Source organism: Phodopus roborovskii, unplaced genomic scaffold (genome assembly GCF_943737965.1).
Source record: "Phodopus roborovskii unplaced genomic scaffold, PHOROB, whole genome shotgun sequence".
In the NCBI taxonomy this organism is placed as follows: domain Eukaryota; kingdom Metazoa; phylum Chordata; class Mammalia; order Rodentia; family Cricetidae; genus Phodopus; species Phodopus roborovskii.
Genome location: NW_026126480.1, coordinates 25,606,915 through 25,679,003, shown reverse-complemented (window position 1 = coordinate 25,679,003; position 72,089 = coordinate 25,606,915). Strand labels below are relative to the sequence as shown.

The window sequence follows — 72,089 nt, the reverse complement described above, 5'->3', positions numbered from 1 at the left end:
GCAAAAGCATGAGGTCTTTTATATTCCAGTGCACTGGGGTCCACAGCCATACTCCACGTGGGGTAGAGGACTGGGAACCCTGGGTACAGGGTTCAGACAGCTTTTATAGGGTTACAACAAAGCCCGCGCATCACAAACCAATCATCTCATAGTATCCAGTGTGGACCAATCAATTTGAACTATCCAAGCCCGCACTTTGCCCAGGAAGTCTGCTTTTGCTAGGGCTTCTGGGTAGTGTGGCACGGCTCATTTCCTGTTCTCATTCACTCACAGGTACTGTCCATAAACTGCCCTGTCGTAAACAGTCAAAAATGACCTTTTGCCTACTCACTGCTAGGGGGCAGAATCTAGGGAAAATTAGGCTAAATTTTTCCATCCTTACATTGGTAAACTGAAAAGATAAATAAAACTCTTAAGGAGACTGACCAAATTGGTTCTGGAAACTCGTGAAAAATTGGTCCAACCTCCTCCCCTTTGCTTTGCCCAGGGCCTGATGTATTCCTTACTTGGAAGGAAGGGCTTACTCCTTTTGAAATTAAGTTTGAGAGACAACCTTTCATCCTCCCCAATCTCTAAGATACTCCTTTCACAAGTCCTTGCTGGCTTTGCAGGAAGCTCAGCAGCCTATTGACCAGACAATGAAGGGAAGCCTGTCATCTTCCACCTCTAAATCCACCCACCAGTTGCAGACAGGACACTTGGTTTGGATAAAGAAGATCCCTGCCTGAACTCTGGAACCTGTCTGGAAGTGGCCCTACCCAGTCATCCTCACCACCCCAACTGCTGCCAAAGCATCTGGTATCATCCTTGAAAAGGACTGCTTCAGAAATGGCAGACCCTCTTAAAGGTAAGACTGACCAGAGTTTACTAACCTGAGATGCACAATCCCCATCACCCCTAAACCTGAATGTGGGCATTCATAAAAACCAGGGATGAGAAACTCTTTCAAGTGGACCTATGCCCTCTTATGTCCCTTCCAATGTAGAACAATAAGGGTCTAGGAAATGGATGGGGGTCAGAAAATCAGATTGTAGAGAAGACTGTCAAAAGGGGAACCTACAATGGCTACAATTTTAAGCATACTCTACCAAGGACAAAGTAACTTTATCGTGTCCTCAAATCTTGGCTTGCTTATACTAACAGTTTGACTAAATGTGCATCCTCTGACTTGGTGGAATCACACCCCCACTCCACTCAGTGGAATCACACCCCAACTCTATGTACATTGTTCTCTATTATTCCTGCAGGTATGTGCCTATAATTGAAGAGAGGGGAGAGCTCACATTGGCCTTGATTCGGTATTAATGAAGGTTGTGGGCCCCAATGTTGGTCCCAATCCTAAGAAGAGGCAGGAATAGCCAGTGCAACTGCCATAGGCACCTTAGGATTGTTAGGAATTCAAAACTTTAGAGGACTTGGTTCCCAGATGGACTTAGACCTACGCTATTTTGAGAATTCTGTTTCCAGGCTGTACAGTCAAATTGACTCCCTCCCAGGAGTAGTCCAGAACTGAAGGAGGCTAGACTTGCTTTTTAATGAAACAGGGAGTACTTTGCTTGGCATAAGGAGAAACTTGTTGTTTCCATGCCAACCAGTCAGTGGTAACTAGGGGAAACCTTGCCATGGTCAAAGGAAGAAAAGAAAGAAAACATTAAATAGTCAATAGGTATTGAAGGGACCAGACCCTCAGCATGACAGGCTGCAGAAAAGACCTAGAAAGACAAAGGCCCTGAACTCAGCACATGGGCTTAGTTTCTGGCCTTCTGACCTTGCAGGAGCTGCCCTAGGTCAGATACCCTCCACTTTGCAAGGAACAAATCAGAAGTTAGCTGACGTGCTTTATGGCACTTTACAGTAAAGTGTCCCCAGAGAAGGGACACTTACAGAGTAGGCAAGGAAAGGCAGGTGGTTAGAGGGGATTGGATAAGCAGCTTAAGAGTCAGACACTAGAATTTGGAGTCAAATATTATGGGTGGCAGAAGCCAGCAGAAATAAATGCATACCTTAGGAGAGTCAAATTTGCAGCTTGGTTTTGGCACCAGAAGAATGAAAATGAGGACATGACTGCTCCTAGGCATTATGGAGGAGGTTTTATTGTAGATATGAGGGAGAAAACAGCCACAGGCATCTCGAAGACTCCAGAGTGGACTAGACCATGAGAGGAAGAGTGGGGAGAGGAAGAAAAGACAGAGGGTGCAAGCAGATCAAGGGAGGAATCCGGGACCAAGAGGCCAAAAGTGAAACTGGGAGCCAGGAGAGCATATAGCCAAAACAGCTTGAGTTATCAGGAGAAGAGAGCTGGCGGAAGGAAAGCAGACACTCAGCCCTGAGGGAGACCTTCAGTGTAAGGAGAGGAATGAGAAGGGCTGGAAGGGGCCACAGGTACTGAGAGAGACTTGTCCTGGGTTTCTTTGGGACCTAACATAGTGAACTCCTAGCCCTGACCAGGGCACCTCCAAGTTAGGTTCAACAAACCTTGTCCTGGTATTTTGCTATATGTTCTGGTTGGAATGCAGTGTGGTCTCTCACCTAGGTCAGACTGTGTCCGGGGCAAGACAGTAAGGTAAGAGAAAGGACAGAGACAAAGAGTGAAATGGAAAGGCAGCCTGAGATAAAAGGGTAGCCCTGTAGAGCCCTTTTGAGTCAGGGGCTGGGAAGCATATGAAAGGCAGGGAAGTTTGTCCATGGGTTAGGCTTGAGCTGCTGCTATGCTCAGATTTCCCATCCCAGGTCGTCAACAATTTATGCTAGATGATTAAAAGACAGCTGTAGAGAGATGGAAGGTAAAAAGAAAGAGGGGTTTGGTCTGACTTTAGATGGGACCATGTTTATTCACAGTGGCAGGCATCTTTATCATCCACAAGTGCTGATAACCAAAATGCTTAGAGGAGAAGATGAGATATGACCTCTTCTAGGGGCAGAAAGAACTTCCATAGTCTGCAAGGGATGCTGGGAAGTGTAGTCTTTCAATAGAAAACTATCATCTGACATGATGATAGTGTACTAACCTGAAAGTATAAGCAAGCCACAAATTAAATACTTTTTTGTTTTGTTTTGTTTCTTTTCGAGACAGGGTTTCTCTGTATTGCTTTGGAACCTGTTCCGGAACTCACTCTGTAGATCAGGCTGGCTTCGAACTCACAGACATCTGCCTGCTTCTGCCTCCCTAGTGCTGTGATTAAAATGTAAGACCCTCAGAATAAGGAGTCTCCCAGTTTTTGTCAGTACCCCCAAGAACTCAATGTCCAGTCCAGTTGCTGCAACACGCAAGAGGCTTTAATGAACAGGAAACGTTTGCACAAAGTGTCCTTTCATCTCTAGGACACTTATGGTGCACACCTGTACAGGCCATGTATATGCTACCTCAGTCCTTGTGAGTTCACATGTATGTTGATCTTGCTATGTTTAGAAGGTGTTCATTTCTTGGTGTCCTCTATCCCCTCTGGTTCTACTTTCCACCTCCTCTTCTGCAAGGTTCCTTGAACACTTAGGGGAAGTATTTGATGGTTACATCCCATTTAGGGCTGAGTGTTCAAAGGTCTCTCATTCTCTACATAATGTCTGACTGTGGGTTTCTATATTTGCTCCCATCTGCTTCAGGAGGAAGATTCTCTAATGATGGCTGAACAAGGCACTGATCTATTGAGTATAACAAAGTGTCATTAGGAGTCATTTTGCTATGCTCCTTTAATGGAACAGTAGTATTTTGTGTTCCCCTAAGTCTTTGGGCTATCTAGTCTCAGGTTCTTGATCAAGAAGAACGTCAGATATGAGTTATATCTCATGGAGTGGGCCTTAAATCAAACCAGATATTGGTCTGCTACTCTCACAAGCTTTGTGCTATCATTGTATTAGCACATCTTGCAGGCAGGGCACCATTGTAGATTGAAGGGTCTGTAGTAGGGCTGGTGTTTACCTTTTGCCTTTGGGAGCATGCAGAGTACATTCTAGTATCAAGAACATTAGCCTATAGGAATGACGGCTCTATGTAGTGAAGGCTCCATGTCCGATGTGTTGTGTAGTTGTTGCCTTCAGCAATGGAGCTTTGCTGTCAATTTGTAGAGAGCAACCAATAGTCTTAGCAACAGCCTGGGTTGTTTAGATTTAACCCACTCTCAGTACTGGAAGATCATTTGGTGAAATAGATGTCCAGTTGCAGCTCTGTCTCCCTTGTTATTTGTCAGTTTCATTTAGAAGGCCTTCAGACATGTAAATATTTTAGGAAACTTCTACTTTAATAAATTTCCATATGATAACTCAAATGGACCTTAATTTTTAGCTGTCCCTCTCCATATTCTGTCCTTCATCCTCCCTTCCCTCCCATTCCCCCATCTGATTCTCCTTTTCAACCCTCCCCTGACCCCTGTCCATTCATAACTATCTATTCTATCTACCACTTCCTAGGAAGACCTCTCCCTTCTAGTCCCTTACTCTATACATAGCTTCTGCAGTTCTGTGGATTGTTGTTTGCTTATCATTGACTTAACAGCTAACATCCACATATAAGTGAATACAAACTATATTTGCCTTTCTGAGTCTGAGTTACCTTACTCAGGATGATTGCTTGATTGCTTTTTTCTAGTTCCATCCATTTACATGAGAACTTCGTGATTTCATTTTTTAACAGCTGAGTAATTTCCCATTATGTAAATCTATCACATTTTCTTTATCCATTTCTCCACTGACAGACATCTAAGTTGCTTTCAGTTTCTGACTTTTAGAAATAGAGCAGCAATGTTTAAACAAATGGTATAGCTGAGTTTGGAGGTAGATGGATTCCCAGCTTCCTGAGGAACCACCACCACACTGATATCCATAGTGGGTGTACAAGTTTGCACCCCCCACCAGCAACAAATAAGAGATCCTTATTTGATTTATTAATCTTGGCCACTCTGACTGGTATGAGAAGAAATATGAAAGTATTTTTTATTTGAATTTCCCTGGATGGATAAGGATAATGAACATTCCTTTAAGTGTTTATCAACCATTTTTGTCTCCTCTTTGGAGAATTCTGTTTAAATTTGTACCCCATTTTAAAAATTTTTTTTCTTGATAACCAGATTTGCTTGGCTACTTTGTCTTGTTTTTAGTTCTTTATTTTGGATATTAGCCCTTTATTGATGTATAGTTGGTTAAGAAAAAACAAACAAACAAAAAAAAAAAAAAACATTTCCCATTCTGTAACCTGCCACTTTGTCCAAATGACAATATTCTTTGCTGTTGGGAAGCTTTTCAGATTCTTAAGGTTCCTTGTTTGTTTTTGTTTTTGAGACAGGGTTTCTCTGTGTAACAAACCTGACTGTCCTGGAACTTGCTCTATAGACCAGGCTGGCCTTGAACTCACAGAGATCTGCCTGCCTCTGCCTCCTGAATGCTGAGATCAAAGTTGTGTGCCACTACTGCACAGCAACATGTCTGGGTTTTGTTTGTTTTGCTAACACATGCTGCTTTTATTATACAGGGAAAAAATTAATAAAAGTCTAAAACTTAGACTCCAAAACCTATATAGGAAAAAGAAAATTTCCAAGCCTTGCTGAGTTCCCAAAAAGGCAGCCTAACAGATAAGGATAAACAAAGAACTGGGTACAGAGGCCTGGTAACAAATAACACCCCCCAGCTGTGTCAACATTTCTCTGTCCTAAAGAGGATCAGATGGCTGTCAATTCATAGTTATAAAAGTCTCTGCCTAGGAGGTAATTAACAATCTTATTTCCTCTACAACTTCCTGCTTAATAGCATCCATAAAAACTTTGTAATCTCAAGACATCCAGTCTTTCTAGCTTTCCCCTTTAAAAACCCCCTCAGCCAAAGAAGGGCACTCCACTTGTTCCTGAAAGAGTGGGGTCCTTGTTTCAGCTAGATTTAATAAAGAAATCTTTGTGCTTGCAATAGGTGAGTTGTCTCCTTGGTGGTGGTCTTTTTGGGGTTCAACGATCCGGGCATAACAAATCCTATCGTTCTGTAGTACAATTAGAGATTGGGGATAGTGATACCTCCAGCAGTTCTTATTATTCAGGATTGTTTTAGTTATCCTGGGTTTTTTGTGTTTCCAAATGAAGCTGAAAAATGTGCTTTCGAGATCTGTGAAGAATTTTTATGAGGATTGCTTTGAATATGTAGATTGCCAGTTTTACCATATTAATCCTACTGACCCATAAGCACCAGAGCTCTTTCCACCTCTTGATATCTTCTTCAACTTCTTTCTTTTATGTCTTAAAGTTTTTATCATACAATTCTTTCATTTTCTTGGTTACAGTTTCTCCAAGATATTTTATATTTTTGAAACTATTGTAAAAAGTTTTGCATCCCCATTTTTTTTCTAGACCATTTGTATATAGGGAGACTAGTTATTTTTGTGAGTTAATATTGTATCCTGCTACTTTGCTGAAAGTGTTTATCACCTATAGGAGCTTCCTGGTGGAATTTTTAGGGTCGCTTATCTCTTCTACATATAAATATAGTATACTCTGACTATATATGAACATATTTTGATTTTTTTGCTTCCTATTTGTATCCCCTTGATTTCCTTCAGTTGTGTTATTGCTGTAGTTAAGACTTCAAGTACGGTATTGAGAAGTATGGAGAGAGTGGACAACCCTAGTCTTTTTCCTGATTTCAGTGGAAATACTTTGGGTTTCGCTCCACTTAAGCTGATATTGGCTATGGGCTTGCTGTAAATTGTCTTTATTATGTTAAGTAAGTCCCTTGTATCACTAATCTCTCCAAGACTTTTATCATGAAAGGCTATTGAATTTTATCAAAGGCCTTTTCTGGAACTAATAAGATGATCATGTGGCTTTTGATTTTTAATCTGTTTATATGGCGGATTACATTTATCCATTTACATATGATGAACCACTGCTGCATCTCTGGGATGAAGCCTATTTGATTGTGGTGGATTTTTTTTAATGTGTTCTTGGATTTGTTTGGATTATGTTGAGAATTTTTTACATCTAAGTTCATAAGGGAAATTGGTTTGTAATTCTCTTTCTTTGTTGGGTCTTTGTGTAGTTTAGATATCAGGATAACTGTGGCCTCATAAAATGAATTGGGCATTGCATTTTGTGTTTTTATTTTGTGGAATAATTTGAGGAGTATTAGCATTGACTCTTCTTTGAAAATCTAGTAGAATTCTTCACTAAAACTGTCTGGCTCTGGGCTTTTTGGAGCAGGGGGTACACTTTTAATTACTGCTTTTATTTCACTAGGGGCCATAAAAGTCTGTTTTGTTATCTGATCTTTATTTAACTTTGGTAGGTAGTATGTATTAAGAAAATTATTTATTTCTTTTAGCTTTTCCAATTTGGCGGAGTACAAGTTTTTAAACTATGTACTTAAGATTCTCTGTATTTCCTGTGTCTGTTGTTAAGTTCCTGTTACATCTCTAATTTTGTTAACTTGAATCTTCTCTACTTTTTACTTAATTTGCTAAAAGCTTGTCAATATTATTGATTTTCTCAAAGAACTTAATCTTTATTTCATTGATTGTTTGCATTGATTTTTGTTTGTTTCTATTTTATTGATTTAAGCTCCAAGTTGGATTATTTCTTGCCATCTACTCTTTTTAGAAGTGATTTCTTCTTTTTGTTCTAGAGCTTTCAGTGTGCTCTTAAATTACTACTATGAGATCTCTCCAATTTTTTCCCAAATATGTATAGAGTTTATTTATTTCTTTTTTTCAACATAATATTTTTATTGATTATTTGGGAATTTCACATAATGCATCCCAATCACACTCACTTCCCAGTCCCCTCAGGTCCACCCCTGCTCTTCTGACCTCCTCTCCCCTTAAAAATAAAAGAAGAAAGAAAAGACCACATCCATTTGGTGTTTACCATATACTCACTGGAATGTGGTCAAACTCCCAGTGGCCAGCCCCTTAAAGAAAACTGAGTCTTTCCCTACCACAGCCCCTGACAGAAGCCATTGCCTGTGAAGAACTGCACTTTAGCATGCCTGTCACAATTTTTTTTTAAGTGTTAGCATTTAATTAACTTCCTGGGTGGTTCAAGTCACCAGGACACAGGCACCTCCAACACCATTTATCTTCTCTTCAGCTCTTCTGCTGAAAAATTTGTCTTTCACGATGACAGGCTGCTTAGGGAGCTTTCTCTTCCCCCAAAACTTTATAGTAGCCCAATCACACAACATCAATAATGGGAGCAACTCTTCTTGTTCTTGGAAGCATTGATCCATGTCTGCTCACTGACCAGTGTCCACAACTTCTCCAGGTCGACAGTTGTGCAGAAGCTCTGGTTCCTCTTTAAGTGGTAATGCCTCATACCAACTTTCCCAAAGTAACCTGGATGGTATTTGTTGAAGTTGATCCTGTGGTGATGCATGCCTCCAGCATTCCCGCTGCATCCTGGATACTTGTGGTGTTTACCAATGTGACCATAGCTCACGTGTCCCTGGAGTTTTTGGGTCTCCCTCAATCTGGATGGCATAGTGGCAGCAGAGAGGGGAAGAAGCACACAAAGTCTCATGAGGTAGCAGACATGGGTGCCCTGTCACAATTTTTAAGAGTTCTCTTCAATAGCTTCCTGTCTAGACTGTTTCTTTTTGGGTGGTGGGAAAGTTGTCAAGGAAGTCTTCTATGTCACTCATTCTCAACTGTGAGTCTGCAGTCATTGATACCACTGAAAATTAAGCTTCTTTGCTCTTTGCAGTCAGCACAAACCATGGATCATGGACCTCCACATGGTTTCTGCTGACAGCACAAACCATGGACATCCATATGGCCTCTGGAGTCATCACAGGCCATGGACACAGCATGATCTCTAACAACAATACAAACCACAGATATCAACATGACCCTCAGCTGCAACACTGACCAGGAACACCACCATAGCCCTCAGCAGTGGCATAGGTCACAGACATCAACATGGCCTCCACTGGCAGCATGGACTATGGACACCAACATGATCCACAGACAAATTTGTTTCATGTAGGCACTTGGTGCTATGGACTTGCATCTTAGAATCACCTTCATTGTATCCCATATGTTTGAGTGTATTGTGTTTCATTTTCATTCAATTCTAGAAACTTTTTAATATGTTTCTTAATTTTTATCTTGATCCATTCTTCATTCAGTAGTTTGTTCAGTTTCCATGAGTGAAAGTGAAGATCTAATTGTTCTTTCTTTTCATAAGAACAACTTAGTTTGATGCCTTTAAATATGTGTGACTATATAAATACAAACATTTTTAAAGATTTTAAAAATATTTTTACTTCCATAGTCTCTTTAAATACATACTAATAGGGGGCTGGAGAGATTGCCCAGCAGTTAAGAGCATTGACTTCTGTTCCAGAGGACCCAGGTTCAATTCCTAGCACCCACAGGTAAGTTCACAACTGTCTGTAACTCCAGTTCCAGGGCATCTGACCTTCTCACATAGACATACAGGTGAAACACCAATGCACATGAAATAATAAATTTTTAAAAATACATACATGCTAATAGTCAAATAGATTTTAAAGATCCAATTCAGGGCTTCTACCCTATCTTCTAAGTTAAACAACTTCTATCTTCCTTCATTCAACAAAACCTGTTAGGTATTAATAATACTCATTCACAAAAAAAGGAGATGAGCAGACCATTCTGATTAATTTTATTTTAATAAAGAGGTAGTTGGATCTATATGATTATAAAAACATGTGGTTTAAAAAATGTTATGTTAATAGGATAAAAATATATGGAATCAAGAAATAAAAATGTTATAAGGATAAAGAAAAAATCATTTTAATAAAAAAACAAGTATTAAAACTATTTAATAGATAAAAGTTTATATATAATGATTGTGATTGATACGTGATTACAAAATGAATAACTAAAAAACATTTATATGTTACAAGATCAAAATAAGTTATTTAACGAATGGTAGAAGGTATGTAAGATAAATAGGGAATAAAGACTTAAAAATAATATTTATGTTAAAGTTTATAAGGATTATGATTAATAATTGGCTATAATGTATGTCAAGATTTTAAAATATCTGGCTATTCGTATTGATGTTCTGTGGTCTTAGACTGTGTTGCTGCCTGAGGCCATGTTGATGTCTATAGTCTATGCTGCTACAGGGGGCCATGTTAATCTCTATGGTCTGGCATCTGCTGGGGTCCTTGTGGTTGTCCATAATCATGTGGATGTCCAGTGGTGGTGTTATCACCAAAGGCTAAGTGGACATTGTTAGTCTGAGCTGCCATCTGAAGTCACGTTGCTGCCCATGAACCATGCTTTTGCCAAGAGTCACATGGTGTCTGTGGTCCATGCTGTGGCCAAGGGCCATGTTGATATCCATGGCTCATGTTTCCACCAAAGGCCATGGGAATGTCCATGATCTGTATGTACTACCACCTTAATCCATGTCAATTTCTGTGTTCTATGCTCTAACAGAGACCTTATAGATGCCCATTCCCTGTGCTCCCATTAGGGGCCATGTTGATGTCTGTGGCCCATGTTACCCCTGAAGGCTGTATTGATGTGTGTGACTGGTGCTACCACCTAGGCTTTGTGGATGTCCATGAATAGTGTTACCACTGAAGGCCATGTGGATTTTCATGGTCTGTGATACCACCTGAAGCCATGTTGATGTACATGAGTCATGTTGCTGCCAAAGGCAATGTTTGTATCCATGCCCCATGTTAACCACTGAAGGCCATGGGGATGTCTATGATCTATGCTGTCACCAAAAACCATGTGGAGGTCCATGATCCATGCTGCTGCTGACTACAAAGGGCAAGGAAGTTTATTTTGCACTATTATCGATGACTGCAGACTCACGGTTGAGAATGAGAGACATAGAAGGCTTCCGTGACAATTTTCCCATCACCCAAAAGGACAGTCTAGACAGGAAGCAATTGAACAGAACTCTTAAAAAATTGTGGCAGGCATGCTAAAATGCAGCTCTTCACAGGTGATGGCTTCTGGCAGGGGTTGAGGTAGGGTGAGATTCAATTTTCTTTAAGGAGTGGGTCACTGAGAGTTTGACCATGCTCCAGTGAATATATAGAAAACTCAAAATGGGCTTGCTATTTTTTTTCTTCTTCTTTAATTTTGAGGGAATTTACAAGGGGGTGGACATGGGAAGACTGTGGAGTGAATGTGATTGGGGGGCATTATGTGAAATATCAAAATAATCAATAAACATATTATGTTAAAAAATTTAAAATGAAATGTCTGAAGTAAAAAATATCTGGCTATTAAATTATTATGTAATAGTTATAAATATCAGACCGAGGTAACTGATCTAGATGTTTCTTATCCCTCTCTTTAACTACACTGGGATATCATCCAGTATTCCTACTTGTTTGGTGAGTTAGTATTTATTTGTCCCTTTCATCTGAGTGGCCCATAAAACTTATGGATTTGGAATCTGAGCAGGACTGGATGTTCAGTTTTTAGACAGCATCAATTCGTTCTAACTTGAGTTCTCCAGTTTCTGATCATTGACAGGTTACCCTATTGGACAGACATTTTCCAGTATGAAGTGAGAATCCAATGCCCTGGTTTCAGAATGAAATTCCCCCTGGGTGGTGTGATCCACGGTTATAAGAACTCTGTACCTCTGAGTAGACAACCTGAGGTGCTGGATGACTTGCCTTACAGGTATCCACCTGGTCTGGATAAAGGTAACTTCCCATAATCTCCTCATTGCATATATCCTGCTACAATGTCTCCAGAGGAAAGGTTCAGCTACACATTTGGCTGTTATCCACAGCCTTGACAATGTGACCATCTATGGAAAAACTATGGCATGGACATCCTTTCAGGTTCCAACTCACTGCCTATGCTAACCCTTAATAAATGTAACAAAAATGGAGAAACTTCAAAGTTACCTGTATCGATTGTTCCCTTTCTAACACTTGTTACATTTTAACTACCAGTTTTACTGTAGTTACTGCTATATTATCTGTAGCTGCTTCCATAGTGGCCAACAAATGCAAACTTCCCGTTTTGTTAATTAGTGTGTTTGTAATATTTCTGTAGTTTTGGCAACACAAGAGCATGTACATACAAATCTAGAAGCTAAGTTAAATACTTTAAAAGCTATGATATTACACTTAGATACAGTACAAACAACACATCAGTTAAAGACTTTGCAGTGTTCAGCTGGCTTCATTCTGTTTGTGTTACTCCTTTAAGCTATAATGAATATGAATAAAAATGGGATAAAATCAAAAATCACTTGCTGGGAATATGACATCATGAGAATATTAGTTTAGGTTTAGTAACCCTCAAACAATTGGTTACTGACCTGAGTCAAACTCATCTCATCCCCTTTGGGGATGGCCAAAGATTATTACACAAACTGCAAGGATTTAACCTGTTAGCACCCTTCAGTATCCCTTCAGTATCACTCTCAGATAGTTTGTGTTGGAGATTCTTTTAACAATATTGGGACTGAATGTCTTTTAGACATTCAGATACAACCTTAAAAAATAAAAATGGGGACCCGTGAGGATGAGGAGCCAGATAGACCTAAGACTTTCTTAGAGGTCCTGATGAATGGACAAAGGTAACTTTTAGTGCAATGTCCTTGTCCAGGCCCGTCTGGGCTCAGTCAGTGCCCCAGAGGAGTCAAGGCTGCAGTTTCTGAGGTTGTGGTGATCAGTCCCAAAGGCAGCTGTGTCTGTGCATCCTGTGTTGTCTTCGCCAGCATTGTCTGACCTAGCTCTCTGCTGACCTTGGCCATTTCCTCCCTGTAAATAGTGTATAAGATGCTTCTTAATCAACTTGCTTGGCATAAGCCATGAGGTTATGCAAGACCTGCTGGTCCCCGCTATTGCTTTTGTCTTCTTTATTTCTCATCTTCTATATTTCTCATCACTTGTCCTCCCACTCAACACCTTGCCTTTTGGGACCCCTATCCCTGCAGGTTCAGATCAGGAAACCCTGTCTCAAAACAAACAAATGAATGGATATTTTACCGCAATGAAATATTTGGAGTAGCAACACCATGAAGAAAGAGTAAAAAGTAAAGCAATCCCAAGTATAAATTGAAGGCCATAGGGTCATAGTGACAATAAAGTAAGTAAAGCAACCTGGTACGAAACCAATAACAGGACAGCCATGATTATATACGTATTTCTTATCCCACACAGGAGAATCTCAAGCAAGAAGATGGACTTAACTTTATGACATACACTCTGACACCACTAAAGCTGAACATTTTAAAAGGACCAAAAAATCTAAAAAAAACACAATGTTTCATAAGAACTGCCAAAGAGGACTAAATACATTTTTTTCCTCTCTCATTTTCAAATCATCTGAAAGTAAAAACTTTGAAATCATATAAACAATAATTACAAAAATTCCACAGAATAGCAAATCATTAAAATTATAAAATATTTTAACACCTTGATGTGTATCTATTAATAAATATGAAAAGGTTTAGAAAATATTATTTAATAAAGATAAAAATAGACAATCAAATTTACACAGCAAAAGCCAAATCAATCGTTTTGCTATAGATTATAAACCAAGGCTAGAGCTCTAGCCAACCCCTTATTTAGCTTGATAAATTTATACAAAGATTGGGACTTTCTATTTCCCATGAGCCCTTGGGGAGGTATGCAGCCCCAGTGGCATTCCCCAGGGTTAGGAGGGCTCCTCATGCTTTTTGTGTCAATGTATGGTCTTGCTGATGTATCTACAAACTGGTTCCACATCAGATGAGACAAGCACCCATGGTGGAGAACCTGCAACTTCGGGTAGTATTCCTAGGACAGTGGTTCTCAACCTGTGGGTTGCAACCCCTTTGGGGTCAAATGGCCCTTCCACAGGGGCCACATGTCAGATATCCTGCATATCAGATATTTACATCATGATTCATAATCAGTAGCAAAATTACAGTAATGACATAGCTATGAAGTAATTTATGGCTAGGGATCACCACAACATAAGAAATTGTATTAAACGGTCACAGCATTAGGAAGGTTGAGAACCACTTTTCTAGGATGAGCAGGGCAATTTGGAGTTCCTTTTCATTCAAATGCATTGTGGCATCAGGATTTGTGAATATACCCTAGCTATTCTTACTAAAAGTTTGACCGTATATGATCCCCTAAAGTTAGATTTCACTAGCCACATCTCAGTGCCATTCAATGAAGCTTTTCAATTAACTTTGTAATGGAAACAGAAAAAGAGAACAATAGGTGAAACTGTGACAGGCTGGTGAGACAGAAGTGTTCATTGTCACCTGAACTTGAATGCCTGAGAAACTAGCCAAGAGTCTTGCCTGGGGGCAGGTTACTATGGTTGGACCATGAAACTTCCTGTTCAGTGTAGGAATTAAGCTATAACTTCTGGATGATGGAGTAACCTCACAGTCCTGACATACTGGGCTGCAGGAGAATGTCACTGCCTCTGAGGAGTGGGACTAATGCCTGTGGCCATTTTCAATAGTATCTTTTAAAAAGAAAAACCCGACATGCTGTCTATATTTATAAATACTTTGGGACCAAAGTATGAATTCTATGAATCCTAGAGATCAAGGACTACTCTAGATCTTTACATTGTCATGAAGATACTCACAAAATTTCATAGTCCTAAATATCGTTTTTTCAAAAAGTGTTGGGGGGGCAGGTATTGGTGGCACATGCTTTAATTGCAGCACTCAGGAGGCAGAGGCAGATGGATCTCTGTGAGTTCTAGGCCTACATGGTCTACAGAGTGAGTTCCAGGACAGCCAAGGCTACACAGAGGAACCCTATCAGGAAACAACCCCCACCCTACCCCACCCCACCCAAAAAAAGAGTTGGGGACATAGGTAGACAGCAAATTGTAGAGTACTTGCATAATATGTGCCAAATCCTAGGTTCAATTCCTAGAAGGAAAAAATAAATAAATTACAAGTAAAACAAAACTCAATCTCACAGCCATGCTGCAGAAAAGGTAACCAGAAAAATGAGCAAGTAGGCAGAAGTGCACAGTCATGGAAGCTGACGTCCAAGATGGTCCAAGGCATTCCTTGTCAGCAAGCGCAGGACTACCATCAGTTAAGACCTACATTAAAGACAGTGCAGTCAAACAGTACCAGTAAAACCTGTAAACATCTGTCATCGTGAAGTGTTATTGCTTTTCTATATCATCCAATAAGCAATGTTTGTAAGGCCCTAAATTTTTTAATTTATGTTTTATTGGTTTTCTGTTGCTCTCTCAATAAATAGGGTGACAGTGCAGAAGGCTTAAGCTCACGTTTCTCAGGTTGGCATAGTAAGCAATTGCTGCAGTTTGTTCCGGCTCAGTTCTATGATTCTCTGAGAAGTGGTTATGAATTCATAGCTAACTACTTAATTAGGAAATAAGATTTAAAATACATAGGAAAGCTGAACATGAAGGGTTCCTATAAGCCCAGTGCCAGCCTAGCTTACACTGCAAATTCCAACACGAGATTCCACCCCCCAAAAAAAAAAATCTGATTAGCTTCAAATGCCACCCTTCCCAGTTGTTGTCCCATCATATCACCCTCAGAAATGACAATACAAACTGTCCTTTTCAATACACTTTAGACTTCAGTCTCAACAAGAACTAACAAGTTTAAAAAAAAAAAAAAACAGAGCTTGCAGCTGAGTGTGGAGGTATATGACTACAGCTCCAGCACTCAGACAGCAGAGGGTAAGTGGGTTGCAAGGTCAAGGTCAGCCTGAGCGATGAGACTTTGCCTCATTAGTCTACAAGCATTCTGTTGAGGCAGTTCAGGTTGAGGGTCGACTTCTTTTGAAAGTCCTTGGGAATGAGAATCTTACATGAACATGAAGGAGTTCACCTTCTCACTCTGACTCCTTGTCAGCACCTTGATCGTTCAGGACAGCTGGAAGACAGGGGTTAAAATTTTATGTACACACCAGAATAGGATCCTCAAAATCTCACTATAAAGACAATAGATATGTCTCATCCCCCCTTTAATTACCTAAGTTAACTTAAAAATCATTATTATTAACAAGTATTTTATATGTAGAAAAATAGGTATGCATTTAGCCTTACAGTATTTCAAATATATTCAATTTGCAAAACATAATGCCTGTGTACACAAATTTTTGCCAAATATGTGTGTGTGTGTGTGTGTGTGTTTATATAGCTGTGTCTCAGAGGGTTTTTTGTTTTTTGTTTTTTTTTTTTTTTACTACTATTTTTTGGTGTGTGTATGAGGGTGCAGTGATAATCAAACCCGGGGCTTTGGGCATGGTAGATAAGTGCTCTATCAATAAGCTAACAACCCTGCCCAATAAATGTTTCTTTCTTCCTTTCCTGCGTTCTTTCTTTCTTTCTTTTCTTTTTCTTTTTTTCTTATTTAGCTTTTGTTTTGAGAAAAGGCCTCTTATTGTCCATACTGATATTGAACTCCTGATCCTCCTGCCTCCACTTCCCAAGTCCCAAGTGCTGTGATCAAAGTCATGTACCATCTCTAACTAAACTACTATATTTAATTTTGAGATCTGAGATTTAAGAGAAAAAAAGTCTAGGCAGTCCATCCAGGCAACTGCAGACTTGGGCCATGGAGGCCTAAAACAGGTCCAAAATGGCTCCCAAAGTTCAAAGGCATCGCAGAGCTCAGAGTAACCAAGCAGGAGAAAAAAAAGGGATTAAACCAGACAAAAATTCTGCAAAGGATGGACATAAGCAAAAAGAATGAGAAGAAGTATGTATGGACAAGCAGACCTCAGCTCAAAGACATCACAGCATCCCAGGTCATCACAGCATCCCAAAGATAGCTGCATCAAACAGCATCCCAACCTGGCTGTGAGACAGCAGCCAGGAGAAGCAGAAGGCAAAGTCCAAGACACTTTGGTATTTTCTAGAATCATTCTTCCCCACACTCTCATGCATCTTCTAGAGTCATGGCTTTTGAAACTGTGCCATCCAATTCATTTCTAGGTAGCACCTTTTTAAAGTTTGGATTGGAACGTTCTGGATTTGTCCAGAGGCCAAGGTTATTTCTGTATGAGGGCCAAAGAAGGGTGTTTATTTGTGTTTGTTTGTTTGCTTATCCCTGAATCTCATCTCACAGTCTGAGGGCAGCCAGCTGTCTTCCTGCAGAACACTGTGGATTTCAGAGTGAGCAGGGTCAGTAGCTCCCACCAGGCTACCAGAACTCCTTGAAATGCCCTGCCAAGTTCCTCTAGCTTGAGATTTACACCATTCTATTCAGCCCCTAAAGAAGCTATCCCACATCTCTGTAGCATTCACATTGCCTCTCGATGAGTTGACAGTAAGATCATGCAACCTGGGTAAAAGAATAGCCACCCCAGGTCTTGTCCTCAGCCATGGATGGCATGCACCGCTGTGGCTGCCACAGTGTACATTGCTACCAGATCAGTTTTCAGTAATAGAACCAGGCACTGCAAGCCTCACAACTCAACCTGGGGCTCCAAGAGCAGCATCATGTTGAGCCTGTTTGGCCTAAGGACTCCTCATGAAGGAAAGGACAAAAGCAGTGCCCCAGCACAGACAGGCAGGGCTGTAATCAAACAGGAGAGCCATCGTGCTGCAACAGGAGAGCCGAGCTATTTAAGTTTCTAATTAATCACATGGGAATCAAAGTGCACGTCCTGGGGAAAGATAACAGTTGTGTCACATACTACAAGAACACAAAGTCAAAAGAGAAAAGTCAAGTGTTTGGTTGGAGCTGTTATGTAAACTACAGAGTAATGCAAATATCTGTTATTTTAGAAGAGGAAGAAAGCAACATGTATAGGAGTTTGCAATGATTAGAAAGCATTAGCAAAGTGGCCAGGTACATGCCCTTTGAGGGAAGCTCCTATATTAATACATATTCAAGTATCCTTTCCTTTCGTATCAGCTAAACAGTTTGGTAAAAAGAAACTGAACATGTCTAGAAGAATTCCTCCCTTCCACCTTTGGGGTTTTTGGTTTGTTTTACTGGTGTGTTTGTGTATGTGGCATGTCTGGTGTATGTATGTAGGTGTGTTGGTGCACCCGCATATGGAGGCCAGAGCAGGGCATTAAGTGCCTTCCTTTATTGATCCTGCCTGTAAGACAGGATCTCTCACCACACCAGAAGCTAGGCAGGTTGACAAGTGCGCTCTTGGGGTTCACCTATCTTCACTCCCCAAATGCTGAGGTTACAGGCATGCAGACATGCTATACTCTTTACATGAGTCCTGGGATTTGAACTCAGGTCCTCATGCTTATACAACCGTCACTCATACTTAACAGAGGCATCTCCCTAGTCTGCTGTCCATTATCTTTCTATAATATCAATTGAGCATGCTTAGAAGTGCTCATATCTGTTGTTCTGTTTTAATTATACTTATTGCTGAGCATGGTGATGAACACCTTTAACTCAATCACTCAGGAAACAGAGGCAAACAGACCTCTAAGGCCAGCCTGGCTTACACAGCAGGTTCCTTACCAACAAGGGATACCAGGTGAGACACTGTCTCAAACAAAAACAAAAACATACAAACATGTCTTTATGGTGTTTGGGCAGGAGTGTGTGTGTGGAAGTCACAGGGACTTACAGGAGTCATTTCTCTCCTTCCAATACCATGTGGGTTCCAGGGATCAAACTGAGGTGACTGGACTTGGTGGCAAATACTTTTAACCACTGGGCTGTCCTGTCTGCCTCTATCTCCCTTGAGCTAAGCATGGCCAGGATGTGTCCAGGCTTTCTTCAAGTATGACCTTTAATTGAGCACAGTGGAACTCTATGCAGCCTACTCTTCTGCCTCAGCCTAGGCTGTACTGGGATTACAAATGTAAGCTACTAGGCTGAGCAGTAACATCTGCAAGTGAGCATGCTGGGGACTTGCTACCCCCCCCCCAGCAGCATCCTCTATGAATATCCCCACCCAGCCTTTGTTGGAGGAAGCCCAGCACACTCCTTACTGCAAATAGCATTTCTCCACTAGTTTCTCTTCTGTTGCACCTGCCAATAAGCACTCACCAAGAGAACAGTGTGCTGCTTGTAAACAAATAAGGGCTCATTAATCAATTAAGACTAAGAGAAACTTGCTCATGGAGGCAGAGGCAGGTAGATCTCTATAAGTTGAAGGATAGACTGATCTACAAAGCAAGTTCCAGGCCTGTTAAGGCTACACAGTGAGGTCCTGTATCAAAAACAAACAGCCAGAGGAACTTGGTGTAAAATTCTGAAGTGCTAGAGTAGCTGGGTAGCTCAATGATACCAATTCCTTTAACAGGCAGGGAAGGTCAAACACTGTCATTTAATACACATTCCTGTAACACAGAAGTAAGAAAGTAAACACTGTCATTCCCAACATCCAGTACAGCAAGGGCTCCAGATATCCATCTTTAGTTAGGTTATCAGGCATACTTACCTGAGACTGGCTGGAGTTATGTGGGCATGGAAACAGAAAGTGAGTCCTTCACTTTTGTGGCCACAGCACCTGGCAGAGCTGGCGAGTTTCTGGAGATGGAACATTTCCGGCTTTCCTGACACAGCAGGCAACTTCCCAGCTGTTGGTTATCCCCAAAGCAGCAGCCTCCACTTGTGATGAGGCGGCTTGAAGCTCTGTGTCTTTGTTTTTTCTTTGCCCTTGAACTCCCTATATACCTGAGGATGACCTTGAAATTCTGATCATCCAGCCTACATATCTGAAAAGCTGGGATTACACACATGTGCCACTATACCCAGTTTATGCATGCTGAACTCCATCGTATGCCCTAGATCTATTTCTTCAGGAAAAAATCTGAATGCCTCCCAAAGATTCTATGAGCTATCTATATTCTTTAGTCCTTTTCTACCTAAAGAATGAGAAGAACCCTCTTAGAGAAGATGTCATCTCCTATTTTTTTTAGACAAGGTCTTGTCATGTAGGTCAAACTCATGTCACACACACACCCCTATCCTGACAAGCCTTCCTAATGCTAGGATGATGGGCATTCACTACTACACCCACCAAGAGCACATGCTTAGTGGGTGCAAGTCCATGTGTAGGTTTAAGGCCCACCACCACAAAAGAGGGAAGGGGTTGGCTTGGTTGAGGAGAAAGGATTCAGCAAAGCCACAACATAAACATGACTCAGGCTACATTACAAAAGGTAACAATTGTATATACTAAGAAATGCCCAAATCTAGAGCACAGAAGAACTCAAAAAATCAACTACAGATGTCCTCCCAATTGAACTGGAAGTAAGCAAAGGCTCTGGGCACTGAAACTTCCTAAACCTTTCCAAGGACTGTCCCTTAAGAATTTTCTGCCTTGGAGAGAGGGCTTGGCAGTTAAGAGCACTTAGTGACCTTTGAGAGGATCCAGGTTTAATTCTCTGTAGCAACATGGTGGCTCACAACCATCTTTAACTCTAGCCCCAGGTAACCTAGTGTTCTTTTCTGGCCTGCCTGGGCACCAGACATACAAATGATGCACAGACAAATATTCAGGCAAAGCATCCATATTCATAAAATAAAAATAATAAATCTTCTTAAAAAATAAGAATTTTCTTCCCAGTGCTAATAATCATCCCATGGAAAACCCAGTGAAGGCCATTGTCATCCCATGCAAACCTGTCATCCAAAAGAGCCTCAGGAAACACCATGGGACAAGGCCCCAGAGGAGGAGAGAGCACAGAGACCAACAGACAAATGATAAGATCTTTCTTCAAAACTGTCTGCAGAGGGTGTTGCTCAGTGACAGAGTGCTTGCCTAGCATGCAGAGAGTTCTGCATTCAATCCATACCATCAGAAACTCAGGAGAAATAAATAGAACCTGTTCAAACCTTGCTGGAACCATATTTCTAACCAAATGTCCAGGCTTACACCTGCAATCCCAGCCTTTGGAAGGCTGAAGCAGGAGAACTGCCATGAGTCTAAGGTGAGCCCTGGCTCAACAGTGAATTCCCAACCAGCATGTGAGTCTGTCTCAAAATAATAATAATAGTAACAACAACAACAACAACAACAAAAGCTGTACCTCTCACTAGCTGCTCATCAGAATGATTAAAAAGAAGAAGGGGAAAAAAAACACAACATAACCTACTAAGACTTGCAAAATTATTTGGCAAAAACAAAACAAGCAAAACATGACCTAACCTAGCTATGCCTACAGCTGTTGCCTAAAGCAAGTCTTGAGCCTGAAGACTGTAGCAGTAGGACATGGACTAATGCTCAGCCAAGTAGGACATCCTTTATAAAGCCCATTCAGGTATGCCATGGAATATGCATGAACATAAAAATCTCCTATAGGACAGAACCCAAGGCTTCTAAGAACAATGTGACAAGGGGGCTAATCTCACAACTGTCAATCAGGGATTGTCTGAAGGGCAAGGAAAGGGATATTCACACATTACAGCAAAGATACCACTGTTCTTGCCAAACAGTACCTTTTAAGTACTAAAGATCAACTATTCCATTCCTGATTGTTTCTTTTCTTCTGCTTTTTAATTTTCTTGCCATTCTGGGGGTTGGTGATGGCCTTGCTCATAGCAAGCAAATGATGTCCCCCCTGAACCCACGAGTCATCCTTCCTCTAAACTTGCTGCAGTTCCCCCCATGCCCAGACATCCTGCATGTGCTGTTCTAGGGGCAGAAAACACGGGAGCCATGACCTAACCTGACTGAGAGGACAACAGAGCAGTATCATGGTCTTGGGGCTAATGTGTGGTGATGATTGGTAAATTTCTCCTTGGGGCTGGAGAGGTGAGTGTTTTCTGTCTCAGGGGAGTGCAGATAGAAATGTAGATGATGAATAAAGTTGGCTGGGGTTGATTTAAGACCAAAAAGTTTCTTACAAATACTCCCTTTTCCTTTATAAGAGAGTCCTAAGTTGAGACTGGTCACTTCCCTTTGTGGGTTATTCAGCTTGCAGGGCAATGAGGAGTGCCGTGGGACCTGCAGTAGTAGGACTAAGGCTGCCAGCAAAGTAGGACATTCTTCCTAAAGCCCATTCAGATATGTTCCTGAACATTTGAGGACAATAAAAACATGGGATATGTAAATTCAAGTACTGCTGAGTTCTTCTGGAAAATTCCTCGAGTTCTTTTTCTTGTCCTTCTTCATTGCCATGACTGAGAGTGGAGTGATTTGAGGGTAAAACCATGCACTAAGGATATCAGAGTAGAAAGGTGGAGACTTCCACACTACTTCTTCTAGATTTCCCTAGAGAAAGAGGGAGACTTCCTGTCTACTCTAAATCACTGTTGTTGGTTTTCTATCACATGAGGGACAGAAAGCACACACATGAATAAAGCAACTCTGAAATGGGGGGGGGGGGCGCAGATGCTATTCAACTGAAGCCTTCTAGAGAGTGGGGTGCTAAAAACAGGCCAAAGTCACCAGACACACTGGGGAAAATGGCTTTTTCGGAATAACCACGAGTATCAAAGGGGGTTTGCTGAGAGAGGGAGATAAGCACCCATGAAAGAAAACCATCCTCAGAGTGACAACAGGTTCTCCTCAAGCCACAGGCAGGACTCTCTCACCTAGCTAAGGTTAGTGTCATCACACCATGGGATGTGGCCCTTGAACCACTAACAAAAAGGAAGAGCAATGGGAGGAATGGCTGGCTTTGTTTTCATCCTGGTTCTGGTAGATTTCAATCCTTAAATAAAAAATTGTGTTCTCGCTTGAAAGGTCTCTTCCTTTATTCCAAATGTGCTTTAAAGTATTTATTGAGTGAAGATAAGAGAAAGGATGTTGAAAGATGAAACAGATGTTGAGTTAACAGTTTTCTTCCAAGTTCTGGTAGATGTCAGGTCTTTATGTGTCTGTTCAAAAGAAGTAATGCTCACATTTTAAACATATCTTCCTTTATCCTGAATGTTCTTTTACTTAAAGATACATTACTTTACTTTTTGAAAGTATGGTCAGCTCATCATAGATTACAAATTATAAACATGCTCTCTGGTAAGATCAATATAAATGATCATAAAGAATTATAAATAATTTTGAAATAAATTACTGCCCCATAATGCTGGTCATCTAATTATGTGGTGTTTGAAAAATGTTCACCAGTGAAATTTTGGAGAGATTTTCAATTTTTTTTAGATGTAGATTTCTCTGTTTCTTCAAATATATAGAATAAAGCATGAATTTCAATCATCTGAAGACAGACTGATTTGAAATGAAAAAATTGTTATCAATTTATAATGGTTTATTCCCCTAAAAAAAGGAAAATTACATACGTGGCTTGAACTCCAGTTCTCCTGCTGGCCCTGATGGAGCGATCCCTTGTTGAAATTTCTTCTGTTCCAGCTGCTGTACGGCCTGGTGAGAGGGAAAAAACATGAAAGTAGTGGTTGATTGTTTTGGTCATATACACGATCTTTGGCTAAGCAAACAGAGTATTTTTCCCTAGAACACTGTCCTATCATACTCTTGAACACTGAGGAAGGATGACTGACTACTGTCTAATGTCACACTGAGACTCAGAGTAGAGGGCAGCAGGTGAGATGGGCTCTGAGGCAGAGTCCACAGCTCATCATTGATGATAAGATAAAAGCCCTGTCTTCTTCCATGTGGTCCTCACCACTTCTTCCTCCAACCTGTGTGAGGACTGCCCTTATTTTCATACACATCCAGTTACTCCACTAAAAGAGACTGCCCTCTTAGCCAGGCTTTGTAGTGAGCAACTGCAATCCCAGCACTTAGGAGGAAAGGCCAGAAGACCACAAGTTCAAGGTTACCTTCACTCTGCAGAATTTAAGGCCAGTTTCACTACACAAAACCCTGTCTCAAAAGCTAATTAAACCAAACAAATGATTTGGTCTCTTGTGTTGGTCTGTCTGCCTATGTAACATTAAACAGTAAGTCTCCTTACTCGAGGATTAAACATTGCTGCCTAAGGTAATGTCCCAAAACACTGGCAGTCACTTAACATATCCAATTGTTTTTTATATAAATGCCAATAGAGCCATAAAAAAGATCCCATGGGCTTTTAGAAGAGGCAACCTGGCCCCATATCAAACAAGTCAAGAGATCTGAACCTTGGTTAAGAGAGCCTACTAAACAACACCGGTTTTGTTTATCCTGTCTGGGCCCCCTGATGGCTCTCCTGCTTGGCTCTGTTCTTTGGTACATGTATTGTCAACTCCGGTAGCAATTATTGGGGAAGGGCTGATGGCCTTAAAGTTACACATGCCGGTTTGGGTTATAAACAGATAGGTCTCCGAGCAGGCAACAGGGAAATCCACCTAATACTATGTAGGGAGATTTTAGTCTTGTAACAGCTCCTTTAATGATGCTCAACTTCAGCTTACAAGCTACAAGCTAAGCTTTGACCATCAGGAATCGCCAGTAAGGGGTGAAAATAAGACAGAGGTGGGTGTGATGGGTTATGTTGACTGCAAACTTGACAAGATCTACAATTATCTAGAATATAAAACTCCAAGCATGTCTGTGAGGGAGTTTCTAGATTGAGGTAATTGATGTAGGGGGAAAAACACCCTTAGTGTGAGCAGTACCATTAGATGGACTGGGTCTTGAAGTGCATAAAAAGGAGAAAGCAAGAGAATTATCCACATTCATCTGTGTTTGCTTCCTGACTATGACCAGCTGCCTCATACTACTGCACTCTTGCCACGATGGACTGCACCCTCAGACCCGAAGCTGCACACCATGCCTTCCTGCCATAACAGACTGTACCCTTAGGCTGTGAGCCAAAATAAACTCCTCTTGTAAGTTAAATTTGCCTGGTAATTTTGTCACCAAAACAGAGGAAGTAACTAATACAGAGAATTTGTTACCCTGAGTGATGTCTAGGGGGCCCAGATGAATTTTTACCCCACTCTAATCTTGTTTACCTTGAAAACAAGGCACATGTAGGCCAGAAGTTCCCCTCAGGTGAGGTGGCAAAACTGGTTGGATCTAAGGTGGCTGCCAGAGTGATGTCAGATAGACTCTAACTTCATTATTAGGTGATATGTGTGCTAAAGGACACACCTTCCAGTGCCATGACAGTTGGCAAGTGTCATGGAAGGAATGATAACAGGAGCAAAAGAAAGCAGTGCCTAGATTTCTGGGAAATCTATACCTATACCCAGAAAGGGCACATACATCCCTTTGTTAGCCTACATCCCCCTCATCTCTTTTATTCTTATCTGTAATCTTCCAGCAGCCAAGGATGGGGAGATTGATTTGTGAGTCTGCCTCCTTTTTCCTGCTCTTGACAAAAATAAAAGTCACCTTCACTGCTCAATTGGTGTGACCTGTTCTCCTTGATTCCACAATTCCAAAACAGAACTGGTAACAAAGCTAGTTTTAAAACATACTAAAATTTAAAATATGACAGCTTAATGGTATATCATAAAAAACACAAACTTAGCTTGGTATTCTGTAGCACTCCTATAATCTCAGCACTAGGGAGGCAGAGGCAGGAGGAAGAAGTTCTATCTAGGCCAGCCCTGGCTACATGAGACCTTGTCTCAAAAAAATGAAATAAACAAACAAACAAAAAAGTCTGCTTTGGGGTTCTTATTGTTGTTGTTGCACTGGAGACCAAGCCCAGGGCCACACATATACTAAGAACATTCTCCACCTCTGGGCCATACCTGTGAGATGTAAGACTCATTATAATTTATATAATATATACATTATATAACTTGAGTTTGTTTTGTTTACTTGAAACAGGTTTCACTCTGTGATACAGCTTGGTGGTGGCTGGACTCAAGCAATCCTCCTGTCTGGGTGGCTTGTCTACAGATGTACATCACGTCAAGCGGCCCTGACATTCCCTGAAAGCCACATCTCATGTGCTAATCCTTGGGTTTCTGAGTCTCATGCAGCCCATGACAGTCCCTGCAAGCCATACCCGCTCAGTGTCTACCTGCTGATACTCCTGCTTCTGAGCCTCAAGGTGGTCATGCTGCCGCTGCAACTCTTCCTTCTGCTTTTGCAGTTCATCTGCCTTCTTCTTTAGTTCATTTTCTTGCATAGCGATAATGCTTTCGTACTCTTTTAGCTCTTCCTCCGTGAATAACTGTTGCTGACCCAATGTCTAAAAGATAGGGAAGTAAATAATAGTGCCAGAAACAAAGGGATGCCATGTTCAGCTTCAAATTCTACAATTGTCTGTGCTGGAGAGATGGCTCAGCAGTTAGGAGCATGAACACCCACATGGCAGCTCACAAATGTCTGGAACTCCAGCCCCAAGGGATTCAATACCCCCACACTGACAAACATACAAAACACCAGTGCACATAAAATAACAATAAATAAAGCATAAAACATTTAAAATTATAGATTATCATTATACAAAAGAGCATATATAATATACTTTTGGCAAAGTAAGAAAAAAATACATTAATAAAGCATAGTGATATCCCTGTAATGGCCTCCAGTTATAAATTCAGCTCAAGCTACATAATGAGTTCCATAAAATGGACATTTTATGGACAGCCTGGTCCATAAAATGAGATCCTCTCAAAATACAAAACAAACAAAATGAAAAGGAAAATATCCTGGACTGCATAGTGAGTGGGTGGGTGGGTGAGTGAGTGGGTGGGTGAGAAGTGAGTGAATGAATGAGTGGGTGAGTGAGTGAGTGGGTGGGTGAGGAGTGAGTGAATGAATGAGTGGGTGAATGGGTGGGTGGGTGGGTGAGTGGGTGAATGAGCGGGAGAGTGGGCAGGCAGGCAGTTGGGTGGGTAGGTGAGGGAATGAGTGAATGAGCAGAAAGGAATGATAGAAGAGGGGGAGGGAGGGAAATGGAAGAGGAAGAGAGAAGGAGAAATGTGTTCATATTAATTAATGATTTCCTTTTAACTAATTTATTCATTATATTTCAAATATTTAGTGTGTGTGTGTGTGTGTGTGTGCGCGCGCGCGCACACACGCGTGTGTGTGAAACTGAGTATACTTATGTGTTCCAAATGCATGTTTGGTACCTGTAGAGGCCAGAAGAGGGTGTTGGAGCCTCTGGAACTGGAAGCTGTAAGTCACCTTATGTGCACTGGAAACCCAGCCAAGGTCCTCTGCAAGAGCAGCAAATGTCCTTAACCACTGAGCAATCTCCCAGTTCCTGTTCATACTTTTTAAAATTGTTTCTTTTCTGGTTTTTGGAGACAGACCCTCATATAGTCCAGGAAGACTTCAAACTTGCTATGTATCTGAAGATAACACCTTGAACGCTGGTTCTCCTGCCTCAGCCTTCTAAGAGCTGAGATTAGAGGCATTCATGGACACACCCACGTTATGTGCTTGTTAATATGCATGTTGACTGGGGAGTGAACACAGGCAGGCAGGACCTTATAAATGACCATAGGGTGTCTGCCACTGAGCTGTACTCCCAGCTAACTTTTTCCCACCACCACACTTTTTTCACTTTCTATTTTGACAAGGTTTTACTAACTTTCCCAGGCTGGCCCTGAACTCACTCTGTAGCTCAGGCTGGCCTTGAATTTAAGAGCCTCAGTCTCTGGAGAGTATCTGGGCTAACAGATTTGCATCGTTGATTGAGCTTCTTCTATAAGCAGGTAGACAGACAACATGGACAGTGTGGAGAGCGGGCAACGCATCGGCCAGAGAAGACATGGTGTCCTACTCCATCTCTTCCACTTTTATCACCTTAAGAAAGAGTCTTTCACTGAATTTGGAGCTAGTCTGGCAGACAGCAAGTCCCAGCAATTCTCCTATGTCTGCCTGCCCCTGAGTAGCAGTAGGGATACAGGTGTGACCATGCCTGACATGGATTCTGGAGATTTGAACTATAGCCCTCATACCTGCATAGCAAATATTCTTAGCCCCCAAGCCATCTTCCCAGGCACCAGCTTCTTTTATAATAGCATAAAATATTTGGAAGACAGGTCTAGGGGTTATACCTGTAACCCCAGCACTCGGGAAACTGAGGAAGAGGGCTACTTCAAGTGTAAGCTTGAGGCACAGTGTTAGAAAACAAAAATATAGTGCATGCCTGTAATCACAACACGTGGGAGGTGAGGCAGGAGGATCTGTTTAAAGTTGTCCTTAGCTACAGGAGATTTTGCCTCAAATAACAACAACAAAAATGGATCTGTAGACTCAGTTCAGTGGGTCCTTTAATTTATTCTTAAAATATATTTACATTTAAAAATTTCAGTGATGTTATTTTATACTCAGCAAATGTACACTTTGAAAAAGATTTCTAATCTGAGGGCTAGAGATATGACTCAGCAGTTATGAGCACTGGCTTCTTTTGAAAAGGACCCAGGTTTGGTTGCAAGCACTGTTTGGTTCACATGGTAGCCCACAATAGTCTGTCATTCCAATTCTAGGTGATTGGACACCCCTTTCCCTTCCTCAGGCATCAGCATGCACATGGTGTACATCTGTACAAGCAGGCACTTACACATAAACATAAAATAAAAATAAATCCTTTTAAAAAATATTTCTAATTTTATGCACTGTGATCATAAAGATAAACTGCTAGAAAGTTTTCCAAGGAGACAAGGAACTATTATTTTCTAATGGCATTATGTAAAACATTGACACTGTAAGATTACACATACAAACATGATGAGGAATGACAGCTAAAGGCAGGCAGGACACAGGGGTACAGAGCCTCTAGAACCACATGCCCCTCACAAGCTGGTCCTGTTACCTCCCAGCTGTCTGGCTCCAAGAACTCTTTCCTCTCCGTAGCTCTCAAGAATTCTTCCAGAGTCACCAATCGGTCTTTGTTGTTATCAATCTGATCAAAGGAAAATATGAAAGCAACATAAATAAGTCACCCATTGGGACTAGGTTAACATACACAGAAGCAAGAGGAAAAAATAAAGAAATGCACTCCATTTTATGGAATCAAGAAACACACATCTCCCTCATCTATATAGTCAAAGCTTGAAAATACAACCTGATATGCTCAAGATCAATACAAGCCAGTAATCTGGCTGGTTATGTTGTTAGGGCCAATACCTTTACCACAATAAATGCAATCCAGCTAGACCCAAGTGTTTAGACAAGAAAAATTGCCACTATAGAGCAGCTGTCAAAGCCAAAAGTCAGCAGGTAGGTTAAGAGGATCAACTTACTGCTCTTCACGGGCACAGGGTATATTTTCCGAGATGGGGTCAGTTAATATGAACTTAGCTATGAAGGTCAGTTTGGCCTGAACTTCCCGTAGCTCAGTATCAAGTGCTGAGATTAGAGGCATGTGTGGCAGTTTGAATAAGAATGGCCCCCATAGGCTCATATATTTGAAAGCTTAGTCATCAGGGAGTAGCACTGTTTGAGAAGGATTAGGAGGTGTGGCTTTACTGGAGTAGGTGTGGCCTTGTTGGAGGAAGTGTATCACTGGGGTAGGCTTTAAGGTTTCAAAAGCTCAAGTCTCATTCTCTCTGCCTGTAGATTAGAATGTAGATATCAACTACTTCTCCCACACCATGCTTGCTATATGGGTCATTATGCCCCCTGCCATGATGACACTAGACTAAGCCTCTGAAACAGTAAGCAAGCCCCCAATTAAATGCTTTCTTTTATAAGAATTGCCTTAGCTGTGGTGTCTCTTCATAGTAATAGAAAATGATTGCATGTACCACCATACCTGGCTCAACTCTTTTTTTTCTTTTAGGAAATAATATGTAAACCAAAGCAAAAGTCAATGGTTTCCTCAAGTCCTCTTCAGTGTACAGTTCTGGGCAAATTCAGTTACAATGGTGAACTTGAATGACAAAGAAATTAATTTGACACTGGGTCTATAAGACAGGATCTCTGTTGTCAGTTCAGCAGGGTCACACACTAGAACAAATACTGTGTTGAGGCAACTATCCTTCTACTCCTAGCCATTAGTTACTTAACAACATGTATCTGTTCCTGGTGACCCACGTCAGGTCTCCAGTTTATTGCAATTACTGCGCTGCCCATAACAAGGTTCTACATCCCTGCTTCCAGCTCAGCATGTGTTGCTGAAACAGCCTGTGAGGGGCACCCATCCTCTCCCAATTATGCGCCCTCTTCAGTCAGGGATGTGAGCAGACGTGGGGTCTGGATGGCTGGGCATGAGTCTTACACATTACTCTGTGAAGCGGTCTTGAGTTTCTTATGTCCTTTATACCATCCAGAATTTTCCAGCAGCCTGGGAATGAAGGACACCAAAGAGCCGAACCACGATAGCCCCAAGCTTGGCTGAGCTAGCCCTACCTTCTCATACCCTTGAAGCTTATGGAAGGTAAATAAGATGTAAATATTTGTTGTCATAATTATTAAAGTAACAGAGCTTGGGAATCTCCTGTGGGACCAGAAGTGGTTTTAAATTTTGGATTTGTTTTGTTTTGTTTTTTGAGACAATGTCTCTCTGTAGCTTTGGAGGATGTCTTGGAACTTGTTCAGTAGAACCAGGCTGGCCTCGAACTCACAGAGATCTGACTATCTCTGCCTCCTGAGTCCTGGTATTAAAGGTGTGGGCCACAATCACCCGGCTAAATTTTGGATTTTTAAAAAGAAATTTTTGAGATATTTGCATATACTTAATGAGATTTCTTGGGGTTGGGAGCCCAAAGAAAATTGATTTATGGTTCATATATACAACTTAAACATAGCATGAAGGCAACCTTATACATAAAAATTCATGATATAGGCTTTCCTACATCTTGCATCTTTGTCAGTGATCAGAAAGTATTTTTGATGATTTTTAGAGCATTTTGAATTTCTGGCTAGGGCTTTTCAACCCATAAAAGCTTATGTAAGTTTAAAAAATACTAACTATAAAACATTGCTTTTTTTCTTACCGCTCCACAATGTTTACTGCCAATATACTGTAGTATCATAATCTTGTACAATATTTTAAAGTGGTTACAAATTATTTTGTTAAAGAAGTAAAGTATGAGGAGGGAGGGAGAGGGAACTGGGATCGACATGTAAAATAATAAATTAAATAAAAAAAAGAAAAAAGAAAAAAAGAAGTAAAGTATAGTATTCTGGTTATAAATACAATTAAATACCTATTATGGGAGTTGGAGAGATGGCTCAGCAGTTAAAAGCATTTACTGCTCTTGCAGTTCCCAGCACCCACATAGCCTCTCACAACTGTCTGTAACTCCAGCTCCAGGAGATCAGGCATCTTCTTTGGGCCTTCTCAGGTACCAGGCACATACAAGTGCATATATGTACATACAGGCAAACACACACATAAACTAAAAGTAAGTAAATCTAAAAAGTACCAACTGCATATTTATTCTTCCATCTTATGATAAGAATTAGTACAAGAACTTGAATAATTATAGAAATGACATATATCCTAACCTTGAAACATACCTCATTCATGACATGCTCTCTCATCCTAAGCCTTTCTTCCTCCATTTCTATCATATCATCCTCTGCATTTCGGGGGTCATACACTTTCTCCAACTAAAAAAATGTGACAGCCAGCATGAGAGAAAGGGAGGTGACCGAGGGGACAGAGGCAGACGGGACTGGGGATGTAGCAACCGCTTACCTCTTTTGTGAACAGTGCTTCTAATTCTTGTTCATCCAGGAAACCGTCATTGTTGACATCTAAAGTTTAATAGTTACAAATGCAAAAGCAGATTTGAAACCTTCAGAGAACAAATACTTAAAATACAACTACAACGGCTTGCAAAAGTAGTGCCGATGTAATGCATCAACCAGCTGCAGGCAGGGTTTCGTCTTTTTCACAAAGCCTCCGGTCAGCCTGAGGGACAATTCTATATTCACAGTTCATACTCATGTCTTAGAAAATTACATATTATCTATTCTTTCCAGAGGGACAGAGCATTATCTATAAGAATAAAAATAATTAAAAAGAAATTTAAGCATGGTCTTGCTAGGTAGCCCTGACTGGCTTGCTATTCACTTTGTAGTCCAGGATAGCCTAACACATGCAGCAATCCTCCAGCCTCCGCTTCACAAGTGCTGAGATTATAGGTATCACCACCAGCGAAGCTTAGCAAAATTTTAATTGTCATGTAAAGCTTGTTAGATATAACCTAACCAGCCACAAAAGTACCTACAATTTACAGACAGCTTTGGAGTGAGTCACACAATGATTCAATAGCAAAAGTGAGCAGAAAGACACGACTATGATCTAAAATATCATCTACCGAGATAAGCTAAAAGACTATTAATAATTTCATCTGAAGGAAAAACTCTAAATATGGCAACTGGCAGAACGCAACAGCAAACCATCAACAGTGATCAGTAATGAGGAAATCAAATACAGACTTTTCAAACAGCAGATATAAATATCAATATTTGTATCAAATCTGTTACCATGTAATTTGAAAAATGTCTTGGGGTCAAAGTCATTAGGGTCCAATCCATCAGCCTCTTCCCAAACCTCTTTTAGTTGGTCTTTGCTTCCCTGTGAACCAATTTTAAGAAATTGCTCAAAACAAAATATAATCTATGTATAAAGACTCAAAAAATATGTCTGAGGAACTTTTCAGAATTAAGGCTTGATAATTACGTGCTAAACTTAGGGTAAAATTCTGCTATAAAGAATTCACTTCATCTCAACACGGTTTCCACAAACCACAGTCCTTACAGGATGATTGACTTTGGGATGGTTTTCATGCTTCCTTTTCATTTCTTCAAATTTAGTTTCTTCCTCTTTCCTCTTTTCCTCATTCAGCGTTTTTAAATATTCTCTACGCTCGTGTTCCTTCATCATCTCGTACTTCTTGAACTCTTCATGCCGAGTCCGGTCATATTGCTCCAGATCCGAGGTCGCCTAGAGCATAACACATTCAAATCAACGTGCTACAGAAGTGTAAACGGTCATTCTCTTTTTATTCCTCTCGCACGCTTGTGTGTGGGTTTCCTGCGAGTGTGTATGTGCATTCACATGTGTGTGTGCATTTGTGTGCAGGCACGTGTGGAAATGCATGTCGGGAGTCTTCCTTGATGGCTCTCCACCTTATTCATTGAGGCAGGGTCTTGAAGTTGAGCCCAGAGCTATCTCTCTAGAACAATAAAACAGCTCTTCAACAAAATAGTGTGCTCTCTATCAGATGTGGAATAGGAGAGTAAAACAAACAAACATTGAACTATTCAAAACAGGTCAAAAAGAAACGGATTTCAAAAAGAAGGAACTCGTTCAATGTGGATGTGACACTAAATGAAAAGTGGTCGACAGCTATTTCACTAAACTTCATAACCATCCAACAGAAACATCAAGGTTGTCGATTCCTCTCATAACTAATACAATAAATAGGTCCATAAACTCTCATCTAAAACTCCCCTGGGGTCAGCCAGCTGTGGTAGCTCGTACCAGTATTCCCAGAATTCCCGAGCACACATGAAATTCTGAGTTACTCTCCTAGCACCACACACAAATATCATATAGTAACACAATAATATAATAATATGTAAGAGTAATAAATATTATATAAATATATCATATGTAAAATAAATATATTAGTAACAAAATTTTTAAAAGACTTTCCAGATTATAGGGCCCAGGAAGGAAGGCCAAATGAAGATGGAGGGAGAGACAAGTCACACTGCCTCGTGCCAAGAAATACCAGGAAACACCATACACTGGCAAAGGAAAATGATTCTTCCATAGAACCTTCATAGGCAGGGCTTCCTTACAAAGTCTAAGCAAAACTCATAGACATCATTGTGACTGGCTTGTTCAAGCCTGGTTCAGTGTTTGAAGCATTTTGGATTTGGGGACATGGATGAGCAATATGTACCCTATTGATAATGATATCTGTAGTGAGAAAGCTTTAAGCAACCTTCCTTGGAAGATACACATTCTCCAGAGCCTAAGATTGTGTTCCCACCTCATCAAATTTATCTGTTAATTCACAGACCCTCAAAGAAACATCAAGACCCTGCTTGGGGGGCACACCCTCACCGCTTTGATTAACATATCCAAATCTCTGGATTCAAATGTGTCAGGATTCTGGTGGTTTAGGTGTTCAAACTGCTTCAGAAGAAGGTGGTGATTCATGCCAGAGTCTGCAAGAGCATGAGAAAACAGCAAAAACTGGTCTCAGAGGACACATCTGGCCTCTACACACAAGCATACACGAGTGTGCACACACTACTCATTCACACACAAAATCAAACATACCAAGCACACACAAAAGAGCATGCTATAAGCCCTTTACATAAACCAAGTCTCAACAAGCAAACACTGGAAGTGCCCTCCCATCTGTGCAGAACCTACCTTGAAGGGAATCCAGCTTAGCTTTGATGAGCATTCTCAGCCTTGCTACTTCTTGCCTCTTCAGTTCATCGAGTTTTGTCCTCACGTGGTGACTTACTAAGTCCAGCTCTTTGCTCAGCCTCCCACTCTGTCAGCAAAATCAGTAAGTTAGTTTTGTCTAGGATATTCCATTTGAGACCTGAGGTAACAGGGTAAAAAGCGCATTGTAGGAACTGGATAGATGGCTCAGCAGTTAGGAGCACTGACTGCTCTTCCAGTAGTCCAGGGTGTGGTTCCCAGCACCCACATGGCAGCTCCCAACCATCGGTAGCTCCTGATCCAGAGAATCCCACACTCTATCTGATGTCTGTGGACACTGTATGCACATGATGCACACACACACAGAGGCAGAACACCCACACATTAAAAATGAGAACAAATATCAGTTAGTAATAGTTGGTTAACTCAGAGGAATTGGACATTATAAAAGCATTCCTTTCAGAAGTCTCATTTCAGCTGAGCATGATGAGTCATTCGTATAATACCAGCACTTAAAAGGTGGGGACAGGAGGATCAGGAGTTCAAGCCCAGCTTAGTCTACATGAAATCCTGTCTCAAAAAAAAAAATTAAAATGTAGACAAATCTATCTGTTAGTGCAGTGCTTGTCTACCATGTAAGAAGGTTAGCAGTGCATGTAAAAGCCCCAGGTGTGGTGGGCCACACCTGTAATCGCAGACAGGAAGATCAAAACTTCAAAGGCTTTGGCCATACCGTGATCTTGAGACCAGCCTGGATTATCTGAGACCCTGCCACAAAAGACAGAAACAAACTATTCCTTCAAATCAGTCTTTTAAAAGCTAAACACAGAGTGGGCATCCCCAGGACTACAACTAAGGCTGAAACACAGTAACTTAAGCATCACTGTTAACAGCAGCATTAGTGAGACCAATCAAAATAAGCAGATATAGCCCAAATATCTTCACAACTGATGAACAGTTAAAACCTACAACAGCCCTTCCTCAGTTTAACCCCTAGAATTGGGGATTATTTCCAGGACACGAACATATATTGAAACCCATGATGCATAAATCCTTTATATATAATGAAATAGTGTCAAATATAACCTGTGCAACTGTACATTTTCAATATGACCAGGACCTTATACATAATGCTATTCTTGGGATGGAGGCAAATGGATGCACCTGCGTGTTAATATAAAATACAGTTCATTCTCATCTGCTAATCTGAAACTGACCAGAGAATCAGGCCCTAACCTGAACCTCACCTTTGAATAACTACCTGCTCTTCACCTTTGAATAACTTCCTACTATCCTCAGAACACAATCCAAGCCACAGCACTTGCTGTACACAGCTCCCTGCCATTTGGTCCATGACTCCAACACCATTACCTGGCCACTCATAGCCTCCATTTCTAACTCTAAAGTGTTTCCTATACATGGCATGAGTCACAGCCCTTGCATGTTTGGCTCATACATCATCCAGCCCCTCCCTCTTCCATCTACAGTTTAGCTCTGACATAATCTCTGCAGGGAAGAATGACTTTGTGCCTTTTCCCACTGCTTTGCATGAACCACATATCTGTCTTTTACCCCTCTGTGTTATAACAGCACAGATCCACCCATCCGATCTATTTCTCAGTGTGGTTTTTCTGCCATGCCCATTGCTGAACTCTACTCACCCTTATTTCCTCTATGTCTGCTTTCTGTAGTTTTTCTCTGAAATGCTGATCTGTTTCTAGGACCTCAATCACTTGTTTGAGATATTCATCATAGTAAAGTCCAGTATCCTTCAAATAGAAACCAACAGTCACAGTTCAGAAAGCTTGCCTTGGTCTGAACAGAAAGACTTGCATCTTGAAAAGCAACTTATAGCAAAATGGCATTATGACAGAATATTCTTTGACAGCTTCAGTTATCAAGACGATCAAGAGTTTTAAATTGGGACCAATATCACAGTTTATTACAAAATAAGTGTAAATGTCCTGTGTGGTCTAGAAAGGGAAGATTTAAGGTTGGATAGGTAGCTAGAATGCACAGATTTCTAGGTTCCATCCCCACCCTGAAAAGCAGCAACACAGTGGTGTGGATGGATTTCTTGGGTGGTGGCGGGGGAATGAATGGCTTCTCCCTATGATCATCTCTCCCTTCTTTGAAAATAACAGTATTTCTCTTTTTGACTGATTATTGCCACATTAAAAATGTACTGTGGTTAATTATTCTATATACCAATTACACTAAATAGCAGTGGTCAGTGTTATATCTCCTGATTCCTGCCCAGTACTCTTCAGAAATAGCTGCTCAATGTGGGATTCTATGTACAGTCAACATTAGAAATACTTCACAGTCCTTCAGATGGTCAGGATTTCACCACGTGAGTCATTTAGCAGCAATCCTCCTACTCCACTGCCATAGAATTCATTCATTTGGTTAACTTAATCCACCTATGCATGCACTTACTGGTGGCTCTATCTTTGCACTTTCCACGGGCTCAGTGTTGTGTATTTTGGTCTTGTCTACATCTATAGGCACAGCTTCCAGAGCAGTAAGCATGCACGGGACCAAGAGAAAACAGTACTGTAGCTGGATGATCCTCCACCTCATCTGAAATGAAGAAGTCATTACAGCAAAGTCCTGCAAAGATGCTAAAAGGCTGTATACATGTATTCCCAGTGCCACATCAATCATATATTCATCCCCAAGAGGTTTAAAGGTGAAAATAAGACTCTAGGAAATGAGATGAAAATAGATTATAACTTTAAAATTGATGCTTAAAATTAATCACCAAAGAAAAATGAAGAACATAATGAGTTGGCATATCATCCTAGTACTCTGGTGGCTTGAAGCAGGAGGATTGTATACTCCAGGCCAGCATGGGCTACTTGGTGGTACCCTACCTGAAAACAAACAAAACCTGGTGTCGTGGTGCATTGTTATAATCCCAACACTTGGGAGGTTAGACTGGGAAGACCACTGTATGCCTGAGACAAGTGTGAGCTACATAGTAAGTTCTAGGCAAGCCAGGATACCATAGCAAGATCCTGTCTCAAAAACCAAAAGGAAGGAGGGGAGGAGGCAGGAAGGGAATTAAGGGAGAAATGTTTTTCAGCCAAAATTAAAAAGACAAGAAACAAAACTTTGATTTCTAAACTGCTTATATTAGAAAACATTTGAAAGTTGGACATGGTGGCTCACTCTTAAACCCCAGCACTTGGAAGGCTGAAGCAGGAGGACTGCCATGAGTTCAAGGCCAGCCTGGGCTATATAGTTAAGTTCCAGGCCACTCTGGGTACACAAACTTTGTATTTAAAAAAAAAAGAAAGAAAGAAAGAAGAAAAAGAAAGTAAACATTTAGACTATAATGGGAATAAGGAACAAGAGGGACATGAGAGGGTAAGGTTGAGAGGGAGGGGTGGTAGAAAAGATGGAGACATGGGAGGGTTTAAGACAGAAGGGGTGGGGAAGATAAAGCATTGCTTGTTTAATGTCATGTAAGGAATCTACACACCTGTGACATAAAACCAGAAAGGGAGCTACTTGTGGGAGAGGAGGAAAGGGGACCCAGTGAGAGAAGAAAGACTGGTAGGAAGGGGCAGTGGGGAGTAAGCAGGAACAAAACGCAATGCATATTATGAAAATGTCATAATTAAACCCATTATTTATTTTGTATCCTAAAAATGGAAGAAAGAGAGCAAGACTGGGTGGGTGGTAATGGTGCACACCTTTAATCCCAGCACTCAGAAGGCAGGTGGATCGATCTCTTAATTTGAGGCCAGCCTGGTCTACGGAGTGAGTTCCTGGTCAGCCAGGATTACACAAAGAAACCCCACCTGGGGAGGGAGGTTGGAAGGGAGGCAGGGAGAAAAAAAGAAAACAGAAGGGGGGAAAAAGTTAATTACAAAATAACAAAATGCTCAATACAAGAGGCCACAGAGATGGCTTAGTGGTTAAGAGTGCTTGCTGCTCTTTCAGAGGGTCTGAACTTAGTCCCTAGCCCCCACATCAGATTGCTCACATCTGTACATCACTCCAGTTCCAAAGGACCTTCTGGCTTCCATGGGCACCAGACATGCATGTGGTGCACAAACACACACAAGGACAAAATACCATACAAATAAAGTCAAAAGTAAATAAATCCTTAAAAAAAATAAATAAACAGAACAAAGGGCTACAGAGACAGCAGCTGTGAGCACTTGCTTCTTCCTGTTCAGAGACAATCAGGCAGGCAGCTCACATCCACCTGCAGCTCCAATTCCAGAGGATTTGGTGCCCTCTTTTGGCCTCCATGAGCACTACACGCAAATGTACAGACAGATAAAATATAAATATATAAGTATTAAAAACAAACAAACAATAACAAAAAAATAGTGAAAAAACCAGCTAGGCTGGCACGATGGCTCAGTGGGTAAAGGCATTTTCTAGAAAGGCTGACAAACTGAGTTTGGTCCCTGGGACCCATATTGATGGCAGGAGAGAACTAACCACTGAAAGCTGTCCTCTGGCCTCCACAGATATCCCATGACACATAGGCACACTCAGAGAATAAATGAATTAATCTAAAAAACAAAACAAAAACAAGAACAAACAAAAAAACAGCCAAGTGGTGGTGGTGCAGCAATCAGGAGGCAGAGGTAGACAGATCTCTGAGTCTGAGGCTAGTCTGGTCTATAGAAAGTTCCAGGGCAGCCAGGACTACAAAGAGAAACCTTCTCTCAAAACAAACAAAAACAGCCAATAGCTGCTTTCAAATAAAAAAGACTAATAAAATACAAAGAAAGCCAGGTATGGTGGCATCATCCTGTAATCATAGAACGCAAGAAGCAGACGCAGGATTGCTGCAAGTTTGTGGCCAGTCTAGTCTACACAGAAAGTTTTAGGCTAACTAGGGCTTTATAGAGGAGATTGTTTTAAAAAGACAGTAACAAAAAATCACATCTATCAGATAAATGTTGGAGAGGTTTCTGTAGTGTAGTAATTATTATGCTCACCTCTCACAAGTAGGATGTCAGGGGTTAAAACAAAAGAGCAAAAGATTTCAAGTATTTTGAATACTACAGCTCAAATTTTATTCCGTTTTCAGAATGATTCATAGCTCTAGGTCTCCTGCAAGGATCAGAAATGATTTATGTCTTACACCATGTGCCTACATACATGAAAGCTTGTGTTAGGGATCAGATCAAAAATAATGCTAAGAACATGCACAGCATGGAGGAATGCATGATGGAAATAGATAAGTACTCCGAAAACCATAGAGAAGGGTTGAGAACTGAAGTGACTGACACCCAAGTGGCAGGCTACCTGTGAGTATCTCCTTGGCAGAAATGCAAATTCTCAGGGCCTATGCTGGTCTTGTAAACCACATACCTAGGAAGTGCCCCACAATCTCTTTCATCAAGCCCTGTAGCTAATTCTGAAGCAACAGAAACTACTGCTGTCTGCCCTACTGTTTTGAAGGCTTATCTCCAAGGTAGTTTGGGGGCTGAAGATGTAGCTGGGCAATAGAAATACGTGCCAATTATGCATAAGGCCCTGGATTTCATCCCCTGCATTAGGATAGGTGTCAATGTGCTGATCTAAATGTAACAGAAAATGAGTTTATGCCTAACAGGGCAGAATCAAATTTAGGTCTATAATCTTCTTTGTTTCCATTTCTGTATGTAGATGGGGTGTGGTGCACACTCCTGCTTGTGTTCACAAGCTGTCCACCTTGTTTTCTGAGACAAGGTTTCTTGGTGAGGCCTGGAGCTTACTAGGTAGACTAAGCTGGCTGGGGATCTACACTGCCCTGTGCTGTGATTACAAGCACTTGCCACCAAGCCTGGCTTTTCACATAGGTTCTAGGAGTCAAACTCAGATCCTCATTCTTGCACAACAAGCACTTTACCAACTAAGCTATTTCCCCACTGCCCTTTAGGTCTATAACTCGAGTGCTAGCTGAAACTAGCCACAGCTGTACCTATGTCATCACAAATTAGTCACTGAACTTTCTCAACTTGGGGGATTTCTCTGAGCCTCCTTATTCCTTCATTATTGAGACAAAAATCATGTGGTCCAGGCTGGTCTCAAACTTTCTGTGTAGCCAAGAATAACCTTAAACTCTTGGTCCTCCTGCCTCTTACAGGCCTGGACCATCACATCCAGTTCAACCTTACTATTCTAAATCCCACTATCAAATTAGTGGCTAAAGTAGAGTTCTTTTCTGGAACCTAATCAGAAATACCAATAAAATTGCTTGTGCTCAAACAAATTGTACAAAATTATGAGGTTAATTTATAAAAACCTTTAAATTAAACCTCTGGTTGAACAGGGCTTACAGAGCAAGCCTAACACTATACTGGTAAAGCAAGAAGCTGGTAGCAGTGCTCATACACAATAGCCAACAGCAAGGCCAGCACAGATCCACTCCAAAGGAAGTTCTCATCTAGAGACAACAGAAGAAGAGGTAAATCCGAGAAAAGGCCATGCTCTGGAAACAGGCTCTGCCCTAACCCCTGGCTTGCTTCTGGCAGACAGGAACGATACTCTAGCTGAGAAGCTGATAGGCCTGTGTTCATTCACTCTGGGTCCAGTTTTAGTTTTACATGGCTGAAACAATTCATCATGATATGCCACTGAAAACCAAAGGCTATGTTGCTCTTTAGTCATTTTGAAAAGCCAAAGACTGAGATTTTAAGGAGAAATCGGTGGTTTAACAATTAAATATAATAATAAACACAATCAAAACCAAAAATGACACATTATATGTATGATCCAATCCATGTAAAGATGCCTCAACCGGCAAATCCCTAGAGAAGTAAATTATCAATACTTAGGGCTGAGGGCACAGGAGAGGGAAGCAGTGGCAAAGGCTGCTGGGAAGGATTTGTTCAGTGGGGAAGAAACTGTGTTAAGTCAGATAGAGGGGACAGCTGTACAACATCAGAGTGCACTAAACATCAGTCAACTGAACACTTCAAATTGTGGTGAGATATTGTTTATCATTTATTAAAGCTTGCCTGAGGAGTCAGAAAAGCAAAGTCAGCCACAGCCATAGAAGCCAGGCACACACCTTTAATCCCAGCAGCCAGAAGCTAGGAGGTGGTGGTACACACCTTTAATCCTAGCACTCAGGATTAAGGGATAGATGGATCTCTGTGAATCCAAGGTCACCCAGATCTACACAGGAGTGAATCAGTCTAAGAATTATAGCTCACACCTTTTATCCCAGGACTCATGAGAAATATATAAATTGGTATCAGGATTCAGTATGAAGCATTCATTCTCCAGCCACGATGAGGAGAGGTTATAGTCTGAGGCTTGGTGAGAGCATAGAGACAGGATCAGCCCATTCAGTCTGAGGTAGAAGTAAGAAGCCAGCTGCTTTGCTTTTTTGATATTCAACATGAAGTTTGAATCCCAATATCAGTCTCTGAGTCATTTACTAATTCATGTTACAGACACATGCTGTAAAATTCCAGCTTCTGGAGGCTAAAGCGGAAAGATTGTGAGCTTGAGGCCAGTGTGTGTGTGTGTGTGTGTGTGTGTGTGTGTGTGTGTGCGCGCGCGCGCGCGCGCGCACGTGCTTATGCGTGTGCATGTGTGTGTGTAAATTACATGATATAAAAACATCTTTCGAGGCATCTATATTAGGCATGCTTTATAATTTTACACTGTCTAAATTTTATATTCTTAGCAATTTCAATTTTTGTTCTATATCAGAAAAAACATGATCTGCTTTCTTCATAATTGTCTTGATAATTCTGTCAACTTTTATTTAAGAATGGTGTTATATAAATTAAAGATTTTTCTAGCCCTTTGCAGGTCTTTACTTTTGAGTGACTTTGTGTCTTAATTCATCTTAGGCCAATTTTATTTGAAGTCAGCACTGCTAAACAAGTTGTGTTCTTATTAGTGTGCTAATAAAAAAAAGCATGTGAATGTATATACACATACACACTGTTTTATATAACTGCCAACCTCTGCCTTCTTTCCTTTTGTTTTCATTTATTTACTTATTGTGTGCATGTGTGCACATGTGTCATGGTGAACATATAAAGGTCACAGGAGAACTTTTAGGAGTCAGTTCTCTCCTCCCATTAAGCAAGTGCAATCTCAGCCTTCTTCTCTTTAAATTTTCTTTTAGATTTATTTATTTCATGTGAGTGTTTTGGCCTGCATGTATATCTATGTGCCACATCCATGTAGTGCTTGAGGAGCTCAGAAGAGGTGGGGGGTTGATCCCCTGAAACTGGAGTTACAGTTGCCAGCTGCCATGTGGATTCTGGGAACCAAATCTGGGTCCTCTGCAAGAGCAACAAACACTCCTAACCACCGAGCCATCTCTCCAGTCCCAACTGCCTGCTAATTCAAATATTTCCTGTTTAAATTTACTCAGATTACTGATTCTGTACTTCATCAACTTAATTCATGATTCTTTAGCTTAACAACTTAGAAATCAGGAATTGTCTTTCAGTTAATTGAAAAAAAAAAAAATCTGAATGGCCAGGCGGTAAGAGCAACAAGGCTTTACTACCCAAATGTCATAAACTTCATTATAGTTTTTTTGTCATAACCTCAGACCTTTCACATTATTGTTTATGTCTTGCTGGTCTACTCCATGGTGCATGCCCATGACCATAGCACTCAGAAGTCATAGGCAGGACAGCAGAGTTTGAGGCCATCCTGGGCTACACACAAACAAAAGGCTGCAGACATAGTTCGTAGTGGAATGCTGGGCAAGCATACACAGAGCCCTAAATTCAATCTCCAGACCTACAAGGAAAAGGGGTTATAGTTTGGCATTCCAGTGCTCTTCTGTAAGCTGAGGAAATGAAGCAGCTGGATGAGGCAAACATTGCTGTTAGAGGAACAACCTGGCCTCCTCTTTTATGGGCCTAACTGCTTTACCAGACTTCGGACTGGAAACTACTACACAAGGCAGTATTACTTTACTCTACATTGTGACACACAACAAAATTCCCTATGAGCAGTTGCAGAGCACAGTTGAGGGCAGCAGAAACTGACTAGAGGTCCAATGTGTTTTCCCAAGAACTGAGCTGATATGATGGATGTGCCCATCACTAAGGCAAATGTCAAACTGTCAGTAATGTCCTCCTAGCACTGAGCAGGAATTTCATAACTTCCAGCGATGTGTAACATAAGGAAAGAATGGCTGAGCATATAACTCAGTGGTTGAGTGCTTATTTAGCATGTGTCAGGCAAAAGGCTTGACCCTAGCACCCACAGGATGAGGGTCAAAGCTGATTTCAGTCAATGGGGAACACTGACAAACTTCTGATGCTCTCTCACACGCCTCAAAATAATAACACTAAAGTGACAAAGAAACTGGCATAAGAGAATGAGCTTTTGCTCTTTTGAAACAAGGTCTTACTATGTAACTTAGGCTGGCATCAAACTCACAGTGACCCTCCTGCCTCAGCCTCCTAAATGTTGAGATTACAGGTATGCAACAGCATACATACAATGTTTTTTTTTAAATGTTTATTTATCTGTTTGTTTTTGGACAAGCTGGTCTAGTTAACCAAGAATGGCTTTGAAACTTCTGATCCTTGGGATCCTCCTGCCTCTACCTCCTGGGGCACTGAGATTATGGATGTACACTGATGTGCTCAGTTTATGCACTGGTGGGGACTGACCCCAAGGCTTTGTGCATGCTAAGCAAGCACTCTGCAGACTGAGCCATTCCCAGCCCACTACCTTTGGTTCCTGCAGACTTGTTTACTGGAATGCTCATTTCATCAGGTCACACCAGATATTTCCACGATGACTATGAGGATGCCCACAGTGCAGGCCTCTCTTGAAGAACACTGAATCTAGTAGGTCCACACCCTGGGATGAACCCAGGACTTCCTTCATCCAAGCAGACACTCTACCAACTAAACTGCATCTCCAGGCCATGAGTGGGTTTTTAGAGCACTCCACTGAAGGATTATCAGAAAAACAGCAGGCCACAGCTGCTGACACATTACATTTGAAACTGCAAAGCAGCTTTCCCAAAGATGTTGCCGTGTGCTCTCGTGGGGGTGGCAGCAACACCAGCTAAGGAAGAGTGGCTAAATCTGGTTGAATGCTGAAGAGTCCGGCGTAACCTGATGAGCTTGTTAGCTTAGCTCCTGAAGCATTCTGATACCATGTGGATGAGCAGTTAAGGAACAAGACACCTGGAAAAGAACACAGATTGGTAGTGTTGCTCCACAGCTGACAGCTGTCAGTGCTTCTGGTTAACAAACCATTTAAAGAGTTTGGGGAAGAACACAGAGCTGAAAGCCGTCTGCCAGCTTATGGTCACACAGGAAAACTCCAGCACCAAAGCTTGGGAAATTCAAGTTTACAGGATTAGAAGAAACTCCCGGGCAATGGGGCCTGACAAGAAAACACAGGACTGGAAAGATGGTGCAACACTTAAGGGCACTGGCTGCTCTTCCAGGGGTCCACAGTTCAATTCCCAGCATGTGATACACAGATACACAGGCTAACCAGTCATACATAAAAGAAGAATAAATATTTTTATAGATGCAGCACAGAAGCTGTATGTCTGATCTTTAAAGGCTCTTTTAGTAAGCAAAATGGAACTGTACGTGACACAAGTACAGTTGCCTCAGGTTTCACTGGCAGCAATTTTTTTCCCTACATGCCCTACATGACAGTCTTGTGTCCTGTCAAGGAAACACGGGAATCCTAAGTGTGGAATCTACCATGTTCGCTAGGACTTCCTATTTACCTGGACGTTTAATACTCACTGCCTCTGCTTCTTACATCATGTGGAGAGCAGAGGAACCCTGAAGAAGTCAGCTCACGTCTTCCACCTGGGTCAGTGGACAGGGCCCAGGTTCTAGGCTCGGCAGCAGCGCCTTCACCTGCTGAGCCGCCTCAACAGCCCCATTGCTCTCTCCTTCCTGATCAATGGAAACCATTCTAGCCATGGTGGCACACACCTTTAATCCCAGCACTCAGGATGCAAAGGCAGGAGGATCTCTGATTCTTTTGAGGCCAGCCTGATCTACAGAGTGAGTTCCAGGATAGCCAAAACACAGAGGAACCCTATCTCAAAAACAAAAAGAAAAAGAAAAAAGAAACAATTTTAAATATATCCCCCCATAAGATTTTAGTCTTTTGTGCTCATTCTAAATGTTACTAGAACAATTAACTAAACACTGCATAGGTCCTTAATAAAGACTCAATAAATGTCAACTGTTACAGCAACAGAAGAAATGGAATGTGTTCACATGACAGAGAAATCTCTTTAAAGATCAACATGATATCAAAAGTGACAGATCCATTTACAGACTTTCATCAAGTGGGAAATGTATGACTCTTTCACAGGAGAGAACTGAGGAAGGAGAGGGTAACCCATTCGACATCCCTGACCCCGTCAGTAGGAATGGCCATCTTTCCTGTTCATTCTCCTCCTTCTAATACAGACCCTGAAAGGAGACAGTGTGCCAACTGCTGACCAGGAGACGGAGCCAAACATTACAGGCTGACAATAACCTCTCTAAGGGCAGAATAAACTCACTGTACAGGCCAGGTTGGTCTCCTTCTAAATAGCCAAACAGTCCTGCCTCACCCTTCCTAATGTTGAGATCACAGGCAGGAGCCACCACATCTAGTAGGATATAGTAGGATGTTTTGTTTTGTTTTGTTTTGTTTCTCCAGATTGCCTTGAACTTACTATATAGCCAAGGACCTGAATCTTCCTACCTCCATCTTCTGGGTGTTAAGACTATAGACATGCACCTTCACACCCAGTTCATAAGGTGCCAGCAACGGACTCCAGGGCTTGGTGCATGCCAGGCAAACACTTGACAAATGAGTGCATCCCCAGCCCCATGATAAGAAAATATGAAATATACTGGTTCAGAAAGAATCAGAGCCTTCCCCTATGTATCCAGTAAATTCAAAAGAAGCCTTCCAAGCCCAGAAAAAAACAAATCAAAGCTGTGACTCACACACCTAGCCAGATTTCTTAGCTGTGAAATCACTCAAGTAGTCAAGAAGTTATCCAGTTAGGAGTATAAAGTGTAATTGTGTGTGTGTGTGTGTGTGTGTGTGTGTGAGAGAGAGAGAGAGAGAGAGAGAGAGAGAGAGAGAGAGAGAGAGAGAGAGAGAGAATATTGTGTGGTGGTGTGTGTTCACGTGCAAGGCAGAGAGGCTGGGGCTACAGATACATAAGAGATCATGCCCAGCTCTGTACCTGAGTTCTGGGAATTTTTGTTTTGTTTTGATTTGGATTTTGGGTTTTTGAGACAGGGTTTCTCTCTGTAGCCTTGGAGCCTATCCTGGAACTTACTCTGTAGATTAGACTGGCCTCTAACTTACAGAGATCCGCCTGCCTCTGCCTTGAGTGCTGGAATTAAAGGCATGCTGCCACCACCACCATCCAGCGAGTTCTGGGAATTTGAACTCGGATCCTCATGCTTGCACACCAAGCCTTCTTACCCACTGAGTCATCTTCTTAGCTCTGCCCCTGACTTTGTGAATCTTTTTTCTTCCTCCCTTTCCCAAATAAATTTCTCCTCCCATAATCCTCCCTTTTGTTCTTCTTTTTAAGGCTGAAGTGTATTTTCTTTTAACAAATGTTTATGTGTTAAGTATTCACATCAGATATTACAAAAGAAAGCAAAAATAAGTAGGATAAATGCTTCTTCAACTTGGAAGTCTTTAATATTGTGAGAGAGACAGGTTATTCAATAAGCAATACACAGAACAGCCATTTTTCTGTTAATGAAAAAAATTGATAAATTTTATTTTATTCATTTAGTTTTATATATGTGGGTATTTTGCCTGCATGTATGTCTATGCACCATGAGTATGTAGTACACACAGAGGCCAGAAAAGGATGTCAGATCTCCTGGGACTGGAGTTACAGTCAATTATGAAACACTTTGTAGGTGGTGGGACTTGAACCCAGGTCTACTGGTAGAGCAGCCAGTGTTCTTAACTGCTGAGCCATCTCTCCAGCCCTGAAAAAAAAACATTTTTTCTTTAAACTAAGCTGAGCCCAGCATGTAGGAGGCTAAGACATGAGGAATGGTAGCAAGTGTGAGGCTAGCCTGGACTAGAGTAAGACTTTGTCAAGCCACCAAAACAAAAGTTGAGATATTAGCATGGTATTCAGGGATAGACATATTTAGTTTGATGACTCAAATGTCAGGTGCCTTTTAAATCCAACGAGAGGCTCAGAAGACACTGAATATAGGCGAGAACTTGCTTAGAGTTCCAGGGCTGCACAAAACCCGGCATGGTGGTTCCTGCCTGTAATCCCCACACTAGAGAGGTAGAAGTTAAAGAATCAGAAGTTCAGTGTCATTTTCAGTTCCACAGTGAGATCAAGGCCAGTCGGAAGTTGTGCACCACTATACCTGGCCACGCCCAAGAACAGTACAAGAGCTTATGAAATGTAAACACATTTCATAGACATAAAATCTTAATCTCTCTTTATCTCCTGCCTATAAACACTAAACTACTGATTGATTCCTTAGATTCTTCCTCACTTGAAATTCCATTCCCTGAATTGCTGTTTCATTTTCTCAAGGTTGTTAATTTTTGGTTTTGTTTTGTTTTTCAAGACAGGGTTTTTCTGTATTGCTTTGGAAGTTTCCTGGAACTTGCTCTTATAAACCAGGCTGGCCTGGAACTCACAGAGATCTGCCTGCCTCTGCCTCCTGAGTGCTGGGATTAAAGGTGAGTGCCACCAATGACTGCTTTAATTTAAATTCACCTTATTACACCAAAATAACAACTGAAATTTGTATCCCAGGCTAGCCTCCAACTCCTAATCCTCCAGCCTTTACCTACCTCTAAGTTCTAGGATTGTAGCCATGTCCCACAAAACCTAGCCATCTGAACACCAACGGGTGTACTGTGTGACCATCCCAAATGCAAAGAATACACCAAGAGGGGATACACTTATCAACACAGTCACTTTTGAGGACTGGTCAGGTGACACCCTTGGGAAAAGGTGTCTATCATTCTAGTGTCTTGTTTACATAACTGCTTGCAGTTGGACAGGTGTCAGCTCATCTCTACACAACCATCAGTTGGACAGCAAATACCCACTGAACACATATGGGTGGTTGTTTTTAAATAACCAGAACAAACCTCCAAACAAGAGCAAGGTAACTCTGTAATGAATCATGGAATGAAAGAAAAACAGAGCCAAGCACCAGGGCACAGGCCTGTAACAGCAACTCTAGAGGCAAGCTAGTTCAACAGACTGGCTGTATTTTGAGTTCCAGACCAGCCAGCCAGGACTATATAGCAAGTTCCTCTCAAAAAAAAAAAAAAAAAAAAAAAAAATCCAAAGAATTAGAAGAAACAAACAAACAAACCAAGAAAATAACAGAAATGTAGTATAGCAGGCAGATTACTTCTTTCTCTAGGCAGCGGTCAGGCGGAGGTGTGCTCCTGTCACTGAAGGGACATAAGTCCTTGCCAGTGAGAAGAGTAAGCTCCACTTCTACCTGTGGCTGAAGCTTCTGCTTTCCTGCTGATACCCAAATGACTCCTTCCTTCTCAGAAGCACAAACCCCATTTCATTGAGGGTAGTCACATATCCAGCTATGCTTCCTTGAAGCCTGAGCTTTCGTTCAGGGAGTCTCCAAAGAGAGAGAATGCATTTTTCTTTTTCTTGTCTTTGCCTGGCTGCCTGGAAACCCACTGTGGCAGGGGAGGTCTGGCAGCCATCTTTGATTCTGGGAACTATGGGAACCTTAGCGGCATTGATCAAGAACTAGAAGATTAGGTCTCTTGGACTACTTTATGAAGTCACTCTGCCTATTCTGAATGTGACTTCAAGAATTATTTTAGGGGCTGGAGAAATGGCTCTGCATTAAGAGCTGACCTCAACCTCTCAGAGATCAGCCTGCCTCTGCCTCCTGAGGGCTCGGATTAAAGAAGCGTGCCACCACCAACACTATCAACAGGTTTCTTTTCTGTCTGTTTTCTTCCCTGTTGGTAGTGATAGCTGGTTTTGTTTGTAACAAAAGAATTCGTCTATGAGTACTCACCTTCAAACAGGCAAAAGGTTTTACCTTTTTTCCCCCTTGTTTTTCCGCAGATGAGGCCACTGAGAGCTCAAGGGGTAAGATGATCTATACAATATTAAGTTTTGGAGAACAGGTCCTGGCTCCTGGCCCAGTTATTTTCCCTTGAGAAACTGACTCTTGGATTCTAAATGGAGAGAGAGAGAGATTAAATATAACAATGAATTATAATGTATTCTTATTTAATGGGAGTAGTACACAAGAATATGTGCTATTATATACATATTATACACTTAGTAGGAAAGAAAAGTATCAAATTAGCAGGGCATGGTGGCCCATGCCTTTAATCCTAGTTCTGGAGGCAGAGGCAGGATAATCTCTGTGAATCTTAGACCAGACTGGACTACAAAGAGTGTTCCAGGATAGCCAGGACTATGAAGAGAGACCCTGTCTCAAAAAAATGAAAAAAGAAAGAAAAGGAAAGACCAAAAGAGGGAGGGAGGGAGGGAAGAAAGGAGGGAGGAGATTAGGAAGGAGAGAAGGAGGGAAGAAGAGAGGGACAGAGAGACAGAGGAAGGGAGGAGGAGGGAGGGAGGATGTGAGAGGGAGGGAAGAAGGGAGGGAGGAGATTAGGAAGGAGAGAAGGAAGGAAGGAAAGAGGGACAGAGAGACAGAGGAAGGAAGGGGGAGGAAGGGAGGGAAGGAGGGAGAACAAGAGAGAGGTATCATGTTTTTTATGACCTGTCAGTTTACTGGTAAAATAAACAGTCAAAGGCCAGAACAAACTGCCTAAGTTGCACCACACTGGACAGAACTCAAGATAAGAGCATTTGTTTTTCTCAATAAATACACAGACTTTATGACAAACACTGTGGTGGTTTGAATAAGAATAGCTACCATAGGTTCATATATTTAAAAGTTTAGGGAGTGGCACTATTTAAAAGCATTAGGAGGTGTGACATTGTTGGAGGAAATGTGTCATTGAGGGTGAGCCACGCCAGGCCCAGTGGCTCTCTCTTGCTGCTGCCTGTGGATCCAGATGTAGAACTCTCAGGCTCCTTCTGCCTGCATGCCGCCATGCTCTCCACCATGATGATAATGGAATAAGCTTCTGGACTGTAAGCAAGCCCCAGTGAAATGCTTTCCTTTATAAGAGTCACCATAGCCATAGTCTTTCCAGCTCCAAGGATGACTCATTCTGTTAAATCCTTAGCTGGAAAGCCAAGTATGATGCTATACAACCTGTTGATCCAGCATGAGGGAAAAAACAGGGGATCAAGGCCAGTCCAGGCAAAATGAGACTGTCTCAAAAAAAAAAAAAAAATTAAAGAATTAACAAATTCTTTTTTTTTAAACTTCTATTGATTCTTTGAAGTTTTCACATACTGCATCCTGTTCCAGTCCAGCTCCCCCTCCCATCCGCCCTTGCAACCTCTCCCCACAAACAAAACAAGATTTAAAAGAAAAACCAAACACCAAACCTGACAAACAAAATAAACCAAAGCAAAACAAGAAAGGGGAGGGGGTTCATCATAGAATTAACAAATTCTTAACTTAAATATTTCTTTTTACTTACTACTGCCGTAAAACAACTAACTTGGAGGTGGTAAGATGGCCTAGTGGGTAAAGGCACTTGCCACCAAGCTTGACATACCTGAGACCCAGAAACCAATTGGTGGAAGAGACCTGACTTCTGAAGTTGTCCTCTGACCTTCCACATGCATGCCATGGCACACACATACAAAAATAAATATTAAAAGTATTTTTATTAGGCTGGAGAGATGGCTCAGCAGTTAAGAGCACTGCCTCCTCTTCCAAAGGTCCTGAGTTCAATTCCCAGCAACCACATGGTGGCTCACAACCATCTGTAATGAGATCTGTTGCCCTCTTCTGGCCTGCAAGCATACATGCAGGCAGAACATTGTATACATATTAATAGATAAATCTTTAAAAATATTTTAATTAAACTAACCCCAGTTTGTCACAGATGTGTTGTTGTTGTTATTATTATTATTATTACATTTTATGTGTATGTGTCTACTCATCTGTACGTGTACCATATGCAGATGCCTGTGGGAGACAGAAGGGGGTGTCAGAGCCTCTGAAACAGAAGTTATAGGCAGTAACTTCCTGTGCGCAGCCTGATGTGGGTTCTGCAAGAGCAGCAAGTGCACTTACCCACTAAGCTATCTCCCCCTGCCACAGAGATCAAAACCAGTACATTTCAAAGCCTTTTCTGAAACCCCACTACATAAAACAAGACACACATGTTTAAACTCAATGCTGAACAGAAGTCTTTCTATGTAGTCTGCAAAGAAAACAAGCAAATCAAACCTCTTCAGATTTTAGTAACCGATGTCTTTTTAGGTGCTGTATTAAATATAAGCCCATCTATATAAAGGAGTGAGAATATGCAGGTTATATTTTGTACATGACTTCAATACAGCATAGTAAAAACCAAGAAATGGCACATTGAACCCTAGGCTCATTCATTTATTTGCCTATTACTTGTACTTTCCTCACCCCCTCCCTAAACAAGAGTTCTACCACCAAGCCGTATCCTTAGTCTGTGATTTGATTTTCCTAACCATAAGACTGAATTAAACTGGATGACTACTACCTGTAATCCCAGAATTCAGGAGAGTAAGGTAGGAGATTGCCTTAAGTTTGAGGCCAACCTGGGCTGTACAGTGAGTTCCAGGACAGCCTGGACTACATGAAACTTGTTTTAAAATTAAAATACAAATTATTCTTAACACATTTTAATTTTTTTATTTTTATTCGTGTGTGTGTATGTGTGTGTGTGTACGAGAGAAAGAGAGAGAGAGATAGAGAGAGAAAGAGAGAGAGAAAGATGTGTGTGAGTGTGCCTGGAGAGGCCAGAAGAGGGTGTCATCTCCTGTACTGGAATTGCAAATGTCTGTGAACTGCTGGACATGGGTACTGGGAACATAATACAAATCCTCTGGAAAATCCAGCATTCCCAATCTCTGAGCCAGCTGTGCAGTCCACATACTATCACTTTTAAGAATTCTGCTTTAATTTTCCTTATTTATATATTTATGTATGTGGACATGAGCTCCATGGCATTCAAACAGAAGTCAGAGAACAACCTGGAGGAGTTGGTTCTCCTCCTCCACCTTGACATGGCTATGGGATTGAACTCAGATCATCAGGCTTGGCAGCAAGTGCCTTTACCCTCAGACACATCTTGCCAGCCCTGCAATATGGGGGGACTGGCACTTGATCCTTCCAGATCGCAAATACTCAAGGAAATATTTTGCAGACACCAGCCACTTAAAGGGTCCTTAGAAAGTAGGATACAATTTTAACATATACTATTCTACCATTTGACAGCAGAGATGCACAAAACATGCTAAAACAAAGACACTAGAATTAATGCTCATAATTAATTTTAAAATTAATTTTAAAATTCTTGTGATTTCATTTCAATTTGTATTTAGTGAACACAACCCAACTTGGCAAAAAGCATGCTGTGGCTTGGTGTCACAAATCTATAATCTCAGCACTCAGGAGGCTGACACTGAAGGATTTTGGTAAGATCCAGGCCAACCTTGGCTACATATAGAATCTGAGCCTATCCTGTCTTAAACAAACGAAAAGAATACTGAAAGAATATATAAACTGTGTGAGGGGTTGGAGAAATGGTGGTTGGGGAAATAGGAGTTAAGGAGACGGCTGTCAGTAAACTGTTGACCACGTAAGCATAGGACCTCAGTTTGGATCCCAAGCACCCACATAAAAAGCCAGGCAAGATGCATGCCTATAATCCCAGCATTAGGGAGGAAGAGACAGGAGGATCCCTGGAGCTCCTTCCCAGCTAGTATAGCCATATAGCTGAGCTCTAGGTCTCAAAACATTCAGTGGAAAGTGATAGAGGGACTGAAATGGATCACTGGCCTACACACACACACACACACACACACACACACACACACACACACACACACACAGTATGAAACAAACAGTAAATACTTTGGGAGAACAGAGAAAAGTAAACACAACAGGGGCTCCACCACAGGTGGGTGGGTAAAATCAGAAAGCCCTAAGAACAGTATCTATAGATCCGCAAGAAGGCAGATAGATGTTTTTAAATTTTATTTATGATTGTTTGTGTGGAGGTCCAAGGACAATTTACAGGAATTGGTGTCCTCCTCCTACCAAATGGACCACCGAGATCAAACCCAGAAGGACATCAGGCTTGCCTGCAAGAGACTTTATTCACTGAGCTATCTAGATGGCTCTCAGGAATGAATTTTTGATCTACGCCAGATAAACCAGATGTTCAGAGTTTCTGTGTTCAATAACTAGAGTGATACTGAGATCTCATTTGTAATTCTAAATTTCCATGGTTTTAATATTCTACACTATTGTGTTAACCGAACATGTGTTGAAACATTCATTCATTATTTGTTGAATTTGCTTGAGTTTTATAAAACTATAACAATTTAAATGAGGAAAACTCCTGATGCAATATCTAAGAAGGACAAGACAAAATAATCTATGTATTATAGGAGTCCAATTACTTAATAAAACCTTAAGAAGCAATTTAAATAACCAAAGGCTATTTGGTCCAAATGCTTGACACAATCCCATCATCTCCAGAGTTTAGGGCAATCTCAACATTTAAACTATCCTATAGAAAACTCCCACAATCAAACATACTTCACTATAACAAATATTTCCATTTAAGGTGTGTGTGTGTGTGTGTGTGTGTGTGTGTGTGTGTGTGTGTGTGTGTGTGTCTGCTATCCATGCTAGTATCGATTTCCTAAGCTCAGTGGCAAAAGATCGTCCTGCCTCAGGCTCCCCTAAGAGCTGGGATTTTGTGAGTCACCGCTTCCTGCCTTTTGTTAAAATCAGGGTGGGTTTTCTTTTTTTCTTTTTCTTTTTTTTGGAGGAAGGGGGCTAGTATTTATATTCATCCACAGATTTAACAGAGCCTTAAATAAGAAACAAGATAATAGTACTCAGCATTCAATTTATGTAAAAGGTATAAATCATCAGAACCATTTTCCTGTTCATTTTCGTTCTGTCCCCCTCCACCTCTTTCTGATTTTGCAAAATAACTGCCATGTAAGACAGCTGCCTGCATCAACCACAATAACCACATCAGCCCACCAAGTTAACATTCAGCAGGTGCAACAAGAAAGTACTATCTTTCTCTTCCCCTAAATCGAAAGGGCTCCTCTTTCGCCTAATTTGTCACTTTGGGGAAAACGCTACTACCGCTGGCACCAACTTTCTCCTTAGTGGCAAAAGATGCTGGCTTCACATACCCCCCGGGAAGTGCTGTGTTCCTAGGCCTAGCTTTGCTTCGCAGCGCTGAGCATCTGCACGAATTGATAGGTTCAGAGTCCTCACCAGTGGGCATCCCCCTCACCCACGGACCCCGCCCCAGTCTTGGTCCAGCACCTACACTGCCCACTTGTGTCATCGACCCCAAAGAAAGCTCAGGTGCCCTGCAGCAAGAGTAGCGGTGGAGAAGATCCGGAACCTAGGACTACAGCTGGGAGACCCTCCCCAGCTCTGCCAGCCCACAACTCGGCCATCTAAGCTCACAGCCCGAGCAGGACAAGCGAAGACCTGCGTCCTCTCTCCTCGGAGCCGCCCAAGCCTCCCCGAGACCGGGATATGCACCCAGCTCCGTGCTACTGACCTTCTCTGTAGGGTCTCCGCGTGCGAGGTTAAGCCGAATGATGCCAGCCGCGTGAACTCCAGTCTTTCCCAGCCCACGGCCCTCCGCCGTGCTCTGTTCCACAGCCTCCTGCGTGCCCGCCTCCTGGTTGCCTTGGTGACTGCCTCCGCCCCCCACAGCCACTAATTGGTCTGGCTCCGGATCGCGGAGGACGCCTATTGGTGAGTTGGTCCAGGGACGCACCTACGCGAAGGAGCTTCGGTAAGATCTAGCCAAGAGGGACGTGGCGCTCTCCGACGCAGGCGAGGAGGCCGCGCCTCTTCCTTAGCTTGCTGTTCTGGACTACTTTGTAGAGGAGGACTTAGGCGGTGAGGTGTTTCCCGGGGATCTCCCACAAAATCTTAGGCTTTTGGTCTCTGTGCCTGCCGCGCCCAGAATGGTGGAGAAAAGGGTAGCAGGCCTCTTGCGAGTCAAGAGCCTCTTTCTTGAAGGGACTCAGAATAGTATTTAACCGTACGTGCCCTCGTTATCCTGGGCCTTGAGTCACTGTGGCTTAATTGCATCTATCTCATTTTTATCTTTCGCACATCTTCAGAAACCGCTTTCTCCTCTCTCTGCTCCGTGGAGCGGAGACATCTTCGTCTCATTTTAACCATGGTGCTCTTAGATGCACATGGTGGGAGGGTTAGAAAAGCCTTTAGAACCTTGGGGCTGGTTTGGAAGCTTGAGTACCAGTTACAGCTTACTGATCTTTAAATTTTTTTTTCTAAAAAAAAAAAAAAAAGACCCTAGGTTGTGTATTAGGATCTCCTTGCTGCAAATAAAAGCTAACAAAAGTAATTAAGGAAAGAGGATTTATTTTGCCACGGTTTAAGTGTGAGCTTTCAGTATGGCCGCAGAAGCAGCTGGTCACAAGGCATCCCAGTTAGGAAGCAGAGAGACTGATGCTTAGTGCTCTGTCTGTCTCTGTGTATGTGTCTCTCTCTGCCTGTCTCTGTGTCTCTCTCTAATGCAGTAGACGACTCCAGAATCTACAGTTGGTTGAATCTACAAGTGTACAGCCCACAGGTACAGAGGAAGGCAAACTGCAGTGGAAGCACTGTTAGCAAGATGCAACACAGGCTAATGCTTGCAGGCATCATTAGGGACCAGACTTCCTCTCTTGCAGCACTCAACCTGCCTCTGACCCATCATTTGGAGCAAGGTATAAAAGCCTGTGCTTCCATTTCCTCGTATATAAAATGGGGACAGTAATACACACACACACACACACACACACACACACACACACACACCTCCCACTTACAGCATAGTCAATCAACAGAGAAGTGGCTGGCACATTGAAAGCAGTAACTTAACTACCATTCTTGGATTGGTGACTGAACTGTTAAGACTGTACTCAGCTCTAGATTTTAACTCTTAAACCCCTCCCATGCATTTACTTAGAATAATATCCCAAAGTTAAGCTCCTTCTGTGTTTTAGGGGGATAGTTCTCCAGTTTTGGGGTTTTTTTGGCTCTGCATCCACTGAAGGGTTAATAGCAGAGACATATATAAGGAAATGAACAGGTTGAACATAATGACACTTGAGGAAGATAGAAGGTTGTGATGAAGGGACACTAAATTTCAACTTGAAAAACATGGGAAATACTTCCTACATCATAGATGTCATTAGTAGCCTTGAGTTGATTTTACACCTCAACATTGTGGAAATTATTAGACTTGACAGGCATGGTCAACACCTTCAGTACTTGCACTTGGTAGATGGAAGTAAGAGGATCAGGAAGTCAAGGCCAGCTTGGGCTTTGTAAGACCCTGTCTTATGAGACAAAAACAAACAAAATACTAGACTGTAAACACATTGAAGGAAAGAACTGCCTTGAACATTTTTCATTAACTATTATCTAGCACAAGAACAAATACTGTCTGAACCAGGTGCAAAAACTGGGTGTGGCTTTGCTAAGGGCAGACCTTAGAAGCACTGGTGGTGCCATGTCCAGATGATTCGTAGAAATCCAATGATGATCAGCAAACCTGGCAAACAAGAAGATGAGATTCACCCAATGATGTAATAAAAGGAAGAAGATAATGGCATGTGGTGACTGAGATGGTGACACTTCTGGGGTGATGGCAAGGTGAAGGCAAGAAAAACAAGATGAACAGTGGCCATGAGGATAAAAACCTCGAGTGGTGACTCGTGTCTTTAATCTAATCACTTGAGAGACTGAGGCAGAAGAAGCAATGTTAAATTTTGAGGCCAGCCTGGGCAACAGTGTGTGAGATCCTGTCCCAAACTCTCACACTAAACAATACTAAATAAAAGCAAGAAAAGCAGTTCTTACAGTAAAAATGGATAAAGAAAAATAACATCAGTAGAGAATTTCCCTGGTATACTGAAGGTCCTGGTTCAGTCTTCAGCACTGAATGAAAGAAAGGGAGAAAGAAAGGAGGGAGAGAGGGAGGGAGAAGAAGAGTCCTGAATGCATCCTATTATCTGAGAAATTTAAGAAGAAATACTACCTCTTAAATCAGGATGGCTCAGAGGAAGGAGAGAAATGAGTTGTCCTATGACCTCCACATGTTCACTGTGGCATGTGTTGCTCCCCACCCCCACCTGCACACACACACACACACACACACACACACACACACACACACACACACACTCTGTAGTTTTAAGAAGAGAAATAAATGTTACTTAATAAGTAAAACCTGAAACTTAGGTTTTAGCTAGGATGGAGAATTTCCTGATAGGAAGAAGGACAGAAGAACAGCCAGTACATGGCACAAGTCAGGATCCATCTCCAACTCTGATTCAAATGCTTGGCATTTGTGTCTGGCCTTGAATTTGTTATCTGACTCTAGGCATGGTGTGTGTTCCAGCAGGGTAACCAATAAGTCAACTTCTGAATGGAGAGGCAGCATGAGCAGGAAGCCATTGTACCTGGATTAAAGGGTAGGGAAAGAGTCTTTTTTTTTTTTTTTTTTTTTTTTTTTTTATGGGCTGGCTCCTGGGAGTTTGACCATGCTCCAGTGAGTATATGGGCAACACAAATTGGACATCTTTGTTTGCTTTATTTTTTGTTTCTGTTTCTGTTTCTTTTCTTTTGGGGGAGGTCACAAGGATGTGGGGCTGACTTGAAAAGCCTGGAAAATGTGGTGGAGTGCATGATGTGAAATTCCCAAATAATCAATAAAAGTATTATGTTGGGAGTGGGGGAGCTCCAGGCTGCATCCTGCCTTGGGCAGTCCACCCCATTGTCTTTAGAACGTGCCCTTACTTAACATTATTAACTAAACCCAACTCCATTCCTATTAGCCAATATCACTCAGCAAGATTCTAGGCAGTAGTGGTTGGTGCTGCAGAGATGGTGAAGAGTAAACCAGCAGGAGCCTGGCACACTGCTACAGTGATGTGTTAATAGGTATTTCTGCACCTGCAACCTGAGGGTCGGATGAGGTGCTGGAAAAGGTACTGGATGGATTTTATCCTCTCTCCTCACACACCCTCTGCTTGTTACCTAGGAAACCCTGGCTGATTATTGCCTTTATGGGATATCGCTCAACTTGATCTATGCAGTTTGATTCTTTGATTTCCAAGGAAACCTGGCTCAGCTGAGAAACTCAAAATGAAATTGCTAGAGGGCAGGCGAGAAGAAAAGGAAAATAAGCAAACTGGCAGCTCTGAGCCCTGCCCCATAGTGTAGTTCTTGGTACCTCAGGAGAAAGGGTGGTGTACAGAGCTTCTAAATGATTAGCTGTTTTGTTTCTCCTGTGTGTGTGTGTGTGTGTGTGTGTGTAATATTTAGGTACATATATTGTATATATTCTAATGCTTTGTTATAGGTTCTTCTCTCTCTGTGGCTATGCATGCCCTAGAATTCCATATGTAGATCAAACTGGCCTTGGCCTTGAACTAGTGGCAAACCTCCTACCTCTGTCTCCTGACTGCTGAGATTACAGTTACAGCCATGTGCCACTATGTCCCACCTATTCTGCCTTCCCCCCCCCCCGACCCCTTTGGTTTTGGTTTTGTAACAGCCCTGGCTTCTTGAACTCACAGAGATCCAGGTGCTCACAGTCTACCCAAGTGCTGGGATTAAAGGTGTGTACCACCATGCCTGGCCTATTATGACTTATGACTTTTTTGTACTGCACTATGCCCATTCTGTATTCTTCCAAGATTCAACATGACACTGGCTGATCAGTTTGTTACAAAGGCAAGCTCTTTATTATTCCAGGTACATTAAGTACTTAGCAACAAAAAACTTAACAGCAAACTATGGGAGCCAAGACTTACAAATTGTATTAAGGTTTAGTTCACAAATCAGCAACCTGTGGCCATGGGACCAAATCACCCCCACTGCCTGCTTTTGTAGATAGTTTTGTTGACATACAGCCATATTCAATATCTGCACACATTGCATACACATATTGCATGCACATATCTTTACACAGTGTCCTTGGCTACCATGGTACTGAAATGGCAGATCTGAGTAGATATTTAAAAACCTCTCAGCTCTCAAGACACAAATTTTGAGCCAGGTGCAGTGGCATACACCTACCTGTAATCCAAGCCTGTTCAGGAGGCTGAGACAGGAGGATTGCAAGTTTCAGACCTTCCTCATCTTAAGCAAAATGATCTTAAGATAAAATGTAAGAAGACTGGGGATATGTCTCAGTGGGAGAGTGCTATCCTAGCATGTTCAGCATCCAGGATCATGGAACAAGAAAACAGTTTGGCCCTTTACAAAAAACAAATCTGTAAATGAAGATCTAGCTAATTCATACAGAATCCTGTTTTCAGTATCATTAGTAGGGGGGGGGGCTTTATTGTCCAGTCCTCTAATCTATTATTTCTCAGTCTTTCATGCTTCTAGCCTCTTGATGCATTTAAAATTATTGTTATTATTGTGATTTTTGTATGTGTGTGTGTGTGTACACATGCATGATGTGAGTGGATAGCCAGAGGACAACTTTTGGAGGCTGTTCTCTCCTTCCAATTTTAATGGTTCCAGGGACTGAACTCAGGGAAGCAAGTACCTTTACCCATTGAGCCATCTCACTAGCCCTGGAAGAGTTTGATAAAACACAACTTTTGATTAAGTAGGTCTGTGAGGAAGCACTAAATTCTATTTCTGACTAGCTAATTCCTGAAAAAAAAAACTTGGTTCTTTTATGTTGTTGTTCCTTCTTTATTATTATTCATTTATTCATTTATTTGAGGCAAGATTCCTGTATCACTTGCTCAGTTCTGATCCTCCTGCTTCTACCTCCATACTGTGTGCTAGAACTACAGACATGTATCACCAAGCCCAGCTCCATTCAGGTTTTAACTTCAATGGTATCCTGCCATTTCTTCCCTTGGGATTGATTATATGTCTCTCCCACACAGGCATCCACTCCCTGGCCTTTATTTCCCTCTGGTGCTCTCATCTGCAAATCGGCCTTAGGTGAAGATGAAGTGCTCCCTACCTGTGCTGTGGGAGAAAAGTCACCAGATCTCTGTCTCTAAAATCATAGTCACATGTAACATGAATAGTAAAAGCCCAGAGAATGATATTTGGATTCAAGCTTCAAGCTGAAGATCAGAAAAGCAAAGCAGCCAGTCACTAGCTCTCACTGCTACCTCAGACCAAAAGGGTTGATCCTGTTTCCCCAAACTCTCCTCCAAGCCTCAGACTGCTGCTTCTCCTCAACATGGCTGGGGACTAAATCTCAGAATGCAGCCTGGGACTGGGATGAAAGGCATGGGCTCTGTTAACCTTTTAGACTGGTTCACTCTCATGTAGCCCTGGGTGGCCTTGAACTCACAGAGATCCATCCTGAGTCCTGGGATTAAAGGTGTGTGCCACCTGCTGCCTACCTCCTATAGCTAACTAGTGTGGCTGGCTTTGCATTCTGATACTTCAGGCATGTATCAATATATAGTATTTACATATAATATACGAAGTCCAATCCAATGTAAAAAACTAGTACTTAAAACTAGTAGTTGATTTTTTAAAAGTAGATTCAATAATCTCATATCTCTATCCTCCCTTTTTTTTTCTTTTTAGAGTAGATTCAATAATCTACCCTTTTTATCCTATCAGTCCAGCAACCTTCCAGCATCTCTCCCCATCCTCCTCTTCACACACCCTCCATGACCACCCCACACATCTTTGGATGTCTTCCTCCCCTCCCACTCGTTTTTAGCAGATAATCTGAATTACCTTTGTTGAGAACTTCCTTCTATCAATTTAGTCATTCTACTGTTTTTGTTGTCATGCTAGGGTGAGGAGTTGTCATGCTAGGATGGAACTCAAGGCTTATACCTTGGGCAAGTGCTCTCAGACTGAACATTATCACCCAACCCAAGTAACTTGTTATTTTTCTTTTATTATTATTATTATTATTATTTGGGATTGATAAGGGGGATCAGGACCATGTGTAGCCCAGATTAGCTTATGTATAGTCAAGGATGACCTTGAACTCCTGATCCTTCTGCTTCCAATTCTCCAATGCTGATATCACTACAGTCCTAGTGACATCATGAATCTTGACCTCAAAAGTTGAAAGCACTGAGGTCACAGACTGGGCAGGAGAGGCAGCAAAGAGCCTCTTCTGAGAAAGTTTTCAATCTCTTTCACAGTGGCCCTGTAATTCACCTCAGTGTATTCTGGGATAGCCAGTGTCTCACGGGGGGAGGGGAGGGACAATAGTCATGAAGTCAAGACTGACTTGTGCCAATCACGATTAATCCCTTTGTACACTGCTACCCCCACACCAAATTAACAAGGAAGAACAGAGTCGAGTAGTTGGTTAGGCAATAGCACTGTGCTTGCCATATCTTAGTATCAATCTGCAGGGCCTCTTAACTCTTCAGTCCTTTCCTCTTTCTGCTCATGGTTAACCCAAAAGGCAGTCCCTTTGCTCAAACTGACTTTGTCTCCCTCCACCTATTGGCTCCATTCCTTTCTTCAGCTATTTATTCCTCTCCTTCCCTGTGATCTTTCTCTGCCTGTAATCACCACCTGTGCCTGTGAATATGGTACCAGGGTTCCTCCATCTTTAAAAGTCCCTTTCTATTAGGTAAATAAATGTGATTTAAAAAGAAAAAAAAAAAGAGTAATATAATAAGTATAGAATTCAGTGAGTTTAGTGCAAAATTCTTTCAACTTTTCTATATGCTTAAAACTTCCATAATGTAACAATGGCAAGAAAAAAATCCTTTTGTGGCCCAAAACCACCCTCCAGACTGTTTTTTTTTCCAAAACTTTAAAATTTATTTTGAGGCAGGGTCTCACTTTGGTATCCCAGGCTGATCTATTCCTCTCTATATAGCCCAAGCTAGCTTCGAAACCATAATAACCCAGTGAGATTGTTCAGTGGGCACTTGCCTCTCAAGCCTGCCAATCTGAGTTCCATCCCCAAGTCATAGGAGGAAGACAAAACCAGCTCCTAGAAGTCTTCCTCTGACCTTGTGCTGGCTAGTTTCACAGCAGTGTGAAACAAGGTTGAGTCGTCTGAGAGGGAACATTAATTGAGAAAAATGCTTCCATAAAATCTGGAGCGATCTGTAGAGCATTTTCTTAATTAGTGATCAGTGTGGGATGGAGCAACCCCCTGTGGGTGGGGACATCCCTAGGCTGGTGGTCCTAGTTCTATAAGAAAGCAGACGGGGCAAGCCAGTAAGCAGCATCCCTCCATGGCTTCTGCATCAGCTCCTGCCTCCAGGTTCCTGCCCTGTCTGAGTTCCTACCCTGACTTCCTTCGATGATGAACAGTAATATGGAGGTATAAGCCAAATAACCCCTTTTCTCTACAGTTTGCTTTTAGTCCTGGTGTTTCAGCCCAGCAATAGTAACCCTAAGACAGACCTCTACCTGTGCACTGTAGTATGTGTGTTCACACATATACACACTCACAACTACTAACAGTAATAAACTAATAAATAAAATTCAAATTTTAAAATTTGTCAAAAAAATTTGACAAGTGTGAAGATTCATGCCTTTAATACCAAAACTTGGAAGGCAAAGGCAGGCAGATATCTGTGAGTTCAAGTCCAGCCTGATCTACATGGTAAGTTCTAAACCTGTCATAGTTACATGGTGAGACTCTCTAAAAAAAATTACAAAACAATTTATGAAATAGTTGAGGCAATCCTCCTGCCTCATCCTAAGTGCTAGGTTTACAGGCATGAGCCACCACATTCAGGTGTTGTTTAATTTTTTTCATTATTTTCAATTATGCATATGTGTGTTTCTGTTTGTGAGTAAGTGTATATGAGTTCAGGTGTCCATGGAGGCCAGAGACATTAGATCATCTTGCATCTGGAGTCACAGATAGGTGTGAATGTCTGATGTGGGTGCTGGGAATCAAAGTGTAGTCCTTTGAAAGAGAAGTACATGCTTGTTTTCTTTTTTAGACTTACTTTTTTAAGTGTATGAGTATTTTGTCTGCATGTAAGTTTGTGTACCATGTGTGTTCCTGGTACCAAGAAATTCAGAAGCAGGCATCTCACTCACTGGCACTGGAGTGCTGGGAACCTAACCCTAGGCCTCTGTAAGAGCAAGTGCTTTTAACCAATGAGCCAGCCCTGCTAGTGTTCACATTTATTGGGAAGCTTCTGTTGGGAACCAGGCCAACACAAAGCTTTCCCTGAGACGCTGAAGTATGGAGGAGGAACATAGTTCCTTGTCTAAAACCAGGAACACACTTTGCAGAGTCAATAATGGCCTGGGGCCAGGGCTTTGGGGGATCTGGGATATGGGATCCTGAGAAGCCAACTTTTCTCTCCCCTGGGGCTGTGATCATCAGTCCCAAGGCCACTGGCCCTGGGCTGTAATGCATTTGAGAGATAGCCTGTGTTACTTTTGTGCAACGTTGCTTGGTCACTACCTTTGACTTCAGCCTGTGATATGATAGCTTTCTGCTGATTCTGTCTCCTTTCCCCCCCCCCCTGCAAACAAAATATAAAATGCTGTACTTCCTAATAAACTTGCTTGCATGAGCCACCAGTTTGTCCTGATCCCAAATTTTCCTGGTCTCTCTCTCTCTCTCTCTCTCTCTCTCTCTCTCTCTCTCTCTCTCTCTCTCTCTGTGTGTGTGTGTGTGTGTGTGTGTGTGTGTGTTTCCAAACGTGTGTTTGAGGGATTTTTTATTTTGTTTTATTTGAGACAGAGTTTCTCTGTGGAACAGTCTTGGCTATCCTGGAACTCATTCTGTAAACCAGACTGGCCTTGAACTCACAGAGATCCATCTGTCTCTGCCTCCTGAGTACTGGGATTAAAGGTGTGTGCCACCACCACCCAACTTCCTGGCTTCTTTATTTTTTCTCACTGCCCCCCACCATCCTCCCTCTCAGGAGCCTGTCATTGAAGAATGACACGCTGGTCCAGGTCATTTTCCTTTCTCTGTGTACTCACCTCTCTTTGACTTGGGTTTTAATACTCTGTGTTTTATAGCCACTTCTCCTCTGAGACTGTTTCTTCATAAAGTCACCCTTAACTGGATGTTTTCTGTTTCCTTCTTTGGTCTCCTTTTATTTCCCTCCCCTCTGTTTCTGGACCACCATGATGTGAACTGTTCTGCTCTGCCATGCCCTCCTCACTATGGAGAACTGACAGCTTTGAAGCCATAAGCCAGAATCAGCCTCTTCTCCCTTAAGTTGCTCTCTCGAACACTTTGGTCACATTGACACAAAGTCTGATTAATACACTTGCCATGGGAATGTTTTCTTTGGGAGATGTGGAGGTTTGCTTCTGGAGCCCAGCCGGGAGACATGTGTTTAGTTCACAGCCTTCTGCTGTCACCTGCTTCAGCCTGAGAGCCAGAGTCATGATTTCCATCTGATGTAACACCGGTTAGACTGCCTGGCGGTAAACGAGCAGGCTGGTAGCTCATGCATCCCATTTGCAGGAACTCTCTAACTATAGCTCTTCCCTTGGCTGGAAGAGAATTCTCCTTCTGCCCGCCCTTTCCCTGTTCCAGAAATTCCCACCTGCCAGATCTCTAACTCCTGGCCCTGTCTCGGCATCTACTCCTTCACAACCTATTCTGAATTCTCTCTGTCCTTATCTCGGTAAATAACATGTGCTCAGTTGCTCAACTGAAACCCTGTGAGTCAGCTCTGATTCTCCTTCATCCCACATTCTAATCCACCAGTAGGTTCTATCTCTTCAGCCACCAAAACCAGTCAATCTCTCTGTCTCTGTCTCTCTCGCCACCATCATCATATCATCACCACTGGTCCACTATCATGCCTTCTCCACGGTCCTTTAAGAGACAGTACTCACTCGTTGGAAGCAGTAGCTTCTCATCTAGCCCCTTTAAACTCCTCTCTCTGTCTGCCAAAGCCCAGCCTGTCACCCTTATGTTCTGCCCCACCTCTTTCTACCCTCTCTGAGTCACTACACTTTAGCAATGTCAGTTTGTCTGTTCTTTGGAAACCTTCCCAACTAAGACCTTTGCCCAAGTTCATCCTATTTCAGAAGAGTAACTTGTTCTTCTCATTCACTGGAATTCAAGTGCTGCTACCTCAGGCTACCCGCCAGCCACCCAACCCAGTTTTTCCATCTCCTTTATCACATATTCACTCATGTATATGGGGGAAGTCATTTTTGCTTTGATTCAGAGTCTCTCTATCTCTCCCTGGCTGTCCTAAACCTGGCTGTATAGACCAGGCTGGCCTCAAATTCAAAGAGATACACTTGCCTCTATCTCCTGGGTGCTGGGATTCAAGGTGTGGGCCACCGTGCCTGGCTCCTTAATTTTTTTTCTCTTCCTCACTTAGTATGTAAGTTTCATGAGGGTATAGACCATATTTGGTTTATCACACAGATCCTGATCAACACATATTTTTGAATCCATAAATGAACACAAATATCTTAGATATTATTGCTTTTTTCTTTTCATGTTTTGGCAAAGAAATTTCAGTTTTTCTTTCTTTTCCCCTTATGAAGAAAATGAAAAAATCAACTTCTCCATTTTGTCACTATGGAGATTAATATGTAGGAGATAAATATTCATAGCAATAAATCGTATCTAGATCTATTTACAGTGGACATAATTTCAAGAGGCCCTTTAAAAGCATGCTATCCCTGCCAGAAAAGGTTCCTAACATACTAACAACATCAACCCCCCTCCCTATTAGCAATATTACCAAACCTGCTCCCTGAAATAACAAAACAGTAGCAACAATTGCTGGGCAGCCTTTCTTCCTGTCCTGAGGCCAGACTGATGGACCATCCTGGAAGCAGCAGCTGGAGTGCAGAGTCCCAACTACAGTGTGTAAAGACTCAAGTCAGGACAAGCAGAGTGTTTCCTCCAATGTGTGACAGAACATTGGTTGAAAGCAGTGCAGCCAAAACTGCAATTAAAGGTGGTATTAAGCCTCTAGAAAAATTCCTAGGAAAAGTATTGCAAGCAACAATAGTAGCTGTGGGATCAGACTGGAAAGGAAGGAGAGACTCAACTAGTTGGTGTGACAGTAGGAGACAAAGTTCTCCTCCCAGAACATGGAGACAACACAGTAGTTGTAGATGACAAGGGCTATTTCTCATTTAGAGCCAGTGGCATCCTTGGAAAGCTAGCTCATCCCACTCCAACACTGAACTGTTTCATCCTATAAATCATCTCTTCCTTTTATGATGAAGCAATGAATGATGTCTAAACAATAACATCCATTACCTCAAAAGTTTAGTTTCTCTGTATTGTTAAATTATTTCTAAATAAAACAACATAAAATTTAAAACACATGTCCATATAATAAACGGCCCTATAACCCCAGCATCTTGGTAGTCTGAGGAAGGAAAATTGAAAGTATAAGGCCTGCCTCAAGTATAGAATGAGTTCAAGGGTGGCATGGATGGCTTAGTAACACTGTCTCAAAAAAAAAAAAAAAAAAAAAAAAAAAAAAGGCTGGGCATTGGTGGTGCACTTCTTTAGTCCCAGCACTCGGGAGGTAGAGGCTGGTGGATCCTGTGAGTTCGAAGCCAGCCTGGACTACAGAATTAGTTCCAGGAGAGGCTCCAAAGCAATACAGAGAAATAGTCTTGAAAAACAAAACAAAAAGAGAGAAAGAAATCTTACCTCAATCTGAAGCCAGGCATAATGGTTCAAGCTTGCACTCCAAGGGGTCTGAGACAAGAGGGCTGTAAAAAGGGTGGTCTGTCCAGGCTGGCATCTAGCTTGAAATTACGATGGCCCATACACAGGATTTTGTGTTTTCTTTCTCATATTTGGGGTTCCTGGAATAAAAATTAGGATTTCTGGGTTCTCTTGAAATGTTGGACTCCTACATTCCTCAGGCAACAATTGACTGTCAGGAATAATGTCCATCTTTGTGCAAGGCGGGTTCTCTTAGTTTACTGTCATCCACCCTGTAGCCTACACATTATCTATCTAGTGATAACAGGAGAATCAATATTTGGAAATACATAGTAGAAGAGGAAAGAAACATATGACAAAACAAGGGGAACCTAGATTATAGTCTACCTTGGTTAGAGCAGAGCCTGCAGCTCTAGCCACAGATAACATCTTTCTGGTGTTATGTTGTAGGAGCATATGCCAACCCAAAATGCATTGCTTTGCCATACTGGCCATCTTGAATTGAAAACACTTAAAAATCCCATAACTGGAGACTGAAGAGGTGGCTTAGTGATTAACGCCACTTGTTGCTTTTGCAGAGGACTTGGGTTCTGTTCCCAGCACCCACATGATGGCTCACAACCATCTATCTAGTTTCAGGGGGTCTGATGATTTCTCTGCCTTCCATAGTACAAGACACACATGTGATGCACATATAAACACACAGGCAAAACCACTCATTCATATAAAATAAAATAAATTCCAGTACACTGGAGACTGGGACATTAAGAATACCACAAGTTAAGCAATGAAACAAGGAGGAATCTAAGAGAGACATACTTAGATCCCCTGAGAAAGGGAAGTAGATAATATTTCCTGAGTAAATTGGAAGTGTGGGGAGAGGAAGGTAATAGATGTTGGAGGGGTTTGAGCAGTTTAGAGGACTGCTGGCAGTGGGACCAGTATTTATTCCTAGTGCATGAACTGGCTTTTTGGAGCCCATTCCTTATGAAGGGATACCTTGCTCAGCCTGGATGCAGTAGAGAAGGCCTTGGTGACAGACTTTGATTTCCCCATGGGAGGCCTCACCCTCTCTGATGAGTGGATGGGGTATGGGATGGGGAGGGAATGGGGGGAGTGAGAGGGAGGGAAGGGGAACTGGGATTGGTATGCAAAATAAGAAAAGAAAGAAAAAGAGACACTAAGATTAAAAAAAAAAAAGTACCACAGGACAGTGGTAGTACATGCCTTTAATCCCCACACTTTAATCCCAGAGGCAGAGGCAGGTGGATTTATGAGTTTGAGGCCAGGCTGGTCTACAGAGCAAGTTCCAGGACAGCTAGGACTACAGAGAGAAACCTTGCCTTGAAAAACAAAAAACAAACAATAAAAAAGAGTACCACAAGTTTCAGGCAACCCTGGACTACATAATGGATTCCAATCCAGTCAGCATTACAGAGTGAGACCCAGGCTCAAAACACCAAACAGAAATAAAGTACTTGAGACAATAAGCAGATTCAAGATGACTCTGATCTGATCTGTTTCTTTAAGTCTTATTATTTTCTGTGTATGGGTGTTTGGTGTGTGTATATATATATGGGCCATCTGCATGCAGTGCCTGAAGAAGCCTGAAAGGGGTGTCAAATTCCCCTGAACTAGAGTTAAAGGCAGTTGTGAGATGCCTTATGGGTACTAAGAACCAAATCCTCAAGAACAGCAAGAGCCTAACTGTTGGGCCTTCTCTGCAAGACCCCACATTCTTTTTCTTAAAAGAAGAAATGAAGTTGTGATTTCTATACGAAAATGTCCTTCCTTGCTGGGCGGTAATGAAGCACACCTTTAATCCCAGCACTTGGGAGGTCAGGCAGATTTCTGTGAGTTTGAGACCAGGCTGATCTACAAAATGAATTCTAGGACAGCCAGGACTATTACAGAGAGAAACCCTGTCTCAAAAAGAAAAAAAAAAAAAAAAAAAGTCCTTTCTATAAAGTTGTGTAGTGAGATAGTTCTGTGGCACTGACCACGCCCATTGGGGGTGGAGCCATGGGCGGAGTGACCTGTGGAAGGAGGTCGGAGGGGGCCAGGAAAGGTGCTCTTTTTCTGGCATAACTCGGACAGGAGAGGATCGGGTTGAATTTCCTGGTGTTCATCTGTCTAGGTTGTAAGTTATTTCTCCCTGAATAAACATCTATTCGGCCTATTTGTTTATCCTGATCCTTATTTACTGCGATAAAGTTGTTTTTGTTTTGTTTTCTGTTTTTTGAGGAAGAGTTTCCCTGTGTAGCCCTGGCTATCCTGGAACGTGCTTTGTAGACCAGGCTGGCCTAAAAGCCAGAGATCTGCCTGCCTCTGCCTCCCAAGTGTTGGGATTAATGGAGTGTGTCACCACTGACTGACTTACTATTTCTTTTTTACTAATATTTTTCCTCTCGAACCCCTTCCATGTACCCCCTTGCTCTGTCTCAAATTCATGAAATCTTTTTCTTTAACTATTGATATATATGTATATATGTATGTATCTATGTATATACATATATATGCACATATGTATATAATTACAACTTGCTTAGTACATATAATGATACATATATATGATTATATATATATATATATATGATTTCAGAGCTGACCACTTGGTATTTCAGAACCGATGTAAAGGGGGTATTTCTTATAAAAGACTATTATAAGACTATAAAAGACTATCCCTCTCTTAGTATCCCTTAGTTGCCTGTAGTTCTTTATCTGTGGTTGGGGCTCCAAGAGACTGGCCCTTTCTGTGTTAGATGTCTCTTGGTGTCATCCTTGTTCAGGTCTTGTTGAGGCAGTCATGTGTTTGAGACTCTCTAGAGGTCATGGTCAAGGGCTAGAAGAGCATTCTGCATAGACATGCTTTGTGTAACAAATCCCCATCCTACTAGCCACTCAAATGGATCAAATCAAGAAACACCCAGAGTGTGACTTGGGTGTGCTTGTGAGGGCTTCCAAGGAGAATTAGCTGTGGAGGGAAAGTCCACCCTGAATGCAGATGGGATTATCCCATGGGTTGGCATCCCAGTCTGAATAATAAGGGGAAAGGCAGCTGGGGAGCACAAGACTATAACAAAGCACTTGGGAGATAGAGACAGGAAGGTCAAGTTCAAGGCCAGCCTGGCTACATGAAAACCTGTTTCCTAAGACACATTCACTGTGTAGCTGAGGCTGGCTTCAAATTTATCACCATACTCTTTCTGCCTCTGCCTTCCAAATGCTGGGATGACAGGCACATGTTATACCATGTTGGCCCAAGGAACCATTCTTCCATCATGTTTCCACTGAACTTTGAAGGTTTCTTTTTTATACCTTTATTGACTTACAGTAGTTTTATTAATTTATTAATCTCCTTTCATAGAACTAAAGGCAGAACTTTTGTGTCTCCAAGACCTATAAAGATAGCTGATAAATATTAGTTGAGTAATGGTCACAGACAGTATAGAAACCTACTAAGACATAGGTTATGGGTTGGGACCAAGTTGGAACGTACCATTACATAATTTAAAAATTGCATAAGTAGATAAAGCAAAATATGTCATGAGAAAAAAATCTGTGACGTTGTTTGATGACACCATTCTAGAAGTGTTGACTTTACTTAGGAGCTTCAGGGAGATCTTCCCCTGTCCAGGCCTTGGCATCTACTGCAGTGTCTTCAGCATAGAACACTAAGTGCTTGACAAATAGACTCATGAGTCTGAGAATAGGTTAGCACATTCCAGGATTTGGATCATACTAAGCCATGCCTTAGCTCTGATCTGGGTTAGTCTGAAGGAGTTTAATTCTGTGCCAAGCTGCACAGGTGAGTGTTAGTGTCTTTCAGTGGAGGTCAGGCAGTGTTGCCTGTGAACACACATGTCACTTAATACTGAGTATTCTGCCTGGCTTACTGTGGGACCATCAGCTGGTGCCTGAATCAATAATGATCTCTTCTGAGCCCATGTGCTAAGAATAATCTTCATAGGTTTGACCTTTACTATGGGTTTGACTTTGAGCTGTGGATTGGTTTGGCATTTTTCTTTGTTCTAGAATTAGACCTTAGGTAAGATAACGAACAAGGTCAAACCACAGAATATGGCCAGAATTCAAGGATAAACACGCCACACACTATCTACCACCATGACTGGCCTTGAACCTCCTGTTTCTCCTGCTGCCACTTATTAAATCCGGGGATTACAGACATATGTCATCATACCTAGCTCTTGAGCACAGTCTTTGGCAGACAAACACTGCTTAAAAAGAACTTTTAAATAAATATTAAACTCTAGTTAATTTTGTTTGTTTGTTTGTTTGTTTTTACCATTTAACAACTAGTAATCCTGAAATGACTTTTATGTATCTTAGGATAGAGAAAATAAATATATCTTAATTACTTCTAGAGTCCTCACTGTCAGGAAAAAAGCAAAGGCACAGAAAGAAAGCCCATAATAAAGTCTACAGTACTGAAACAGAATCGGAGGGATCAATATGAGCATGTTTTTATATAAATGAATGGATAGACAGGTAGTAAGCTTACTGGGGCCTCTGGTTTTTTCTAGTTTCTTAATTTATTTTAGGTTTGCTTTTTGTTTTGTTTTGTTCTGTTTGTTTTGTTTTTCAAGGTGGTTTTTCTATGTAGCCCTGGCTGTGCTGGAACTCACGCTGCAGACTAAACTGGCCTCGAACTCAAAGGTGCACCAGCTTTGAGCCGGTAGATTCAGGCCTGCCCTGGAGGACACGCAGGGCCACAACATGGGGGTATACTGATTAGTGGTGAAAGAAAGGCTACTAAGCAGCCTCTGGTATTGTACAGCCCCCTAGAAATCCAGTAACTCAACTGAGGAAGACGAAGATGGTGGATGCCTGAAATCCTAGCACTAAGGTGGTGGAGGCAAAAAGATCAGGAGTTCATCCTCTACTACATAGAGAACTTGAGGCCAGTCTGAGCTGCACAGATTCACCCCGCCCCCACCCCCCCAAAAAAAGAAAGAAAAAAAAAAACAAAACAAAACATTGAGACCTCTGGAGTATGAGCAGGTTATTCAGCCACAGGAGCCTGTATATCACTGGCCCCCCAGATTTCAAAGTTGTCCCTAGAGTCAGACAAATCAGAAGGTACAGAGTATGACTCTTGTCAAACTTAGTTCCCTAAGGTCTAAAGTTTGACACTGTCTAGCTGATTTGATGTTTTTCCTGTGTTAGAAAAAAAGTCATAGGCATTGGTTAATTCAAGATAGTATGATCAAGAGAGGCAGGCGGTGTACTGACTGAGGCATGGTGGCCCACAACAAGGATCCAGCACTCCTGAGGCAGAATTTGAGGCCAGCCTGCATTATGTAATAAG

The 72,089-nt window shown here is 41.8% G+C and overlaps 1 protein-coding gene and 1 pseudogene across 3 annotated transcripts; both read right to left on the bottom strand.

Moving 5' to 3' along the window:
* Nucleotides 1–7,992: 7,992 nt before the first annotated feature.
* LOC127228231 (60S ribosomal protein L27a-like) lies at nt 7,993–8,462 on the bottom strand (annotated as a pseudogene).
* Nucleotides 8,463–22,550: 14,088 nt separating this feature from the next.
* Nucb2 (nucleobindin 2) lies at nt 22,551–54,846 on the bottom strand. 3 transcript variants are annotated; one of them, XM_051192767.1, is made up of 14 exons: nt 54,692–54,833; nt 49,036–49,198; nt 36,488–36,631; nt 35,710–35,817; nt 34,031–34,157; nt 33,716–33,819; nt 32,399–32,584; nt 32,125–32,215; nt 31,331–31,389; nt 31,150–31,242; nt 28,499–28,588; nt 25,748–25,918; nt 23,109–23,190; nt 22,551–22,691 (listed from the first exon to the last, which is right to left on the bottom strand). In XM_051192767.1, exons 3-14 carry the CDS (start codon nt 36,629–36,631, stop codon nt 22,684–22,686), a joined length of 1,263 nt encoding a protein of 420 aa, XP_051048724.1. In that variant the 5' UTR covers nt 49,036–49,198; nt 54,692–54,833; the 3' UTR covers nt 22,551–22,683. The 3 variants fall into 3 exon arrangements, with proteins under 3 accessions (XP_051048724.1, XP_051048722.1, XP_051048721.1); XM_051192765.1 differs by lacking the exon at nt 49,036–49,198 and having other exon boundaries at nt 54,692–54,846; XM_051192764.1 differs by lacking the exons at nt 49,036–49,198; nt 54,692–54,833 and having other exon boundaries at nt 36,488–36,649.
* Between the last annotated feature and the right edge of the window lie 17,243 nt (nt 54,847–72,089).

Bases quoted from the DNA above. Each gene is read 5' to 3' on its own strand.
- Nucb2 (XM_051192764.1), bottom strand. From the start codon at position 36,649: ATGACTTCTTCATTTCAGATGAGGTGGAGGATCATCCAGCTACAGTAC. The intron at 32,585-33,715 runs GTGAGGGTGTGC...GTTATGCTCTAG, and splicing joins TGGATATGTTAATCAAAGCG to GCGACCTCGGATCTGGAGCA. The intron at 31,243-31,330 runs GTAAGCGGTTGC...ACATTTTTTTAG, and splicing joins AAGCACTGTTCACAAAAGAG to TTGGAGAAAGTGTATGACCC.